The 71,713-nt window shown below is 44.3% G+C and overlaps 2 protein-coding genes and 1 long non-coding RNA gene across 4 annotated transcripts; 1 reads left to right on the plus strand and 2 right to left on the minus strand.

The window, feature by feature from the left end:
- Positions 1-3,820: 3,820 nt before the first annotated feature.
- LOC133247435 (tubulin alpha-1C chain-like) lies at positions 3,821-11,441 on the minus strand. Its single transcript, XM_061416236.1, has 4 exons — positions 11,294-11,441; positions 7,270-7,492; positions 6,979-7,127; positions 3,821-4,899 (listed from the first exon to the last, which is right to left on the minus strand). The coding sequence occupies exons 1-4, from the start codon at positions 11,294-11,296 to the stop codon at positions 3,925-3,927; spliced, it is 1,350 nt and encodes a 449-aa protein (XP_061272220.1). The 5' UTR covers positions 11,297-11,441; the 3' UTR covers positions 3,821-3,924.
- LOC133247438 (uncharacterized) lies at positions 10,687-17,923 on the plus strand. Its single transcript, XR_009736382.1, has 2 exons — positions 10,687-10,949; positions 17,532-17,923. It is a non-coding gene; the product is annotated as an uncharacterized LOC133247438 (long non-coding RNA).
- LOC133247436 (tubulin alpha-1C chain) lies at positions 16,192-59,542 on the minus strand. 2 transcript variants are annotated; one of them, XM_061416238.1, is made up of 4 exons: positions 59,524-59,542; positions 19,623-19,845; positions 19,332-19,480; positions 16,192-17,273 (listed from the first exon to the last, which is right to left on the minus strand). In XM_061416238.1, the coding sequence occupies exons 2-4, from the start codon at positions 19,741-19,743 to the stop codon at positions 16,299-16,301; spliced, it is 1,245 nt and encodes a 414-aa protein (XP_061272222.1). In that variant the 5' UTR covers positions 19,744-19,845; positions 59,524-59,542; the 3' UTR covers positions 16,192-16,298. The 2 variants fall into 2 exon arrangements, with proteins under 2 accessions (XP_061272222.1, XP_061272221.1); XM_061416237.1 differs by lacking the exon at positions 59,524-59,542 and adding an exon at positions 23,575-23,750.
- Between the last annotated feature and the right edge of the window lie 12,171 nt (positions 59,543-71,713).

Here is a 71,713-nt window from a genome sequence, read left to right on the forward strand (position 1 = left end):
ACAACAGCAGGGCGAGATCTCTGTTCTCCAACCAGGGCTCCACCCAGCGCTCCACACGAGGGCTGGCCTCCGTGTCCCTCCTCCCAGGGAACTGGGAAGACCTCCCTGGGGCTACTGGGCGGAGCGGAGTACTGCTTTGGAGTCAGAGTTCAGGGATCAGATTTCAGTTTGGCTCCTTGCTCTGTAGCCTTAAGTTACATGGCTTAATCTCTCCAAGGTTAGATTTCCTCAGCTGTGGAAATGGGTGTGAGCACGTCCTCTCCTCACAGGTGTTGTGAAGAACTTGAAACACCCAAGAAGGGAAAGGTGTTCCCCCCACCCTGACAGAGCTTCCCCCTCCTCCCACAACCCCAGGCGGGGCCTCCACACACCTAGAGGCCTGAAGACACATTCTGTCTGAGCTAAACCCCACCTGGCCACCTCTGGCCTGAAAGGGGCCTGTTTGACAGATTTTCACTGGAGTAGAGACACCTGACAGCTGCTTCCCGAACAGGACGACCGGCAGACTGGCCAGCATCGCTGGTTCTCCCAGTTACTCTCTCTTCCTCACCCGAACTCGAATCGCAGCTCTGCCAGGGTGTCCACGGGCCGGCCCCCAGGGTGGGCAACCTCCATGGGGTGGGAGCAGACTGTTCCATTGGTCAGGTCAGGTGAGAGCTCGGCGGGTTTGATCCCTGGGTTGGGAAGATGCCCTGGAGGAGGGCATGGCAGCCCATTCTAGTATTCTTGCCTGGAAAGTCCCATGGACAGAGGAGCCTCGCGGGCTGCAGTCCATGGGGTCGCAGAGAGTCAGACCTGAAGCGACTGAGCGCAGACGCAGAGTCTGCAGTGATTTAGTCACTAAGTCCGGCTCTTGTGACCCCTCCAGGCTCTTCTATCCATGGGACTTTCCAGGCAAGTGTCAACTGAAAAAAGATGTACAACTTGAGAGTTGTGAGTGAAGTTTTATTTGGGGCAAAATGAGGACGCAGCTTGGGAGGCAGCATCTCAGATAGCTCTGAGAGACTGCTCCAAACCGGCAGTGGGGGAAAGACAATATATAAGGTTTTGGTGAAGGGGGAATTCAATACCATGAAGCACTCCTTTGAAAAAGGCTTTTTGTTAGTCATGAGAGTCTGATATCACCATGAAGGGATTTAATGCTTCTCTAGATATGAGGAGATGCAAGGACTGAGATCATAAAATCTGTTCCTAAAAACATTGAACTATCTAAAGACCTGTCCCACCAGATTCCCTGGGGCACAGAGTGCCTCCCTCCTCCCTGAACTCCTTCAGGGGTTGTTGAAGGACGCGGCTATAGCAGCATGGGGTTCAATCTGTGTAGAGGCACGTGCAAATGCCTTAGTTGTTCAGTTGTTGGCAATGCTCTTGTGCCAATTTGTAGTTGACATAAGAATACTGGAAGAGTTGCCATTTCCTTCTCCAGGGGATCTTCCTGACCCACGGATAGAACTACAGTCTCCTGCATTGCAGGCAGATTCTTTACCCACTGAGCTATCAGGGATGCCCAGAGTCTGGGGTGCCAGCCAATTTTGGGGCTGCACCCTCTTAGGCTTTCTCCATTTATCCCCATCAAGCCCCGTGGCTTCAGCCCTGGCGGCAGTTCTGAGTGCAGGCTTTCCATTTGCGCTCAAGGGCAGATGGGATGATTGTCAGCCACAAAGCAGTGACAGACCTTGGGGTATATTTGTTCTTGCTGCAGGCTAACTTCTACTCACCCTCTCCCAGCACAAGGGTGGGGGGATCATCACTACAAGGACAGATCCCTCTGCAAGCTCCTGCACTTTGCCCTTTCCAATTCCCCAAGCTCTGTTCTACTGGAATCTTTTTTCTCAGCTAAACTCTTCTTTCACCTTCTTTCACCTCCACGCCATTGCGGCTGCTTAAAGGTTTCCAGCCCCTTCCACATCTTGGCAGATTATTCACCTGTAAGGCTTATGGAGGTAATTGGAGGGGCTTGCACCTGGCCAAGGGGCTGCGGGGGGTGGGGATGTGCACTGGCCCCAGGGCTTCAGGCTCTGCAGGTGCTGCCAGGCTCTCCTGAAGGCTGAGGGAGGAGGAGGAGAACAGGCAAGCCCTGAACCCCATTCTCAGAGTCTCCAGCTTGGGACACGCAGGCTCCGAGAATGGACCTTTCAGGTGTCATGGGGTGCTGTGCTCAGCTGAAGCTGATGATCTGTCTCTTCCTTCTCACACCTGGATGTCCTGTTCCCTCCAGAGCTTGCACTGTAGCAATTGGCAGATACCCCAGGTTGGGAAGGTCTGAGTGCAGCTGGAGTGGCCAGCCTCTCCGAGGTTCATTGTTTCAGCCCAGGACGCCCAGGCTGAGGCTGCAGAAGGGATCTAGTCCATCACTTTGAGTAGCAGTGGCTGGCTGTACTCAAGGATGGGGCAGGTTGGGCATCATCCTGAAGCATGAGACAACAGTTGCTCTCATGACAACCCTTCCGAGCACAAAGCTGAGAGAGCTCAGGCTGGAAGCTGTGCCCCAAGACAGAATGTGCATCTGAGGGAGGGGGTTGCTGTGCCATGTGCTTTGTGGAATCTTAGTTCCCCAATCAGGGATTGGACCCGGGCCCTCAGCACTGATAAGCGCCAATTCCACTAGGCCACCAGGGAACTCCCAGAACGTGCATGTTTCAAATGCTGTCCTTAAAGAGTAAGGGGGCAGAGGTTAGCAATGAGTAAGAGGTGAAAACACCAGTGGGAAAAGAAAGATGGTAGCTGAGCGCCATCGAATAAGCTCAGTCCTGGAGCAAAGGTGAACAGACGTGCACTCACCCTCACCTCCTGCCACTTGCTTGGCCTTCCCATTCAGGCCAGGACCTAAGCATCAAAAATGGCTCCTCCCTTCCGCATGACCTGGCCCTCTGATGATCGCTGTCCTCTTTCATTGCTCAGTTCAGCCTCAGAGGCCACAGCACTGGTCCCTGAGCACCAAGCTCTCGGGCCACCCGCGCATTCTTCCCCCACCCTCAGCTTCTCATAGTTGCCTCCTGCCCTGCTCAAGAACCACACAGCTTCCAGCAGCTGCTCAGAAAAGCATCCAAATTAGGGAGCTCTGGTCTTCAACCTTTGTTATGTACATACTCCTTCAATTTTCCTTATTATTCCCCTACTTCACATATTCCCCATGACATACACTGGGTCAGGGACCAATATCCTAACACCCGAGACAACTGTACTGTCGTGTCTCAGCCTGCTCTACTTTCTCCAAGCAGTGACTTCTGAAAGCACCGTCCTAGTTTGCCATTGTAGATTTTGGCCAAGGATGAACAATCAGCACAGTTCCAAGCCCTTCCCATGTGATTCCAACACTTTATGAACTAAAGACTGCAGTGGTTCTGGCAGTCATCCTGGCAACTTGAGTTATGGCTCCACCATTTATTAGCTATGTTACCTAACCCCTCACTCCTCCACATGTGATCACAGCAGACCAAGAATACCCAGGAGCTTTGGGTGGGATGAGTTGAGAGAGTAGCGCTGAAACATAGACATTACCATATGTAAAACAGCCAGTGGGAATTTGCTGTGTGATGCAGGCAGCTGAGACCCAGTGCTCTGTGACAACCTAGAGGGTAGCATGGGGTGGGAGGGTCAAGAGGGAGGGGACACATGTATACCTACGGCTGATTCATGGTGATGTATGGCAGAAACCAACACAATACTGCAAAGCAATTATCCTCCAATTAAAAATAAAAACAAAAGAAAATCTGAGGTTTTTTTTTTAAAAAAAAAAAGGCAAAAAAAAACCCCCCAGAAATTAAAAACAAAAGGCTGTATGTTTACTAAAACTCCACTTCAGACCTAGATTCAGCTCTGATGTGCAAATATAACTTTTATTGACAATATAGGGCCCCAGTGGGCAGCTCCACTGAACACAAATAAATAAGACAGTCCTAAAATGAAACTGCAACAGACATGCTAATACTCGTCACCCTCATCATCTCCCTCTGCACTGTCGGCTCCAACCTCCTCATAATCCTTCTCAAGGGCAGCCATGTCCTCACGGGCCTCAGAAAACTCTCCTTCCTCCATGCCCTCACCCACGTACCAGTGAACAAAGGCACGCTTGGCATACATCAGGTCAAACTTGTGGTCCAGGCGCGCCCAGGCCTCAGCAATGGCTGTGGTGTTGCTCAGCATGCACACAGCTCGCTCTACTTTGGCCAGGTCTCCACCAGGTACCACAGTGGGAGGCTGGTAGTTAATGCCAACCTTGAAGCCAGTGGGGCACCAGTCCACAAACTGGATGGTACGCTTGGTCTTGATGGTGGCAATGGCAGCATTGACATCTTTGGGAACCACGTCACCACGGTACAACAGGCAGCAGGCCATGTATTTCCCATGGCGAGGGTCACATTTCACCATCTGGTTGGCTGGCTCAAAGCAAGCATTGGTGATCTCTGCTACAGAAAGCTGTTCATGGTAGGCTTTCTCAGCAGAGATGACAGGGGCGTATGTGGCCAGAGGGAAGTGGATGCGGGGATAGGGCACCAGGTTGGTCTGGAACTCTGTCAGATCCACATTCAGGGCGCCATCAAACCTCAGGGAAGCAGTGATGGAGGACACTATCTGGCTCATGAGGCGGTTAAGATTCATGTAGGTTGGGCGTTCAATGTCGAGGTTTCTACGGCAGATGTCATAGATGGCCTCATTGTCTACCATGAAGGCACAATCAGAGTGCTCCAGAGTGGTGTGGGTGGTGAGGATGGAGTTGTAGGGCTCAACGACAGCTGTGGAAACCTGGGGGGCTGGGTAAATGGAGAACTCCAGCTTGGACTTCTTGCCATAATCGACAGAGAGGCGTTCCATCAGCAGGGAGGTGAACCCAGAACCAGTTCCCCCACCAAAGCTGTGGAAAACCAAGAAGCCCTGAAGACCCGTGCACTGGTCAGCCTGAAAAAAGAAAAAAGTTTTAATTTTAGCCTTGGTGACAGCTGCAGTGATTTCTTTGAATCCATAATCGCACTGATCAAGATCTTCAAAATATAAACACAATCAGAAAATTTCTGAACAATATTTGCTAAGAAAGCAGACCTAAAGAGCTTTTAAGTGCTAAGTGATTCAGAGAAACTTTCACAATCAACTCTTGGGGGCTGGAGGGAGGGGATCTGTGAAAAGGCTATTTGTAATGAGTTCTTTTCATTTCTGCAGGCAGAGGAATCACGAAGTCTGGAATGGATGCCGGGCACAAGTTTTGGTGACCGGGAGGCTCACCTCTGCTGCCTGTGCCATGACCACAGACCAAAGGCAACCTCTTATCAGTTGGAGAGCTACCAACAGCAGGCCTGAGGCCACACCGGCCCCATACAATGATGTCTTACAAAAATTCTGGCAGCTGCTTTCTGAATCCAAGAGCAGAGTGAAGAGCCAGTGCCCTGGTGTTAGAATAAGGCTGGCTCTGGCTCTACCAGTTCCTTGCCATGTGCCTCTGACCAAATTCATTTCTCAGTCTCAGTGTTCTCATTTATTAAATGAGGAGAACCATAACCTGCTTCAGGTTGCTGGGAATTAAATGAGTACTGGAATAGTGCCTGGCACAGTCAGCACAGGTTAGCAGCAAGTCTCTTCATTCCGGGAAAGGGGATTCATGGTCACAAATCCATGTCCTTGTGTCACGGGGGCTTTCCACCACTTAATTGAGCTCTTCTGGCTAACAAACTGCTCCTCTGTGAAAGGATGATCTTAACCTGACAGACTATTCTCTGGACAGTCTTCACTTTAAGGTGCTCCAAGATTTGTGGACATTCTCTACTGAGCCCTTAGTCACTTCTATCCACCCTCTGAATGAGATCAGTGTAAGGGGCAGACTCTAGTTTACCAGTTTCCACCCATTAAGACTCTTGTGGACACAGTAATAAACACCAGGGACAAATGCAATTGTTCTGGTGGTTAATGAACTTCACTATGGACCCTCAATGACTTCACTCATTTATTTGTCCCTAAGGCAGGTCCCGATTTCCAAGTCAGTGCTTGTAGCTGAAGCTTCACTTGCAAACAGAGGAACCAACCATTATCCCAATTTTGCTGGGAAGACTATGATAAACATCTCAAAGTATGAAGCCAAGAACAATGTAAGGCCATTATTTTGAAAATAGACCTGTTGTTGCCGGGCTTAGCGTTATAGGATTTTCCTGACAAGCTATTCCACCTAGGCCTTCATTCTTGATTTTAGTTAATTAGTTACAAGTTGCCCATATGCCTAAGGAACAGAGTCATCTGATTGCCAGACTCTTAATTAAAATGATCTGAACAGCACCCTTTTCAACCTTACCGATGTGAATACAGTTACCTTAGATTTTTCTGCCTCAAGGCTAGTCTACACTGCCCTGAGCTCTAGTAGAAAAACAAGGGTACCACTTTTTGTGGTTATATCTTAATACTTTCAAAGTTCCAGTGACTTATACTTGCTTCTGTAACAAGGGAGCTCCCTTGACTCCACTTTCAGTGTTGCTGGAAGTTTCCTATGGCAGCTAGTTCTAGTCGGTATTACATCAGCTTCTTTTGCTGTAACTTTCTGTAGCAACATAGGGCAGTTGTCTAATTTTTATGAGTTTGATCAATTAGTTACATTCAAAGCCAGCCACCTACCCCTGAGACTAAGATGACCTAAAAAGGGATGCCTCAGCTTGGAGGCAGGAAGCTGCCTGATTAAGATGAACAAGGATGTTTAATGGGCTTAAGTGTCAGTAAAACGGTTAAGGCTTCCTGGTACTCACTTGACTTCAGGTAAACTGGCCTCACTGAGTGAGCAATTGCCCAAATCTGCCTTAGAAGACATAGGAGGAGGCCAAGCAGCACCTACTTCAGCCTCAAAAAGTTGTCCCATAGCACAGCACCATTTGGTTTAGAAGTCAAGTTACACTGGGCAGTATAAAGCTCATTCTGGTGCGCAAAGAATGATTCCCATAGTCTGGTCTCTCAAAACTCTAAGAGAAAACGCTCATCCTATTTTAAAAAAAGTTCTTCGTTTACCAGTTTCCGAACTCGGTCCAAGACGAGGTCAATGATCTCCTTGCCAATGGTGTAGTGACCTCGGGCATAGTTATTGGCGGCATCTTCTTTGCCTGAGATAAGTTGCTCAGGGTGGAAGAGCTGGCGGTAGGTGCCAGTGCGCACCTCATCTGGAAAAGGAAAATGAAGCAGCCACCCATCATTAACAACCCACACAAGTCTGCTCCATCGCAGGGCATCAGTGGAATTCCCAGGACACACCTCCTGTCCCCGATCCCTGGGATCTCACTGGGGTTACTGAGGTCAACTCACCAATGACTGTGGGTTCCAGGTCTACAAACACTGCCCTGGGCACATGCTTGCCAGCACCCGTCTCACTGAAGAAGGTGTTGAAGGAGTCGTCTCCTCCCCCAATAGTCTTGTCACTTGGCATCTGGCCATCGGGCTGAATGCCGTGTTCCAGGCAGTAGAGTTCCCAGCAGGCATTGCCGATCTGGACACCAGCCTGGCCAACGTGGATGGAGATGCACTCACGCTGTGGGAAGGAAGAAGGGAAGTGTCAGAATGTGACCCGTCAGATGGGACATTCAGGAATGAGTCACACGGAAATGACTATTAACCTTCCAGACAAATCAGCACCTTTCTGGAGGCCATGCCTGCCCAGGCACTATTTCACAAACAGGCTAATTCAGAGAAAAGGTTTTGGAAAACCACAGACATGTTAATGAACAACTAGACAAGGCAGAGACCAGACTTTCCCTTTACAGCCACATTAGATATTCATGGTCAGGTGTCTACCTTCAGAATGACACAAGCTACTCTAGCAATAGATTTTCCCCAACTCCTGGGAAATATGCCTGCTGACTCCTTAGAGGCATGCAAAATTCCTCCTTCCAGCTCTGATTCATTCCCTGTGTGACTGTAACTACAGCTCATTCCCATCCCTCTTTATTCTGTTCTTTAAACAGCTTCTGCCTCTCCCTTAAAACCAGCTTAAACCAGCAAACTACAGCTGTATGACTCATGGAGAAAACAGCAGATAAGCAGCAGTTACCTGGACTTTAAAAACTGTGGTCAAAGGCATCCTTTTATCCCTGTGGAAGTATTTAATCTTAGGGAAAAACATTTTCCTTCACTGTCCACACACCTTGAGGGGAGAGTGGGGGAGGGTTGGCAGATGGAGATAGGGTAACAAAAGCTTGAAGTGTCACCAAGACTTCACTAATAGTTTAAGGAATCAGCTGTTTTCTAGTAAAATGTACATCTGTCTCTGGCGCTGTGGAAGAAGAGTCTATAATTTCATAAATTTAATGATGTTAGGCAAGCGTTTGTTTTCCTTTACTTGCTGAACAGGGTCAGTTGTAAGTTACCAAACTCATTCCTGCTTGGTAAAAAAAAGGCAGTGAACATAGAATCTAAACCCACAGACTTAAGAGGAAAACAAAGAGGATATCTACTGTATTTCCATCATAAATCAAATTAGCTGCTTGAAAGTCTTTCAAGTATCCACATCAAATATCTCCTATTACATTTTCTCCAAATAAGAGAGTTTCAGGGTTCTGAAAGCTGCTAATAGGAATTTAAAGCCTTTGACCGTGTGGATCACAACAAACTGTGGGAAATTCTTAAGGAGATTGGAATACCAGACCACCTTACCTGTCTCTTGAGAAACCTGTATGCAGGTCAAGAAGCAACAGTTAGAAACAGACATGAAACAATGGACTGGTTCAAAACTGAGACAGGAGTATATCAAGGCTGTGTATTACCTCCCTGCTTATTTAACTTCTATGCAGAGTACATCATGTGAAATGCTAGGCTGGATGAATCACAAGCTGGAATCAAGCGTCCCAGAACTATCAGGAACCTCAGATGATACCACTCTAAAGGCAGAAAGTGAATGAGAAGGAAAGAAAAGAACCTCTGGAAGAGGGTGAAAAAGGAGTGAAAAAGCTGGCATCTGGTCCCATCAGTTCATGGCAAATATATGGGGAAAATGTGGGAACAGTGACAGATTTTATTTTCTTGGGCTCCAAAATCACTGCAGACGGTGACTGCAGCCATGAAATTAAAAGATGCTTGCTTCTTAGGAGGAAAGCTATGACAAACCTTGTCAGCATATTAAAAAGCAGACATCATTTTGCCAACAAAGGTCCATATAGTCAAAGCTGTATTTTTCCAATAGTCATGTATGGATGTGAGAGTTGGAGTGCAAAGAAGGCTGAGCACCGAAGAATCGATGCTTCTGAACTGTGGTGCTGGAGAAGACTCTTGAGAGTCCCCTGGACTGCAAGGAGATCAAAGCAGTCAATCCTAAAGGAAATCAAACCTGACTATTCATTGGAAGGACTGATGCTGAAGCTCCAATACTTTGGCAACTTGAGGCAAAGAGCTGACTCATTTGAAAAGACCCTGATGTTGGGAACGATTGAAGGCAAAAGGAGAAGGGGGAGGCAGAGGGTGAGATGTTTAGATAGCATCACCAACTCAATGGACATGAGTTTGAACAAACTCCAGGGGACAGTGAAGGACCAGAAAGCCTGGCATTCTGCAGTCCGTAGGGTCGCAAAGACTCGGACGTGACTTAGCAAATGAACAACAATAGGAATCTAAAGAAAATTCAACGTCACCTAAGATGTCAAACGGCCTAGTCTCATAACCCCAAGACAAAACCTCCAATTACTCATAACCTTTGACTTATGGTTCCCTCCTTCTCACCATATTCCCCATAAAGCAATTATTTTCTGCTGACCTCATCAGCAAGCTCACTATTACCTGCATCTACTTGCCCAGCTCTAAGGCTGTGGGAGAAAGGGGATTTATTTCTGGTGGACCTATGACTTTTTACCACTGCATCGTGTTTACCTTAAACTGGGCTTTGGACATTTCACAGCCCTAGAAACCAGGAAAGAACCAGTCATTTGCACATGAAATTTGCCCATGACAAACCAGGAAAACTAGTCATTTGCCCATGACAGTCCCAGGTCCCAAGGAGATAAAGTATCTGAGAAGACCCTACGATCGTAATGAAGCACTTCTAATGAAGCCTTTTGAGTTCAAAAACTTTTCATATTGTGCAACAGTATGGCTTAGGCTGTGGCCACTGCTTGCCCTCCACTCTCCCCTGGCCACTTGGAAGATGAAGTGAGATACCGGTGATGGTGTCACTTAGTCTAGCCTTAACAGGATAATCAGCACCTGTCCCTTGTGAAATAAGAGTCTAACCAGTGTATGTCTTCATAGGTTTGGGGCTATTGCTGATTTCCTGCCCTTTAAACACTCCCACTATTTTCTCAATTACACATTTACCAGTATCCTTTGGTCTGGCTTAGTAAAAAAGCACTCAAGCAATTGTTAAAGTCAGACATCCTTTGATAACTGAAGTAGTCCGTAAAAAAGGTTAACTATTTATTCACTATATTCCTTTTTAAAAAGGGTATTTTGATACATTTGATACTCATGGCCTGCTTTAGGTAGACCTCCAACGGATGTTTCCTAAGATACTTGTTTCCAAAACCTCTGACAGCTAAATAGAAAATACTCAAGTTGTGTGTAATTTCATGTTTCTTTAAAAGCAAGACTACTTTGTCAGAACTAGTTTACTCTGTGACTTTATAAGTAAATATCTCTTTTATGGACTTTTTAAAACTTGTAATCAGAAAGTTTCAGCTATTAAACACCCCACTACATTAACACTAGAAACACGAGAAATGCAGGGTTAAACACGGGACAGTAATTTCCTTCAAAGGAGGAGCCTGCCTTCATCCTTCAAGTGGATTGGTGCAATTTCAAGAGCTGTCCCCGCCCACCCAACCCCCGCCATCCCGGCCACAGGTGACGAAGCTGCAATTGGAAACTTTTCCCAGAGTCTGGCCACAGGTGGACTCAGCACCAAATCACAGGGCACACGAGAGGGGTCGCCAGGAAACGTCTGCACCTACTATGCTGGAGCACACGGGATGCTCCAGGGGTCCTTTGCCGAAGGCCGTGGGAAGGTGAGATCACTTCAGGAAATGGGAGGGATTTGTAGCTTTCACAAGTCCTTGGGAGCCAGTGCGAAGGTTCTCCGACCTTTCTGGGGCAGTAGCGGCCCCGAACGAATCAATGAATGGCCCCTCTCTAGGATCAAGTGGCTTTTCCACTTCCACTCAAGGCAGTACCCAGGCCGCGTCTTCGAGCCCGACGAGGAGTCAGCCAGGTGAACTCGACTCTCCCAACCCGGCCGCCAGAAACCAGTTTGCCCGGAGGCGTGGACGTGGCTGCACTCGCACTGGGGTCCCAACGCCCCTTGGGACTCCGCACTCTACCCCCACACCACCGCCCGGGGACCCCCACTCACCATAACGGAGACTTGTACGGTTCTGCGGGGCTGGAACAGGGGAGGGGACGGCCGCGAAGATCTCCCACTGACAGACTACTAAGGAGTCCGGGGGAGAAGTAGTGAGAGGCCCGGGGCCGGGAGGGATCCTATAAACCCCTACCCGGGCCACGTGTCAGGAGGGCGGGCACCCGCCCCCGCCCCCGCCCCCGCCCCGGCCTCCGCGGCCCCGCCTCCCAGCCCTACGCCGGGTTTTACCCTCCGGGCGGAGAGAGGAGGGGCGCACGGCGCTCATTGGTGGGTTCAAAAGTTCAAACCAAACTACGGACCCAGCCAGAAGACCCAGGAAAGGGAGGAGGAATCCAGGGGCCGCAGAATGGGCCGGTGGGGTGAGGAAGAGGATGCACTGGGCGACTGGAAGGCGAAGGGAGGCGAAGGGTGGGGACGGCAGTGGGCGACACGTAAGCGAGGAGGGGCGCCAGGTAAAGGGAGGCGCGGCCCCTCTCGCTGCCCGCCCGGTCCCCGGGCTCCAGACCCCCTACCCTGCACTGGAGGGCGGCCTAGGTGGCCTTCAGCCAGTTCCAGCCGCACAGCCCCCAATCAGGACCTCCCACACGATCCGGTGCTTCCACCGCGGGTAACCCCGGCGCCCGCAGCTCTCGGAGTTGAGGGACTTCCAAGAGGGAAGACCTATGGTTCCCCATTCCAGGTCCTAATCACACAAACCTACTTGAAATCTTGAATCTCACCTTTTTTGTTGCTTTTTCCCCCTTGTTTTCCTACCTCCTTTTAAATGAACGTTTTCGTTCCCAACAGCAAACTCCTTCCAATTGGTGCAAAAGCAGTTTTTCCCCCGCCTGGAATTAATTATACTGACCCCAGCTTCCCAGGTGGCGCTAGTGGTAAAGAATCTGCCTGCCAATGCAGGAAAGGCAAGATAAGCAGGTTTGATCCCTGTGTGGGGATGATCTGCTGGAGTAGGAAATGGCAACCCACTCCAGTATTCTTGCCTGGAGAATCCTATGGACAGAGGAACCTGGTGGGCTTCGGTCCTTGGCGTCTCAAAGAGTCTGACATGACTGAGCACACGTGCATATAATAGCTTTCACTTTTCAGATGCTATGCAGAGTTGTTTTTCAGACAGTGTTAATCACATGTCATCCATTCGACATATGCAGTGTCTTATCTCCGTTTTTACAGATAAACTAGGGTTTAGAGTAATTAAACTAGTTGCAGGTCACACAGCTGGAGCGAGTTAGGCCCTCACTGCCTTGCACTGCCTTACTCTAAGTATACCACTCTTTGTTACGGAACCCAAGTTCCTGTGTCCCTGGCACACTGAAGCCAAACAATCCAGAACCTAGGAGTTTGGAGCAGAGAAAGATTTATTGCAAAGGCTAAAAGCAAGAATAGATGTCAGGTGCGCAAAAGACCTAACCCTCCAATCACTTTCAGACAACTGTTATGGAAAAGGGTCATACATTGCTTGACCAGCTCCTGGACCTTCTCATTGGTTGGTGGTGAGGTAACAGGGTGGCGTTTCCAGAATCTCAACCTTCTGGTTCCAACCAGTCTGCAGTCTGTGTGCTTGTGGTGGACTTGTAGTTACATCCTCCTTGGCGGTGGGGTCTTAGTTTTTGTGGAACAACTCAAAGATAATGCATCAGGTTGTTATCTTTATGGCTTCAGGAAGAACTAGGTGTCCTGTGAACTCTGTTGTCCTAATCAGTAACTGCTTGGGCTTGCTCTTTTTCACTCAAGAAAGGCCTGGGAGACTTTTTTCTGTTTTCTACAAATAAGATACAGGGGATATGGAGGGCCTTTTGAAATTGGGCAGGACCTGCAAGGTCCAGCTCAGTTTCACTCTGACCTTCCATACAACGATTTATTCCTCAGAAGCGTCCTTTATTTCATTTGCTTTTCTTGTTTGTAGGATATAGGCTTCATTCAGCCTCCTTGACCTTCCCTGAACTCCAAAGGGCGGATTCAAACAGTTGATTATCAGGAAAGGGAGGGGATGCAGAAATAGAAGTCAACTGGTTGTACAGCCTTGGAGCCTGGTTCCTACTCAAGCAATATGCATAACAATGTCTCTGAGTTCTGCAGAACCAGGGCCCCTACCCAGGTGGAGGATGGTAACTTCAGGTTGAGCACAAGATTCCTGGAGCACTGCCCTATTACCTCACCACTAACCAATCAGAAGAAAGTGACACATTCTGCATCTACCACGTTCAAAATTCAACTCAAATTTGCCTGCCTTTTTGGGCCCTGTTAGGCCTCCTGTGCATGCCTACGCCCACTTGTGCCAAGTTGCTTCAGTTGTGTCCAACCCTTAGCGACCTGATGGACTGTAGCCTGCTAGGCTCCTTCGTTCATGGGATTTTCCAGGCAAAAATACTGGAGTAGGTTGTCATTTCCTTCTCCAGGGGATCTTCCCGACCCAGGGATAGAACTCCGGTCTCCTGAATTGCAGGCAGATTCTTTACCCACTGAGCTATCAGGGATAGCCAATTTTGGGGCTGCACCCCCTTACACTTTCTCCATTTATCCCCATCAAACCCCCGTGGCTTCAGCCCTGGGGGCAGTTCTGAGTGCAGACTTTCCATTTGTGCTCAAGGGCAGATGGGATGGTTGTCAGCCACAAAGCAGTGACAGACCTTGGGGTATATTTGTTCTTGCTGCAGGCTAACTTCTATTCACTCTCTGGCCAGCACAAGGGTGGGGGGATCATCACTACAAGGACAGATCCCTCTGCAAGCTCCTGCACTTTGCCCTTTCCAATTCCCCAGGCTCTGTTCTACTGGAATCTTTTTTCTCAGCTAAACTCTTCTTTCACCTTCTTTCACCTCCACGCCGTTGCGGCTGCTTAAAGGTTTCCAGCCCCTTCCACATCTTGGCAGATTATTCACCTGTAAGGCTTATGGAGGTAATTGGAGGGGCTTGCTCCTGGCCAGGGGCTGCGGGGGGTGGGGATGTGCACTGGCCCCAGGGCTTCAGGCTCTGCAGGTGCTGCCAGGCTCTCCTGAAGGCTGAGGGAGGAGGAGGAGAACAGGCAAGCCCTGAACCCCATTCTCAGAGTCTCCAGCTTGGGACACGCAGGCTCCGAGAATGGACCTTTCAGGTGTCATGGGGTGCTGTGCTCAGCTGAAGCTGATGATCTGTCTCTTCCTTCTCACACCTGGATGTCCTGTTCCCTCCAGAGCTCGTACTGTAGCAATTGGCAGATACCCCAGGTTGGGAAGGTCTGAGTGCAGCTGGAGTGGCCAGCCTCTCCGAGGTTCATTGTTTCAGCCCAGGACGCCCAGGCTGAGGCTGCAGAAGGGATCTAGCCCATCACTTTGAGTAGCAGTGGCTGGCTGTACTCAAGGATGGGGCAGGTTGGGCATCATCCTGAAGCATGAGACAACGGTTGCTCTCATGACAACCCTTCCGAGCACAAAGCTGAGAGAGCTCAGGCTGGAAGCTGTGCCCCAAGACAGAATGTGCATCTGAGGGAGGGGGTTGCTGTGCCATGTGCTTTGTGGAATCTTAGTTCCCCAATCAGGGATTGGACCCGGGCCCTCAGCACTGATAAGCGCCAATTCCACTAGGCCACCAGGGAACTCCCAGAACGTGCATGTTTCAAATGCTGTCCTTAAAGAGTAAGGGGGCAGAGGTTAGCAATGAGTAAGAGGTGAAAACACCAGTGGGAAAAGAAAGATGGTAGCTGAGCGCCATCGAATAAGCTCAGTCCTGGAGCAAAGGTGAACGACGTGCACTCACCCTCACCTCCTGCCACTTGCTTGGCCTTCCCATTCAGGCCAGGACCTAAGCATCAAAAATGGCTCCTCCCTTCCGCATGACCTGGCCCTCTGATGATCGCTGTCCTCTTTCATTGCTCAGTTCAGCCTCAGAGGCCACAGCACTGGTCCCTGAGCACCAAGCTCTCGGGCCACCCGCGCATTCTTCCCCCACCCTCAGCTTCTCATAGTTGCCTCCTGCCCTGCTCAAGAACCACACAGCTTCCAGCAGCTGCTCAGAAAAGCATCCAAATTAGGGAGCTCTGGTCTTCAACCTTTGTTATGTACATACTCCTTCAATTTTCCTTATTATTCCCCTACTTCACATATTCCCCATGACATACACTGGGTCAGGGACCAATATCCTAACACCCGAGACAACTGTACTGTCGTGTCTCAGCCTGCTCTACTTTCTCCAAGCAGTGACTTCTGAAAGCACCGTCCTAGTTTGCCATTGTAGATTTTGGCCAAGGATGAACAATCAGCACAGTTCCAAGCCCTTCCCATGTGATTCCAACACTTTATGAACTAAAGACTGCAGTGGTTCTGGCAGTCATCCTGGCAACTTGAGTTATGGCTCCACCATTTATTAGCTATGTTACCTAACCCCTCACTCCTCCACATGTGATCACAGCAGACCAAGAATACCCAGGAGCTTTGGGTGGGATGAGTTGAGAGAGTAGCACTGAAACATAGACATTACCATATGTAAAACAGCCAGTGGGAATTTGCTGTGTGATGCAGGCAGCTGAGACCCAGTGCTCTGTGACAACCTAGAGGGTAGCATGGGGTGGGAGGGTCAAGAGGGAGGGGACACATGTATACCTACGGCTGATTCATGGTGATGTATGGCAGAAACCAACACAATAATGAAAGCAGTTATCCTCTAACTAAAAATAAAATCATAACACCAGAGAGCTTTAAAAAACAAAGGCAAAAAAAAAAAAAAAAAAGCACTATGTTTGTTGAAACTCCACTTCAGACTTACAGATTGAGGTCTGCTTTTTAAAATCTACAGGAGATTCACATCCATATTAAAATTTCAAAAGCACTGGCCCAATGAGCCTGTTGCCTCGAAATTGCCAAACTCCTCCATCCCAAACTGGCCTTCAGTAAGTAAATATTTACTATGATACAGCGTGACCTTGGAAGTGGAAATATCACCTTTATTGATAAGACAGGGCCACAGTGTGCAGCTCCACGGAACACAAATAATACAGTCCCAAGATGAAACTGCAACAGACATGCTAATACTCGTCACCCTCATCATCTCCCTCTGCACTGTCGGCTCCAACCTCCTCATAATCCTTCTCAAGGGCAGCCATGTCCTCACGGGCCTCAGAAAACTCTCCTTCCTCCATGCCCTCACCCACGTACCAGTGAACAAAGGCACGCTTGGCATACATCAGGTCAAACTTGTGGTCCAGGCGCGCCCAGGCCTCAGCAACAGCTGTGGTGTTGCTCAGCATGCACACAGCTCGCTGTACTTTGGCCAGGTCTCCGCCAGGTACCACAGTGGGAGGCTGGTAGTTAATGCCAACCTTGAAGCCAGTGGGGCACCAGTCCACAAACTGGATGGTACGCTTGGTCTTGATGGTGGCAATGGCAGCATTGACATCTTTGGGAACCACGTCACCACGGTACAACAGGCAGCAGGCCATGTATTTCCCATGGCGAGGGTCACATTTCACCATCTGGTTGGCTGGCTCAAAGCAAGCATTGGTGATCTCTGCTACAGAAAGCTGTTCATGGTAGGCTTTCTCAGCAGAGATGACAGGGGCGTATGTGGCCAGAGGGAAGTGGATGCGGGGATAGGGCACCAGGTTGGTCTGGAACTCTGTCAGATCCACGTTCAGGGCGCCATCAAACCTCAGGGAAGCAGTGATGGAGGACACTATCTGGCTCATGAGGCGGTTAAGATTTGTGTAGGTTGGGCGTTCAATGTCGAGGTTTCTACGGCAGATGTCATAGATGGCCTCATTGTCTACCATGAAGGCACAATCAGAGTGCTCCAGGGTGGTGTGGGTGGTGAGGATGGAGTTGTAGGGCTCAACGACAGCTGTGGAAACCTGGGGGGCTGGGTAAATGGAGAACTCCAGCTTGGACTTCTTGCCATAATCGACAGAGAGGCGTTCCATCAGCAGGGAGGTGAACCCAGAACCAGTTCCCCCACCAAAGCTGTGGAAAACCAAGAAGCCCTGAAGACCTGTGCACTGGTCAGCCTGAAAAAAGAAAAAAGTTTTAATTTTAGCCTTGGTGACAGCTGCAGTGATTTCTTTGAATCCATAATCGCACTGATCAAGATCTTCAAAATATAAACACAATCAGAAAATTTCTGAACAATATTTGCTAAGAAAGCAGACCTAAAGAGCTTTTAAGTGCTAAGTGATTCAGAGAAACTTTCACAATCAACTCTTGGGGGCTGGAGGGAGGGGATCTGTGAAAAGGCTATTTGTAATGAGTTCTTTTCATTTCTGCAGGCAGAGGAATCACGAAGTCTGGAATGGATGCCGGGCACAAGTTTTGGTGACCGGGAGGCTCACCTCTGCTGCCCGTGCCATGACCACAGACCAAAGGCAACCTCTTATCAGTTGGAGAGCTACCAACAGCAGGCCTGAGGCCACACCGGCCCCATACAATGATGTCTTACAAAAATTCTGGCAGCTGCTTTCTGAATCCAAGAGCAGAGTGAAGAGCCAGTGCCCTGGTGTTAGAATAAGGCTGGCTCTGGCTCTACCAGTTCCTTGCCATGTGCCTCTGACCAAATTCATTTCTCAGTCTCAGTGTTCTCATTTATTAAATGAGGAGAACCGTAACCTGCTTCAGGTTGCTGGGAATTAAATGAGTACTGGAATAGTGCCTGGCACAGTCAGCACAGGTTAGCAGCAAGTCTCTTCATTCCGGGAAAGGGGATTCATGGTCACAAATCCATGTCCTTGTGTCACGGGGGCTTTCCACCACTTAATTGAGCTCTTCTGGCTAACAAACTGCTCCTCTGTGAAAGGATGATCTTAACCTGACAGACTATTCTCTGGACAGTCTTCACTTTAAGGTGCTCCAAGATTTGTGGACATTCTCTACTGAGCCCTTAGTCACTTCTATCCACCCTCTGAATGAGATCAGTGTAAGGGGCAGACTCTAGTTTACCAGTTTCCACCCATTAAGACTCTTGTGGACACAGTAATAAACACCAGGGACAAATGCAATTGTTCTGGTGGTTAATGAACTTCACTATGGAACCTCAATGACTTTCACTCGTTTATTTGTCCCTAGGGCAGGTCCCGATTTCCAAGTCAGTGCTTGTAGCTGAAGCTTCACTTGCAAACAGAGGAGCCAACCATTAGCCCAATTTTGCTAGGAAGACTATGATAAACATCTCAAAGTATGAAGCCAAGAACAATGTAAGGCCATTATTTTGAAAATAGACCTGTTGTTGCCGGGCTTAGCGTTATAGGATTTTCCTGACAAGCTATTCCACCTAGGCCTTCATTCTTGATTTTAGTTAATTAGTTACAAGTTGCCCATATGCCTAAGGAACAGAGTCATCTGATTGCCAGACTCTTAATTAAAATGATCTGAACAGCACCCTTTTCAACCTTACCGATGTGAATACAGTTACCTTAGATTTTTCTGCCTCAAGGCTAGTCTACACTGCCCTGAGCTCTAGTAGAAAAACAAGGGTACCACTTTTTGTGGTTATATCTTAATACTTTCAAAGTTCCAGTGACTTATACTTGCTTCTGTAACAAGGGAGCTCCCTTGACTCCACTTTCAGTGTTGCTGGAAGTTACCAACGCCAGCTAGTTCTAGTCGGTATTACATCAGCTTCTTTTGCTGTAACTTTCTGTAGCAACATAGGGCAGTTGTCTAATTTTTATGAGTTTGATCAATTAGTTACATTCAAAGCCAGCCACCTACCCCTGAGACTAAGATGACCTAAAAAGGCAGGAAGCTGATTAAGATGAACAAGGATGTTTAATGGGCTTAAGTGTCAGTAAAACGGTTAAGGCTTCCTGGTACTCACTTGACTTCAGGTAAACTGGCCTCACTGAGTGAGCAATTGCCCAAATCTGCCTTAGAAGACATAGGAGGAGGCCAAGCAGCACCTACTTCAGCCTCAAAAAGTTGTCCCATAGCACAGCACCATTTGGTTTAGAAGTCAAGTTACACTGGGCAGTATAAAGTTCATTCTGGTGCGCAAAGAATGATTCCCATAGTCTGGTCTCTCAAAACTCTAAGAGAAAACGCTCATCCTATTTTAAAAAAAGTTCTTCGTTTACCAGTTTCCGAACTCGGTCCAAGACGAGGTCAATGATCTCCTTGCCAATGGTGTAGTGACCTCGGGCATAGTTATTGGCGGCATCTTCTTTGCCTGAGATAAGTTGCTCAGGGTGGAAGAGCTGGCGGTAGGTGCCAGTGCGCACCTCATCTGGAAAAGGAAAATGAAGCAGCCACCCATCATTAACAACCCACACAAGTCTGCTCCATTGCAGGGCATCAGTGGAATTCCCAGGACACACCTCCTGTCCCCGATCCCTGGGATCTCACTGGGGTTACTGAGGTCAACTCACCAATGACTGTGGGTTCCAGGTCTACAAACACTGCCCTGGGCACATGCTTGCCAGCACCCGTCTCACTGAAGAAGGTGTTGAAGGAGTCGTCTCCTCCCCCAATAGTCTTGTCACTTGGCATCTGGCCATCGGGCTGAATGCCGTGTTCCAGGCAGTAGAGTTCCCAGCAGGCATTGCCGATCTGGACACCAGCCTGGCCAACGTGGATGGAGATGCACTCACGCTGTGGGAAGGAAGAAGGAAGTGTCAGAATGTGACCCGTCAGATGGGACATTCAGGAATGAGTCACACGGAAATGACTATTAACCTTCCAGACAAATCAGCACCTTTCTGGAGGCCATGCCTGCCCAGGCACTATTTCACAAACAGGCCAATTCAGAGAAAAGGTTTTGGAAAACCACAGACATGTTAATGAACAACTAGACAAGGCCAGGGACCAGACTTTCCCTTTACAGCCACATTAGATATTCATGGTCAGGTGTCTACCTTCAGAATGACACAAGCTACTCTAGCAATAGATTTTCCCCAACTCCTGGGAAATATGCCTGCTGACTCCTTAGAGGCATGCAAAATTCCTCCTTCCAGCTCTGATTCATTCCCTGTGTGACTGTAACTACAGCTCATTCCCATCCCTCTTTATTCTGTTCTTTAAACAGCTTCTGCCTCTCCCTTAAAACCAGCTTAAACCAGCAAACTACAGCTGTATGACTCATGGAGAAAACAGCAGATAAGCAGCAGTTACCTGGACTTTAAAAACTGTGGTCAAAGGCATCCTTTTATCCCTGTGGAAGTATTTAATCTTAGGGAAAAACATTTTCCTTCACTGTCCACACACCTTGAGGGGAGAGTGGGGGAGGGTTGGCAGATGGAGATAGGGTAACAAAAGCTTGAAGTGTCACCAAGACTTCACTAATAGTTTAAGGAATCAGCTGTTTTCTAGTAAAATGTACATCTGTCTCTGGCGCTGTGGAAGAAGAGTCTATAATTTCATAAATTTAATGATGTTAGGCAAGCGTTTGTTTTCCTTTACTTGCTGAACAGGGTCAGTTGTAAGTTACCAAACTCATTCCTGCTTGGTAAAAAAAAGGCAGTGAACATAGAATCTAAACCCACAGACTTAAGAGGAAAACAAAGAGGTATCTACTGTATTTCCATCATAAATCAAATTAGCTGCTTGAAAGTCTTTCAAGTATCCACATCAAATATCTCTTATTACATTTTCTCCAAATAAGAGAGTTTCAGGGTTCTGAAAGCTGCTAATAGGAATTTAAAGCCTTTGACTGTGTGGATCACAACAAACTGTGGGAAATTCTTAAGGAGATTGGAATACCAGACCACCTTACCTGTCTCTTGAGAAACCTGTATGCAGGTCAAGAAGCAACAGTTAGAAACAGACATGAAACAATGGACTGGTTCAAAACTGAGACAGGAGTATATCAAGGCTGTATATTACCTCCCTGCTTATTTAACTTCTATGCAGAGTACATCATGTGAAATGCTAGGCTGGATGAATCATAAGCTGGATCAAGCCTCCCAGGAGAACTATCAGTAACCTCAGATGATACCATAAAGAGAATGGGAACTAAAGAAAAGAACCTCTTGATGAGGGTGAAAGAGGAGTGAAAAAGCTGGCATCTGGTCCCATCAGTTCATGGCAAATAGATGGGGAAAATGTGGAAACAGTGACCAATTTTATTTTCTTGGGTTCCAAAATCACTGCAGACGGTGACTGCAGCGATGAAATAAGACACTTGCTTCTTAGAAGGAAAGCTATGACAAACCTAGACAGCATATTAAAAAGCAGACATCATTTTGCCAACAAAGGTCCACATAGTCAAAGCTGTGATTTTTCCAATAGTCATGTATGGATGTGAGAGTTGGAGTGTAAAGAAGGCTGAGCACCAAAGAATTGACACTTTTGAATTGTGGTGCTGGAGAAGACTCTTGAGAGTCCCTTGGACTGCAAGGAGATCAAACCAGTCCATTCTAAAGGAAATTTACCCTGACTATTCATTGGAAGGACTGATGCTGAAGCTCCAATACTTTGGCAACTTGAGGCAAAGAGCCGACTCATTTGAAAAGACCCTGATGCTGGGAAGGATTGAAGGCAAAAGAAGAAGTGGATGGCAGAGGGTGAGATGTTTAGATAGCATCACCAACTCAATGGACATGAGTTTGAACAAACTCCAGGGGACAGTGAAGGACCAGAAAGCCTGGCATTCTGCAGTCCGTAGGGTCGCAAAGACTCGGACGTGACTTAGCAAATGAACAACAACAGGAATCTAAAGAAAATTCAACATCACCTAAGATGTCAAAGGGCCTAGTCTCATAACCCCAAGACAAAACCTCCAATTACTCATAACCTTTGACTTATGGTTCCCTCCTTCTCACCATACTCCCCATAAAGCAATTATCCTCTGCTGACATCAGCATGCTTACTATTAACCTGCATCTACTTGCCCAGCTCTAAGGCTGTGGGAGAAAAGGGTGTTTGTTGTGATGAACCCATGACTTTTAACCACTGCATCGTGTTTACCTTTAACTGGACTCTGGACATTCCACAGCCCTAGAAACCACGAAAGAACCAGATATTTGCCCATGACAGTCCCAGGTCCAAGGAGATAAGTATCTGAGAAGACCCTGCCATCGTAATGAAGCCCTTCTAATGAAGTTTTTGAGTTAAAAAACTTTTCATATTGTGCAACAGTATGGCTTAGGCTGTGGCCACTGCTTGCCCTCCACTCTCCCCTGGCCACTTGGAAAATGAAGTGAGATACCGGTGATGGTGTCACTTAGTCTAGCCTTAACAGGATAATCAGCACCTGTCCCTTGTGAAATAAGAGTCTAACCAGTGTATGTCTTCATAGGTTTGGGGCTATTGTTGATTTCCTGCCCTTTAAACACTCCCACTATTTTCTCAATTACACATTTACCAGTGTCCTTTGGTCTGGCTTAGTAAAAAGCACTCAAGCAAGTGTTACAGTCAGACATCCTTTGATAACTGAAGTAGTCCGTAAAAAAGTAAATATTTATTCACTATATTCCTTTTTAAAAAAAGGTATTTTGATGCATTTGATACTCATGGCCTGCTTTAGATAGACCTCCAACAGATGTTTCCTAAGATACTTGTTTCCAAAACCTGTGGCAACTAAATAGAAAATACTCAAGTTGTGTGTAATTTCATGTTTCTTTAAAAGCAAGAATATTATGTCATTACTAGATTACTCTGTGACTTTATAATTAAATATCTCTTTTATGGACTTTTTAAAACCTGTAATCAGAAAGTTTCAGCTATTAAACACCCCACTACATTAACGCGAGAAATGCAGGGTTAAACACGGGACAGTAATTTCCTTCAAAGGAGGAGCCTGCCTTCATCCTTCAAGTGGATTGGTGCAATTTCAAGAGCTCCCCTCGCCCACCCAACCCCCGCCATCCCGGCCACAGGTGACGAAGCTGCAATTGGAAACTTTTCCCAGAGTCTGGCCACAGGTGGACTCAGCACCAAATCACAGGGCACACGAGAGGGGTCGCCAGGAAACGTCTGCACCTACTATGCTGGAGCACACGGGATGCTCCAGGGGTCCTTTGCCGAAGGCTGTGGGAAGGTGAGATCACTTCAGGAAATGGGAGGGATTTGTAGCTTTCACAAGTCCTTGGGAGCCAGTGCGAAGGTTCTCCGACCTTTCTGGGGCAGTAGCGGCCCCGAACGAATCAATGAATAGCCCCTCTCTAGGATCAAGTGGCTTTTCCACTTCCACTCAAGGCAGTACCCAGGCCGCGTCTTCGAGCCCGACGAGGAGTCAGCCAGGTGAACTCGACTCTCCCAACCCGGCCACCAGAAACCAGTTTGCCCGGAGGCGTGGACGTGGCTGCACTCGCACTGGGATCCCAACGCCCCTTGGGACTCCGCACTGTGCCCCCACACCACCGCCCGGGGACCCCCACTCACCATAACGGAGACTTGTACGGTTCTGCGGGGCTGGAACAGGGGAGAGGACGGCCGCGACGATCTCCCACTGACAGACTACTAAGGAGTCCGGGGGAGAAGTAGTGAGAGGCCCGGGGCCGGGAGGGATCCTATAAACCCCTACCCAGGCCACGTGTCAGGAGGGCGGGCCCCCGCCCCCGCCCCCGCCCCGGCCTCCGCGGCCCAGCCTCCCAGCCCTACGCCGGGTTTTACCCTCCGGGCGGAGAGAGGAGGGGCGCACGGCGCTCAATGGTGGGTTCAAAAGTTCAAACCAAACTACGGACCCAGCCAGAACCACCAGGAAAGGGAGGAGGAATCCAGGGGCCGCAGAATGGGCCGGTGGGGTGAGGATGAGGGTGCACTGGGCGACTGGAAGGCGAAGGGAGGCGAAGGGTGGGGACGGCAGTGGGCGACACGTAAGCGAGGAGGGGCGCCAGGTAAAGGGAGGAGCGGCCGCGGGGCCCTGGGGGCGCGGCTCCTCTCGCTGCCCGCCCGGTCCCCGGGCTCCAGACCCCCTACCCTGCACTGGAGGGCGGCCTAGGTGGCCTTCAGCCAGTTCCAGCCGCACACCCCCAATCAGGACCTCCCACACGATCCGGTGCTTCCACCGCGGGTAACCCCGGCGCCCCAGGTCTCGCAGCTGAGGGACTTCCAAGAGGAAGACCTATGGTTCCCCATTCCAGGTCCTAATCACCACAAACCTACTTGAAATCTTGAATCTCATCTTTTTTGTTGCTTTTTCCCCCTTGTTTTCCTACCTCCTTTTAAATGAACGTTTTCGTCCCCAACAGCAAACTCCTTCCAATTGGTGCAAAAGCAGTTTTTCCCCCGCCTGGAATTAATTATACTGACCCCAGCTTCCCAGGTGGCGCTAGTGGTAAAGAATCTGCCTGCCAATGCAGGAGAGGCAAGATAAGCAGGTTTGATCCCTGTGTGGGGATGATCTGCTGGAGTAGGAAATGGCAACCCACTCCAGTATTCTTGCCTGGAGAATCCCATGGACAGAGGAACCTGGTGGGCTTCCGTCCTTGGCGTCTCAAAGAGTCTGACATGACTGAGCACACGTGCATATAATAGCTTTCACTTTTCAGATGCTTACTATGCAGAGTTGTTTGTTTTTCAGACAATGTTAATCACATGTCATACATTAGACAAATGCTGTGCCTTACCCCCGTTTTTACAGATAAAGAAACTAGGGTTTAGAGTAATTAAACTAGTTGCAGGTCACACAGCTGGAGCGAGTTAGGCCCTCAACTGCCTTGCACTGCCTTACTCTAAGTATACCACTCTTTGTTATGGAACCCAAGTTCCTGTGTCCCTGGCACACTGAAGCCAAACAATCCAGAACCTGGGAGTTTGGTGCAGAAAAAGATTTATTGCAAAGGCTAAAAGCAAGAATAGATGTCGGGTGCACAAAAGACCTGAACCCTCCAATCACTTTCAGGCAAGACTGCGAAATGGGTCATAGATTGCTTGACCAGCTCCTGGACCTCATTGGTTAGTGGTGAGGTAACAGGGTGGTGTTTCCAGAATCTCAACCTTCTGGTTCCAACCAGTCTGGAGTCTGTGCTTGTGGTGGACTTGTATTTACCGCCTCCTGGGTGCCTGTCTTTAGTTTTTGTAGAATAACTCAAAGATAATGCATCAGATTGTTATCTTTATGGCTTCAGGAAGAACTAGGTGTCCTGTAACTCTGTTGCCCTATTAGTAACTGCTTGCGCTTGCTCTTTGGCACTCAAGAAAGGCCTGGGAGACTTTTTTCTGTTTTCTACTAATAAAGTAGAAATAAAGTCCATTTGCGACCCAATGGACTGTAGCCCCTAGGCTCCTTCATCCATGGGATTTTCCAGGCAAAATTACTGGAATGGGTTGCCATTTACTTCTCCAGGGGATTTCCCCCCGCACCCCCTGACCCCCCCCACCCCCCCAGAGATAGACCTTGGGTCTCCCACATTGCAGGCTGATTTTTAACCAACTGAGCCACCAGGAAAGCCCCAGCTCAGTTGGCAAAGAATCTCAGCAGGGAGTAATTACAGAAGAAAGAGACCTCTGCCTTGATTACCAAGAAGCATCTTGAGTATGCAGTGTCTGAATGGGGAGGTGTTAAGGGAAATACTGACTGGAATCCCCCTCCTTGCCAGGAACCATAATAACCATTCATGTGAGTTACTTTACCACAGGAGGTCCTGGTAAGGAACAGGAAACTAAGCCACCACCAACCCGGAGAATTCAGGAAAGTTCAAAAGTTCAAAACGACATGCCTAGTGTCCTACCAACCTCCCAGGATCCTCCTTGCTGGAATCCATCCTGACTGAGTGATGTGCACACCACCAGGAAGGACCCAGAGTCAAAAACTAATCCCATTACTATAAAATCTGGGCTGTGAGCCATGTGTCAGAGCAGACCTCCTGGGTTTCCTTACCCTCCTGCTCTCTGCCCAGGCACCCCTTCTCAATAAAATCTCTTTTTGCTCTATCAGCATGAAACTGAGCATGACACTATGATCCTTCCCCCCAGCCATGTTCTCTGCCTGCCTGTTGTCTGTGGAAAACTTTAGCATTAAGAATACATTTCATCAGAGAAGTGAGAAATGCAGAAACAAAGGAAAACAGTCAAAGGAGATGAAATAATAATAATGTAGTCACTAAGCATAGTCAAGGACCTTTAGTTCCTTCTCAAGGACTACAGATAATATTCTGAGCCATATCCTGTGAGCTGTCTTACAGATACTGAAACCCCAGGTGGAAAAGTTAACTACATAATGACCAGACTGTACCCAGGACATGAGCTGCCACAATTCCAAGAACTGTTCTCAAACAAATGGGAACAAACAGACTCTGGAACTGAAGATTAACTGTACCTAAAACAATCAAGATGATGCTAGTCAGACTACTAATGACCAATCTGAAGATGACTGTCAGAGCTGACTATGCTGTTTCTGTATGTAGCCAAACCCTATTCTGTATAAAAGCTTCTCCTCCTGCTTGTCAGGGGGTGGGAATCAGCCTTTGGACAGATGTCTGCCCACTCCCTCACCCCCCAGTTGCCAGCATCTGAAATAAAGCAAACTTTCCTTGCCACCAACCGGGCCTGTTTATTGACTTTTGGGCAGCGAGCAGCCAGACTCTACCTTTCAATAATAAGTACGTGTGTCTCCTTGGATGATTCATTTCTCAGTGTTAGACTGCTGGAAGGGGTTCCCCTTCCTGCAACCCTTTCATCATGTTATCCTAATTCTTAAATTCCTCAGCCACCTCTGAGTCATAGAATTTATGGAAATACTCAGACACAGACATAGAAAACAAACTTAAGGTTACATAAGGGGAAGGGAGAGGAAGGACAAATGAGAAGTTTGGGATTAATAAGTACACACTATGGTACAGAATCTGCCTGCAATACAGGAGACCTGGATTTGATCCCTGGGTTGGGAAGATCCCCTGGAGAAGGGAATGGCTACCCACTCTAGTATTCTTGCCTGGAGAATTCCATGGACAGAGGAGCCTGGTGGGCTACAGTCCATGGGGTGGCAAAGAGTTGGACACGACTGAGTGACTAACACTTTATGTACAAAATGGGTAATCAACAAGGACCTACTGTACAGTACAGGGAATTATACTCAATATGTTGCAATAGCCTGCAAGGGAAAACAATCTGAAATACATATATATATATGTAACTCAAGCACTTTACACCTGAAACTAACACAACATTGTAAATCAACTGTACTTCAATTTAAAAAAGAAATATTCTACTGAATAGTAGAAGAGTATGTTAAAGAGCGTTTTCCTGAAGTAGAAAACGGCAAAATGAGTTTCAGATACTGAATAGGCAGAACTCAAGATACACTCCAACTCATACACACAAAATGGATGCTGTGGAAATGTGTGCAGAGATTCCTTTTCAAATTACAGTACATAATTCCCTTCATTCATCAAATGCTTATTGAGCACCTATTGTGTGGCGAGATATTCTGAAATTTGGAATAACTAGCACTTTAGTCTGTTGTTAGATATTTTAGTCTTAATAGGTAGTGCTTTCCCATTTTTAAATTCATTCCACAAATATATATTTAGCAGAGTTTCTAGGTGCTTGGAAATAAGTATGTGAACAAAACAGGTCTCTGTGTCATGGAGTGAATGTTCTAGAGCAGGATAGGGAAGAAAGATAAACAATGAACATAAGTAAACTATAGAAGAAAAGAGCAAAGTAAAGTGGGATGAGGGTGCTGGGAGGGGAGAGTGTGGGAGGAGGCTGTAATGTAAGCAAGATGGTCAAGGTTAGCCTTAATGTTAAGTGAGATGTGAACAGAGTTGATGATCCTGAGGGGCTAGTCAGGACCCTGTGAGCAGAGCAGTAGCAGAATACTGAGAAGCTGGAGCCAAGGCCCCCCAGGCAAGGGTGAGAGTTTAGTGTTCCTGGAAGGAGAGCAGGAGGCCAGCTTGACTGGAAGAGATGAACAGTAGGAGGTGAGGGTTGGAGAGGCAATGGAAGCCAGATCTTGTGGCTTCATATAAGCTACTACAAAGTCCTGGGGTTCTAGAGAGAGTGCCATAGAGAGTGAAGTAAGTGAAAGAGAAATATAAACATGGTAGAAAGTGAAAGTGAAGTCATTCAGTCATGTCTGACTCTTTGCAACCCCATGGACTGTAGCCTTCCAGGATCCTCCATCCACGGGATTTTCCAGGCAAGAGTACCGGAGTGGGTTGCCATTTCCTCTCCCAGGGGATCTTCCCGACCCAGGGATTGAACCCAGGTCTCCCACATTGTAGGCAGACACTTTGCCATCTGAGCCACCAGGGATTGTATAGTAACACATATATGAGGAGAGTGAAAAAGCTGGCTTAAAACTCAACATTTAAAAAACAAGGATCATGGCATCCAGTCCTACCACTTCATGGTAAATTGATGGGGAAACAATGGAAACAGTGTCAGACTTAATTTTCTTGGGCTCCAAAATCACTGCAGATGGTGACTGCAGCCATGAAATTAAAAGACGCTTGCTCCTTGGAAGAAAAGCTATGACCAACCTAGATAGCATATTAAAAAGCAGAGACATTACTTTGCCAACAAGGGTTCATCTAGCCAAAGCTATGGTTTTTCCAGGAGTCGTGTGTGGATGTGAGAGTTGGACCATAGAGAAAGCTGAGCGCCAAAGAATTGATGCCTCTGAACTGTGGTGTTGGAGAAGACTCTTGAGAGACTCTTGGACTGAAAGGAGATCAAATCAGTCAATCCTGAAGGAAATCAGTCCTGAATATTCATTGGAAGGACTGATGCTGAAGCTGAAGTTCTGATACTTTGGCCACCTGATGTGAAGAACTGATTCATTGGAAAAGACCCTGATGCTGGGAAATACTGAAGGCAGGAGGAAAAGGGGATGACAGAGGATGAGATGGTTGGATTCTATCATCCACTCAATGGACATGAGTTTGAGTAAGCTCCAGGAGTTGGTGACTGACAGGGAAGCCTGAGTGTGCTGCAGTCCATGGGTTCGCAAAGAGTCGGACACAACTGAGCGACTGAACAGAACAGAATGTGGAATCTAGAAAAAATGGTATAGACGATGTTATTTGCAAAGCAGAAATAGAGACAGAGACACAGAGAACAAATATATGCATACCAAAGGGAAAAGGGGGTGAGATGAGAGGAACTGGGAGATTGGGATTGACACATTTACACTATTGATGCTATGAATAAAATAGGGAACCAATGAGAACATACTGTATAGCACAGGAAACTATTTAATGCACTGTGGTGACCCTAAGGAGAAGGAAGTCCAAAAGGGAGGGATATATGCATACGCATGGCTGATTGATTTTGCTATTCAGTACGTAAAGCAACAAACCGAGAAAAAAAAGATCCCGTGGTTTTACCCCTGACACAGGGAGCCAAAGTAGGGTACAAAACAGTGGTGACATGATCTGACTACCTTTTTTTTAAGATCCCTCTGGTGTGTTGAGAACAGATTATAGGAGGGCACAGGGAGAAGGAGGATGGTAACTTACTGCAGTGCCCTTTGAGAGATAATGGAAACTCAGACCAGAGTGGTAGTAGAGGAAGTGGCAGAAAGTGGTTACAGTTGGTTACATTCTGAAGATAGGGCCAAAATGATTTCCTGAAGGCTCACATATGAGGGGGAAGAAAAGCCAAGCATTTTTCCAGGATTTGTAGCCTGAATGAGTAAGAGATGATTTTGCCATCAACAGATGTAAAATGTTGGGAATGGGGCAGGCTTGGAAGGGGATATTATCAGGGGTTTGTCTTTGGTGATGTTAAATCCAGACGTTGAGATGTCCATGTAGAGGTGGAGATGCTCAGGACATAGCTAGATATGAGAGTCTGGATCTCAAGGGAGAGAGATCTGGGTAGAGATATATATCTAAGTGCCATCCTAAAGGCATGACATGGGGCGAGATCACTAAGGAAATGAGTATAGAAACAGGAGAGAAGAGGACCAAGGATTGAGCTCTGGGAGAGGAGGCAGATCCCATGAAGGACACTGAGAAGGAACAGTCAGTGAGTTCAGAGGAAACCTGAGAGTGTGAAGTCCTGGAAACTAAGGAAGGAATGATCAGCAGTGTCATATGCTACCAGTAGGCCAAACAAGATGAGAACTCAAAAATGACCAAGGATTTAGCCACACAGAAGTCACTAGTAACCTGGATGGGAATAGTTCAGTGTGGTGAGTGAAAAATTGACATTTAGTTTGGGGGAGAATGGATACATGTATATGTATGGCTGAATACCTTCTCTGTTCACCTGAAACTGTCAGAACATTGTTAACTGGCCATACCCCCATACAAAATAAAAAGTTAAAAAAATATATTAATAGGCATTTTATTTTTAGATTCTGTTTTCATATGATTCATTAACAAAATACTTTTTCTTCCTCTAACTCCCTACCTCCTCACATTCAAGCAGATTGCCCCTGAGGAATCACACTATCTTTAAGGGCTTTGTAGTCCTGATTACCTTGTTTTGGATTCTGGCATTTTTTGCTTTCTAGCAAATTTTGCTTCAGCAAATTTCTTAATATCTCTGAATTACCTCCCTTATAAAATGGGGACAATGTATAACTCATAGGTCGATACACTGTTGTAGGGACTAAATGAGATACATAATTCAGAGTGCATACACCTAGTATGGCACCACGTGGTTCTAAGGTGGTGGTGGTGGCAGACAAATTCAGAGATGAAGCTGCATCTTGCATGTGAAAATCATTTTAAGCATCCGTATTTAAGTTGGGATCCACATTTAAGTTTTCTGCCCCCTGCTGGATTTTATTTTTGGAGGGGTGGGGAATCTTTTTCCTTCGTGGACAGTTAAAATTTTAACCTTTATGTAAACAGGTCTTTATGGGTCTAAAAATTACTGAGTGAGGAAAGGCTTACTTTCTAGCTGACAGTTTCCAGAACTGATCACAAACATATTGAGTTATTAAGAGAGAGCTAGTGCTCTGCCATTTTTGGCACTATAACTTTGGACGGGCACTCCTCCTCCTTGGACCCCAGGCTTTGTGTGTGCAGTATCAGGGGCATACACAGGGTCATCTCTAAGGCCTCCTCCAGCCCTAATATTCTGAAATACTCTGACTTGAGACTTCTGCTGTACATGAGAGTTGTACAAAAATGAGCAAAGTTGAAAACATGCTTCAGTCAGGGTCTTCTTGGAATCACCAGTACATTAGATACATTCTTATATATTGGACTTTTGTTGGAGTCTTACAATGCTTTAGGGAAAGAAGTGCTGAATACTTACTCCAGCTCAGGGAAGCTTGGGCTTTATGTCATCATATATAGGATCCACACATAGTAAAGAGAAGTGAATTCAGATAAAATCAAACCTTGGGTTTTTTAGTGTTTTCTCTGCTAGGCTACCAGTAATACTGAAGAACTTATTTCTGTCCAGTTACAAATTACATGTTACAAGTAATGTATACGGAGAAGGCAATGGCAACCCACTCCAGTACTGTTGCCTGGAAAATCCCATGAATGGAGGAGCCTGGTAGGCTGCAGTCCATGGGGTCACTAAGAGTTGGACACTTCACTTTCACTTTTTACTTTCATGCATTGGAGAAGGAAATGGCAACCCACTCCAGTGTTCTTGCTTGGAGAATCCCAGGGACAGGGGAGCCTGGTGGGCTGCCGTCTAAGGAGTCGCACAGAGTTGGACACGACTGAAGTGACTTAGCAGCAGCAGCAGCAGTAATGTATAGGGATATTTTGTGCTCATATAGCAATTTAGAACAAAACATTTCCTATTCCAATTGTGCCTTCAGTGTTCAGCTTTCTTTATAGTCCAACTCTCATATCCATACATAACTACTGGGAAAACCATAGCTTTGACTAGACGGACCTTTGTTGGCTTTTTAATATGCTGTCTAGGTTGGTCATAACTTTTCTTCCAAGGAGCAAGCGTCTTTTAATTTCATGGCTGCGGTAACCATCTGCAGTGATTTTGGAGCCCAGAAAAATAAAGTCAGCCACTGTTTCCAATGTTTCCCCATCTATTTGCCTTGAAGTAATGGGATGCCATGATCTTACTTTTCTGAATGTTGAGTTTTAAGCCAACTTTTTCACTTTCCTCTTTCACTTTCAAGAGACTCTTTGGTCTTCTTTGCTTTCTGCCGTAAGGGTGGTGTCATCTGCATATTTGAGGTTATTGATATTTCTCCCAGCAATCTTGATTCCAGCTTGTGCTTCTTCCAGCCCAGCGTTTCTCATGATGTACTCTGCATATAAGCTAAATAAGCAGGGTGACAATATACAGTCTTGACGTACTCCTTTTCCTATTTGCAACCAGTCTGTTGTTCCATGTCCAGTTCCATGTCCAGAGCACCAAAGAATTGATGCTTTTGAACTGTGGTGTTGGAGAAGACTCTTGAGAGTCCCTTGGACTGCAAGGAGATCCAACCAGTTCATCCTAAAGGAAATCAGTCCTAAATACTCATTGGAAGGACTGATGCTGAAGCTGAAACTCCAATACTTTGGCCACCTGATGCGAAGAACTGACTCATTTGAAACCATCCTGATGCTGGGAAAGATTGAAGGCAGGAGCAGAAGGGGACGACAGAGGATGAGATGGGAGTTGGTGATGGACAGAGAGGCCTGGCAAGCTGCAGTCCATGGGGTGACAAAGAGTTGGACATGACTGAGCGACTGAACTGAACTCAACTCAATAGTGCCTTGGAAAAGTTTTCAAAAATAAGTTTTTAACAAGGATATTTATTTGGAACTGTGGGAAATAAGGTCTTGAGACTTGAAATAATTTACTCTGAACCACAAGAGGTGGAACCCAGAACAAATGCCTAAAATGGCAGTTGCCTCTTTTACTTCTTGGCCCTATGTTAGCCTGCTGCTGGCACTAGTTCACAAGGAAAGGATGTCCTAGAAGTCATTTGTTGAATTTTTCAAGGCAAGGCTAATATAATAAGAAAAAGAGAATCTGTCCTACTTTCAAGACCTCCAAAGAACAGCCAAGACTCCTCACAGTTATGTCCAACCACCTTCTTTATGATAAGCATTTTTAAAATCTTGGAATTTCCCTGGCCCTCCAATGGTTAAGACTCTGTGCTCCCAATGCAGGGGGCATGGGAGCCCTCTACATAAAATAATAATAAAATAAAATAAATGTATTTTGAAGCATTTTTTTCCCTTCTTCTCTTTACCCTTTGTAAATAGAGAAGAGCAGGACATTATCTTCTAGGTAATATGGGAAAAATAATCCTCAGATCCTTTAACTTTCACTTACTGTTCTCTGCAAATATTTTCTTTTGAATTTCTCCTCCCTCATGACTGGAGCAGGGTTTTGGCCTTCTCTTCCATTAGGACTTTATGTGAAATGTAAGCTCCATTCTGTGAGACTACCACAGAAGACTGGCTTTCATCTCTGAAAGTTCACATTTTATTTCCACTGAGACATCACATGGCTTTTTCAAACCTGCCTTATAATCCCTAAAAATACTGTATTTGGGGGTCGTTTCCTCACACTGACCAAATGAAGCAACTGAGTAGGTTGTGTTTCCTCTGTATTCCCACTTTATATCCCAGAGCCAATCCTTCTTAAGCTTTTTCTGATCTTTCCTGTAATTAATACCCATTTCCATGATTCTCCTCCCCTGTCCCTTCAGGATAGACAGGTAATATACTCTTGTAGAAAATTAAAAAGAACTACTCACATTCTCCAATCATCTACATTATTATTTCAGTAAGTAGACCATATCCTGGAGTCTGGAACTCTTTTCTATTTATAGCAATGTTTATTTAATAATTTTATTTATTCATGTACCTAAAAAGCCCCTGGCAGCCCAAAGTGGAAAGGCCCCTGAGAAACTTCTTTCCTTGTGACTGTACCTCCTTGCCAGCAGCTGAGATGGTGGGGGCGGTTTACTCAGAGACTGTGAATCTTAGGATAATCTTTCCTCTTTCACTTTCCTGCTATCTTTTTACCTCCTCCTAAGACACAGAGCCAGCCATTTTCAAGTACACGAATACTTGTTTTTTCCTACCTAATTAGTCCAGTAGTACCTCAAGTCCAGGGAGTCACTGCATAAATTGTACACAGTCGGGAAATTTAGAGGTAAAAGAGTCTCGTGTTACTCAGGTGAAAAAGTGAAATGAAAGTGTGAGACCCCATGGACTACAGCACACCAGGCCCCCCCGTCCATGGAATTCTCCAGGCAAGAATATTGGACTGGGTTGTCATTCCTTTCTCCAGGGAAACCCAGGGATCAAACCCGGGTCTCCTTCATTGCAGGCAGATTCTTTACCGTCCGAGCCACCAGGGAAGCCCATAATTAGTTTAATTTGGCCGAAAGCACTTGGCCTTTTCCAGTGTCTGTTTCCGGAGAATGCAATGGCACCCCACTCCAGTACTCTTGCCTGGAAAATCCCATGGACAGAGGAGTTGGTAGGCTGCAGTCCATGGGGTTGCTAAGAGTCGGACACGACTAATCGACTTCACTTTCACTTTTCACTTTCATGCATTGGAGAAGGAAATGGCAACCCATTCCAGTGTTCTTGCCTGGAGAATCCCAGGGACGGGGAGCCTGGTGGGCTGCCGTCTATGGGGTTGCACAGAGTCGGACACGACTGAAGTGACTTAGCAGCAGCAGCAGTGTCTGTTTCTCCCACTTCAAGTCAGTGGGCTGCTTCCTAATCTGAACCCCATATGATTCTTTTGTAATACTAATCCTCCTACTCATTGGTGTGTGAGAGAGCCTACTAGAGCCAACAATTTAGATTTTTAGGAATTTGGTGAGCCAGTTAGACATCGTATTGGCAGCTTGAAATCAGCAATGACGGATGTATTTACATCATGGAAACTGGTGAATACTACAAATTAGGCTCTCATCTCCACTCTCAGCTGGTTGTTAAAACATTTTTCCATTGTCCCTACTTCTACTCTAGTCCAAATCGGGACATTTCTCTTAGTTCTTTAGAACTCTGATATTGAAAAAAAAAAAGGACTTTTTTTTTTTTTTTTGGTCTCAGAGCTTGATTCATTGCTCTCCTCATAGCCAGCCAAAGCCCAGAAGCCCAGCTTGGCTTCTCCTCCCAATTTCAGCTTTCGGAATTACGAAAGTGTTACTACCTCTTAGCCCCTCCAATCCCAATCAACATCTTCTTTTCCAATGCTTTTATTTCTTTGATTATAGAAGTCCCCAACTCCTGTTTAGCCACACTCCACCCCAGCATCCCACCTCCAGGACCAGTGTCTCCACTCAGCTTCCACCCTCAGGATGAAGAGTTTACACACCTTCACTTGTTAACCTGTCACAATAAGTCTATGAGGTTATGAGGTAGAAACTACTGTTATCTCCACTTTACAGAAGAGAAAATTGAGGCTCGTGGGTTGAAGTAACTTATCTAAAGGCACATGCCGGCCCATGTTGCCTGCAGTCCAGCCTTCCTCGCTGGGATCCTCAGCCCTTTCCTCAGGAGGTTGGTTTTAAAGCTCTCATGTCTTAACCACTGTTCTTCTCTCTAAAAACATCCATATGAAACCACTTTTATATCTACAACTTTAATTACATGTTTATTTCTCCAAATCATCCAAACCTGTAATGATCCCATTCAGTTATAAGAATACAATGAAGGAAAGAGGCTGGTACAGAGTTCTAACAGACACCGGCTGTACTCAGAACTCTATTTTTACAGCACTTTAATATTTTGATCCTCTAGTCTGTGTTCTTTTTTCCTTACCCTCCAGCAATTTTCTGTTGCAATACAGTCAGGGATATAAACCATTTAGAAACCCTGGAAGGTCTTTGCTTGTTTCTGATCGATCAAGAGTTCCTCATTTAAAATTACATACCTCTTTGTTTTGGTAAGCTGTGGTCCCTACTGACCTTGTAAATGGGTTATGTGGAACAGCCTGTAACTACAAAAATCAGCTTGCTTACCCTGTTCCCTCAGCAGCTCCGTTTATTTGTACTGAACCCAAGGGACAGAGCCAGGTTCACACACTGTGGGAAAAAGAAAAAGAGGAGGAGGAAATTCTTTGTGTTCAAAACAAAGAAACAAATTTTATATTCAGGCTGCTCTTTCCCTTTATTGTGCCTGAAACAACTGATAGTAAACCACAGTTGTTTCAAAGAGGAAAAAAAAATAACCTGGAATGTAGGTCACCTAACGAGCCATGAAACCTGTTTCCTTGATGCTGGTTTGCTTAATTGAGGGGTTTCATGGCCTCTGATCAGGGCCTGGGGAGCCTGCAATGGACTGAATGTATTCTGTCCCCTGCCCCTCTCCCCCAACCGACCCCGACCTAATTCATATGTTGAAATCCTGACCTTCACTGTAATGGTATTTGGAAGTGGGGCTAAGGGGGAATAATTAGGTCATGAGGCAGAGCCCTCATAAATGGAATTAGTGCCCTTATAAAAGGGACCCAGAGAGCTCTCTTGCCATTTGAGAGGATACAAGGATAAAATGGCAGTCTACTACGGGGAAGAGGGTCTGCACTGGAATTTGACCACGCTGGCACCCTGAACTTGGACTTCCAGCCTCCAGAACTGTGAGAAATAAATTTCTGTTGTTAATAAGCCACCATGTTTATGGGATTTTGTTAGAGCAGACTGAACAAAGCCACAGCCTAACCCCAAGCACATTGTTGTGTGCGTGCTAAGTCATTTCAGTCATGTCCGATTCTTTGTGACCCAAGGACTGTAGGCCACAGACTCCTCTGTCCATGGGATTCTCCAGTCAAGAATACTACAGGGGTTGCCATATCCTCCTCCAAGGGTTCTTCCTGACCCAAGGATTGAACCCATGTCTCTTCTGTCTTCTGCACTGGCAGGAGGGTTCTCTACCTCTAGTGCCACCTGGGAAGCCCAAGCTCATTGTTATCGAAGTCAAAGAAGATGAAGTCCAAGTATAAGAAAAAGTTCAGTTCAGTCGCTCAGTCTTGTCCGACTCTTAGCAACCCCATGGACTGCAGCATGCCAGGCCTCCCTGTCCATCACCAACTCCCGGAGTTTACTCGAAGTCATGTCCATTGAGTCAGTGATGCCATACAACCATCTCATCCTCTGTTGTCTCCTTCCCCTCCCGCCTTCAATCTTTCCCAGCATCAGGATCGTTTCCAATGAGTCAGTTCTTCGCATCAGGTGGCCAAAGTATTGGAGTTTCAGCTTCAGCATCAGTCCTTCCAATGAATATTCAGGACTGATTTCTTTTAGGATTGAACTGGTTGGATCTCCTTGCTGTCCAAGGGACTCTCAAGACTCTTCTCCAACACCACAGTTCAAAAGCGTCAATTCTTCGGCACTCAGCTTTCTTTATAGTCCAACTCTCACATCCATACATGATTACCGGAAAAACCATAGCTTTGACTAGACAGTCCTTTGTTGGCAAAGTAATGTCTCTAAAGCTTTTTAATATGCTGTCTAGGTTGAAAGTAGTGGTTATTTATTAATGCTTAGACAGCAACAGTAACAGGAAAACAATAGAATGAGAAAGACTAGAGATCTCTTCAAGAAAATTAGAGATACCAAGAGAACATTTCATGCAAAGATGGGCACAATAAAGGACAGAAATGGTAGGGACTTAACAGAAGAGAAGATATTAAGAAGAGGTGGCAAGAATACACAGAAGAACTATCCAAAAAAGATCTTCATGACCCAGATAACCACAATGGTGTGATCACTCACTTAGAGCCAGATATCCTGGAATGCAAAGTCAAGTGGGCCTTAGGAAGCATCACTACAAACAAAGCTAGTGCAGGTGATGGAATTCCAGTTGAGCTATTTCAAATCCTGGAAGATGATGCTGTGAAAGTGCTGCCCTCATTATGCCAGCAAATTTGGAAAACTCAGCAGTGGCCACAGGACTGGAAAAGGTCAGTTTTCATTCCAATCCCAAAGAAAGGCAATGCCAAGGAATGCTCAAACTACGGCACAATTGCACGCATCTCACACACTAGCAAAGTAATGCTCAAAATTCTCCAAGCCAGGCTTCAACAGTACATGAACTGAGAACTTCCAGATGTTCAAGCTGGATTTAGAAAAGGCAGAGGAACCAGAGATCAAATTGCCAACATACACTGGATCACTGAAAAAGCAAAACATCTACTTCTGCTGTATTGACTATGCCAAAGCCTTTTACTGTGTGGATCACAAAAACTGTGGAAAATTCTTAAAGAGATGGGAATACCACACCACCTGACCTGCCTCCTGAGAAATCTGTATGCAGGTCAAGAAGCAACAGTTAACTGGACAAGGAACAAGAGACTGGTTCCAAATACAGAAAGGAGTACATCAAGCCTGCATATTGTCATTCTGCTTATTTAATTTCTATGCAGAGTACATCATGTGAAACGCTGGGCTGGAAGAAGCACAAGCTGGAATCAAGATTGCTGGGAGAAATATCAATAACCTCAGATATGCAGATAACACCACCCTATGGCAGAAAGCGAAGAAGAACTAAAGAGCCTTTTGATGAAAGTGGAAGAGGAGAATGAAAAAGTTGGCTTAAAACTCAACATTCAGAAAACTAAGATCATAGCATCCAGTCTCATCACTTCATGGCAAATAGATGGGGAAACAATGGAAACAGTGTCAGACTTTATTTTCTGTCTGTGATAAAATCACTGCAGATGGTGACTGCAGCCATGAAATTAAAGACGCTTGCTCCTTGGAAGAAAAGTTATGACCAACCTAGACAGCATATTAAAAAGCAGAGACATTACTTTGCTAACAAAGGTCTGTCTAGTCAAAGCTATGGTTTTTTCAGGAGTCATGTATGGATGTGAGAGTTGGACTATAAAGAAAGCTGAGCACCAAAGAATTGATGCTTTTGAACTGTAGTGATGAAGACTCCCAAGAGTCCACTGGACTGCAAAGAGATCAAACCAGTCCATCCTAAAGGAGATCAGTCCTGAGTGTTCATTGGAAGGACTGATGCTGAAGCTGAAACTCCAATACTCTGGTCACCTGATGTGAAGAACTGACTCACTTGAAAAGACCCTGATGCTGGGAAAGATTGAAGGCAGGAGAAGGGGACGACAGAGGATGAGATGGTCGGATGGCATCACTGACCGGATGGACATGAGTTTGAGTAAGCTCCAAAAGTTGGTGATGGACAGGGAGGCCTGGCATGCTGCAGTCCATGGGGTCGCAGAGTCAGACACAACTGAGTGACTGAATTGACTGAGACAGCAACAGAATCATTCTGACCTCTAGAGACAAAGACAGAGTGAAATGCAAAATGAAAGACTCTGGCAGGTTGGGGAGGCAAAGATTAGAATAACAACCTATTGAAGTAACAACTTTATTGACTCCTCACTGACAAGAATGTAAACTCTCAAAGCCATTATAACTACTAGGAACTGGGAATTCTGGTTTCTAGTGTGAATAGATAAGATGACCTTTGGTAAGGTCCCTTCCTATATTGCCTCTGAGTTTCCCCATTGGCAGTGTGAGGATAATAACTGATCTAAAACAAATCTCTGAATAAGTAGATCTCTGGATTCAGGGTTGGGAGATCTAGATTCTAGTTCTAGCACAACTTACTGAATGGATCTTAGTTTCATCATTTGTAAAATAAAACATAGCTTCTAAGTTTCCTTATATAATTTAGTTACTTTACATAGTGCCCTGAAAACATAAAGATTTTCTAGAAATGCAAAATTACATTATTCTGTTTTACATAACATATATTTATCTGGCCCCTAGTGTGTACTAAGCACTGTACTAGGAATTAAGGAAAAGACAAAGCCTCTGAGGAGATCATACTGCATTTGGGGAAGAGAAGTGACGCAGGAAGAAAAATGAAATCTAGTGAGGATGCTAGAGAGTAATGAGTGCTGTTTTAGCTAAACACGAAGCCCTCTCTGACTTGAAGGAAGAGCTGAGCCATGTGACTGTCTGGGGGAAGAGTGTTCCAGGCAGAGGAAATGGCTAGAGAGTGAGAATGAGGGGAAAAGCAGAAGAAAAGGTTAGAGAGAGAGGGGAGTCCAGACTGTGCAGGTCTTTAGAGGCTACCATAAGGAATTTGGCTTTCTCTTTGCATGAGGTTGGAAGTCATTGGCCCAACATCATGATAAAATTAGACTTTTGTTTTAACAGGGTCACTCAGGCCTCTATGCTTAGAATAGACTCTAGGGAGGTAAGAATGGAAGCAGGTGACCAATTAAGTGGCTACTGTAATAATCTGAGCAGGAACCCAGGGCAGCAGCTGAGGAGATGATGAGATGTGGCCCGATTCGGGTTAGGAGTTTCTGATGGATTGGATGTGGGTTGTGAGAAAACATTCAAGAATGCTCCCCGCCTAATTGGGGCTTCCCCAGTGGTCCAACGGTTAAGAATCCACCTTGCAGTGAATGGGACATGGATTTGATCCCTGATCTGGGAAGACCCCACATGCCACAGGCAACTAAGTCCATGTGCCACAACTACTGAGCCCATGCTCTAGTGCTCTCAAGCCACAACTGGGGAGCCTACAGGCCCTAGAGCCCATGCTCTGCAACAAGAGAAGCCACTGCAATGAGAAGCCCATACACTGCAACTAGAGAGTCGCCCCTGCTCGCTGCAACTAGAGAAAACCCATGCAGCAACAAAGACCCAGTGCAGCCAAAAATAAATATATAAAATAAAATTGTAAAACTTTAAGAGTGACCCCAAGGGTTTGGGTCTGAACAACTGGAAAAGTGGAGCTGATACTAAGATGAGGAACAGTTTGCAAGGAGCAGGTCTAAGGGTGGTAAGGAACAGGAAGTTCATGGTTTGCTTTGAACATGGTGAGGATGAGATGCCTAACAGACATCAAGTGGAGAACTTAAGGAGGCAATGAATCAATATGCATAAGAATCCTAGGGTGGAAAGGAACCAGGACTTCCAACACGAATTCTCAAGTTTCTACATTAGGGAATCTAGCCTCGGTAGAACTAGGAGTGCTTGACAACAGCCCAGTGGCAGAAAAGGATCAGATCAGATCAGATCAGTCACTCAGTCGTGTCTGACTCTTTGCGACCCCATGAATTGCAGCACGCCAGGCCTCCCTGTCCATCACCAACTCCCGGAGTTCACTGAGACTCACGTCCATCGAGTCAATGATGCCATCCAGCCATCTCATCCTCTGTCGTCCCCTTCTCTTCCTGCCCCCAATCCCTCCCAGCATCAGAGTCTTTTCCAATGAGTCAACTCTTCGCATGAGGTGGCCAAAGTACTGGAGTTTCAGCTTTAGCATCATTCCTTCCCAAGAAATCCCAGGGCTGATCTCCTTCAGAATGGACTGGCTGGATCTCCTTGCTGTCCAAGGGACTCTCAAGAGTCTTCTCCAACACCACAGTTCAAAAGCATTAATTCTCCTTCTTCACAGTCCAACTCTCACATCCAAAAAAGGATACTGAGACTCAAAACCGTCAGCAGAAAAGGATACTGAGACTCAAAACCATCTTGAGGAAAGAAGTCTAGACTAGAGATGCATTTTAAGACATTTCAAGTATTAATACATTTCAAGTATTTTTTTAAAGTGTATGTTTTTGTTTCTTTTCTTTCTTTAATATTTATTTTGGCTGCACTAGGTCTTAGTGGCAGCATGCAGGATTTTTAGCTGTGGAGTGTGGGATCTAGTTCCCTGACCAGGAATCGAACCTGGGCTCCCTGCATTGGGAACTTAGTGTGTTAGCTGCTAGACCACCAGGGAAGTGCCAAGGCCCCATGTATTGATGTGAGACCACATATTGTGCTCCTGTACAAATTGGAACTGGAGACTGTAAGCCCATTACAGTTTAGCCATCCAAGGAATTTGACCTGAGAGAGTTAGTTTCCTCTACGCTTGAGTTAGAACATAACTAATCTGCCTCATTCCCTTATGTCCCAATTTGGCATATGCAAACCTAAGATTCTGGACAGTGTCAATGAAAAATTAATCAATCAATCTAAGAAAGGAATGAAAATTTTTATTCGAGCCAAATTTGAGGATCATAACCCAGAAAGCACAACTCAGAAAGCTCTGAGAACTCTTCTGTCCATTAGCAGTCAAGGCACAGTTATGTAAGTTTTTTGAGACAGAGGGCTGTACACTAAATGAAGTATTATTGACAGTTTACATGATCTAGATCTAGGTGTCCTTGTGGTGAGTCATGTGACCACTCACAAGCTCAAGAAGGAATGTTATCTTTTAAGGAGCTGTCTTGTTGATGCTAGGAGAAGGTTTCTCTTTATGGTTGAGCAGGTATTCCTGCTGATGGGGGAGGTTTAGTCAATCATGATGTAGATATAAAACGCACAGTGGGAGGGGAGGACAACAGGCAGAAAGACTTTTTTATGTTTAGATTTTTCTTGTCTTGACATAAAATATGAATGTTATTTCACAACAGTTTATAAGTAATCCCAATAGGAGTATCAAACTTTTAGAGGTGTTTACAATGTAGAATTTGTAGAAATTAGTGTCTAATTGGATTGGAGAGTGAGGGATAGGAAAAGGCTCTGAATTTCCTACCTCTGGAGCCTAGGTTGGCAATCATAATAGGAAATACCAGAGGAGGTGGGGGTTGGGGTTACTTCTGTTTATTTATTTATTAATTTATTATATAAGAGGCTGAAGCTAGATTTCTTTTGGCCTTCCAGTAGAGTGTTTTGGACACCATCAGAACAAACAAGTAGGTTTAGTAAGTAAGGGGGTCTGTATCTGGAGCTCAAGAATGATTTAAGGTACCATTGTTTCTATGTGATCAATTTTATAACCTGTAGCTGCTGCTGCTAAGTCGCCTCAGCTGTGTCCAACTCTGTGTGACCCCATAGATGGCAGCCCACCAGGCTCCCTGTCCCTGGGATTCTCCAGGCAAGAACACAGGAGTGGGTTGCCATTTCCTTCTCCAATGCATGAAAGTGAAAAGTCAAAGTGAAGTCACTCAGTCGTGTCCGACTCTTAGTTAACCCATGGACTGCAGCCCACCAGGCTCCTCCGTCCATGGGATTTTCCAGGCAAGAGTACTGGAGTGGGTTGCCATTGCCTTCTCCCTTTATAACCTGTTACATTATATAAATCAACCCATAGAAGTAGCTCATTGTGCTTTCCACCTTTACAGAGAGACACAGGAAGTTAAGCTAATCTATCACCTTCCTCAAAGACTTGAACTTCTCTTACTCTTCACCCCTCACTGCTGTACAACTCTTATCCATCTTTTACTCCTTTCCCAAGGAAAGAGGTGCTTCCAATTGCTTCTGTATCCTTCAAGCTCCTAGTCTTCATTTACCTGCTCATTCCCCGCAGATAACCTAGATTCCTAATGTAGTGATAGGATTAAATGATTCAATCTGAGCTCCAATAGCTTTCATCCCATTCTCCACAAACTGTTTGTCTTTCTTGTTCCTTATTCTCTCGCTTTTCTCACTAATGTCCCCTCCAATTTTATTAATACTAATCCCTCCCACTTGAGCCCTAGTTTATATTCCTGCTGACAGCCTCTGGGAATTTGCTTTATTAATTAACCCCTTTGCTTGACCCTTAATTCTCTTTGTTTACACAAATTACTCCTAAACCACCATACTGTCATTTCCTGTTTGAGTTACTATCCTATATCTCTTCCCTTTTATTCAAATTTGTGGGTTTTTCCCGGAGAAGGCGATGGCACCCCACTCCAGTACTCTTGCCTGGAAAATCCCATGGATGGAGGAGCCTGGTAGGCTGCAGTCCATGGGGTTGCTAAGAGTCAGGCACAACTGAGCGACTTCACTTTGACTTTTCACTTTCATGCATTGGAGAAGGAAATGGCAACCCACTCCAGTGTTCTTACCTGGAGAATCCCAGGGACAGGGGAGCCTGATGGGCTGCCATCTATGGGGTCACACAGAGTCAGACACGACTGAAGCGACTTAGCAGCAGCAGCAGCAGTGGGTTTTTCCATCTGCCCATTTACTGCTTAGCTTTAATAAGTATCCCCACCCCACTGACCCCAGTGGGGTCAATTTTTCCATTTTAAGCATCCCACCATCCAATTACCATCTCCACCTTTCCAGTAAGAGAAAATCAATCCCAACAATGCTTCTCCTTAAGGAGGCTGAGAGACGCCGATCATGCCACCGTTTCACTGTTCTTTACCCTCTGTCCTCATGCCTCTCCTCGCACAGTCCATCACTATAATCTTACACTCTTGGTTACACCTGCAACTCCCTAGTTCCGTTTTCTTTGTCGTGTTCACTTAGCAAAACTTCAAACCTAATTAAATCTCTACCTACCCCATGCCTACAGGCATGGCTGTGGCGAGCTGACAGATCCACTTAAAATTCATGATCACTACCCTCCAGGGGGCCTTCCATTGCTTAGCAGTTATATTGCATTTCCCTAAGTCCCTTCACTTTCCCATTCTCCTAAACATTTTTTTAAACGTCTTCTTCAGGATCCTCAAACCCTCCAAAGTTCTTCCCATTCTCATGCTCAGTTCATAACTTTGCATCTTTATTCACTGGGAAAATAGAACCAATCAGAAGAGGCTGTCCACAAGCTCCCAATATTATGCTTTCCTTGCTAAAACATAATTTTCAAAAAGTTAAAATCATGGGACTTCCTAGTAGTCCAGTGGCTAAGATTCCAAGCTCCCAGTGCATGGGGCTTGGGTTCAATCCCTGGTTGGGAAACTAGATTTTGCATGCTGCAACTAAGACCTGGCACAGCCAAATAAATAAATACATATATTTTAAAAAGTTAAAATCATAACATATATATAGAGAATTAAACATGTGCTCAAGATTTACTGACTAAGGAACCAGTAAAATGATAAAGTTGGTGCAAAGAGCATTTAAGGAACAGGAGTTGTTATACTTCATCAGGAAAGGTACCTTAAAAATATTAGAATAAGGCTGCTAGGTAGAAACAAAACTGATAATGCCCTTCAAGGGAAAACAAAAAAATCATAACCTGTGAGGCTATCTTTTCCATAGGGCAAAAATCATTTGTATTTCTCTCGGATGAACAGTGTGCATCACTGTAAGTTTTCTATAAGAAACAGGGTTGTTAAATATCCTAATCAGGACTTCCCTGGTAGTCCAGTGGATAAGAATCCTCCTGCCAATGCAGGGGACACGAGTTTGATTTCTGATACAGGAAGATCCCACACGCTGCAGGGCAACCAAGCCTGTGCGCCACAACTACTGAAGCCAACCCGCTTAGAGCCTGTGCTCCGAAACAAGTGAAGCCATCCCAATGAGAAGTCTGCACACAGCAAAGAGTAGCCCCTGCTTGCCGCAACTAGAGAAAGCCTGTGCACTGCAACAAAGACCTAGCTCAGACAAAAATAAATAAATATACCTTAAAAAAAAAAAAACACTAAAAAAACAATCCTAATCAGTAATAAGTAGAAAGTCAAGCAAAGGTGGCTGCCCTTAGAAAATGAGACAATCCCCAGAGGGCCTGCTGGACAGAGCCCAGCTCTTCACTAAAAAGATACCCGGCAATCCTGTTAGCATGATTTCAAAATTTGGGATAGTTCTTCTTAAACATTTACCTATTTGTGATTGTCCCACACACTCCTGCCTGTCTTCTAGCTTCTGACAATAAACTGTCCATGCTCTCATTCAAGGTCAATATTTCCACTTGTATATGAAAGGCAAAGATATACCCAACTGAATTCAGAGTTCCAGAGAATAGCGAGGAGGGATAAGAAGGCCTTCTTACCTGAACAATGAAAAAATGTAGAGGAAAACAAGAATGGGAAAGACTAGAGATCTCTTCAAGAAAATTGGAGAGATCAAGGGAACATTTCATGCAAGAATGGGCACAATAAAGGAAGAAATGGTAAAGACCTAAAAGAAGCAGAACAGACTAAGAAGTGGTGGCAAGAATTCACAGAAGAACTAAACAATAAAGGTCTTAATGACCTGAATAACCACGATGATGTGATCTGGGTCTGTGCCTAGACCCAGACATCCTGGAGTGTGAAGTCAAGTAGGCCTTGGGAAGCACTGCTACAAATAAAGTGAGCAATTTCAACTCCTAAAAGATGATGCTGTTCAAGTGCTGCACTCAATATGCAAGCAAATTTGGAAAACTCAGCAGTAGCCACAGGACTGGAAAAGGTCAGTTTTCATTCCAATACCAAAGAAGGGCAATGCCAATGTTCAAACTACACTGCACAATTGTGCTCATTTCACACGCTAGCAAGGTAATGCTCAAAATTCTTCAAGCTGGACTTCAGCAGTAGGTGAACCAAGAACTTCCAGATGAACAAGCTGGGTTTAGAAAAGGTAGACGAACCAGAGATCAAATTGCCAACATTTGTTGAATCATAGAGAAAGCAAGGGAATTCCAGAAAAACACTTATTTCTGCCTTATTGACTACACTAAAGCTTTTGACTGTGTGGATCACAACTAACTATGGAAAATTCTTAAAGAGATGGGAATAACAGAGCACCTTACTTGTCTCCTGAGAAACCTGTACGCAGGTCAAGAAGAAACAGTTAGAATTGAACACGGAACAACTGACTGGTTCCAAATTGGGAAAAGAGTACGTCAAGGCTGTATACTGTCACCCTGCTTATTTAACTTCTATGCAGAGTACATCATGTGAAATGCTGGGCTGGTTGAATCACAGCTAGAACCAAGATTGCCAGGGGAAATATCAACAACCTCAGATACGCAGACACCACCACTCTAATGGCAGAAAGTGAAGAGAAACTAAAGAGCCTCTTGATGAAGGTGAAAGAGGAGAGTGAAAAAGTTGGCTTGAAACTCAACATTCAAAAAACTAAAAACAAAAACAAAAACAAAAACTAAGATCACGGCATCCAGTCCCATCACTAAATGGCTAACAGATGGGGGAAAAGTGGAAGCAGTGACAGATTTTATTTTCTTGGGCTCCAAAATCACTGCAGACAGTGACTGCAGCCATGAAATTAAAAGACACTTGTTCCTTGGAAGAAAAGTTATGACCAAACTAGACAGCACATTAAAAAGCAAAGATATCAATTTGCCGACAAAAGTCCATATCGTCAAAGCTATGGTTTTTCCAGGAGTCATGTATAGATGTGAGAATTGGACCATAGAGAAGGCTGCGCACTGAAGAATTGATGCTTTTGAATTATGGTGTTGGAGAAGACTCTTGAATCCCTTGGACAGCAAGGACAGCAAGCCAGTCAATCCTAAAGGAAATTAAACCTGAATATTCATTGGAAGGACTGATGCTGAAGCTGAAGCTCCAATACTTTGGGTACCTGATGTGAAGAGCCAACTCAGTGGAAAAAGAGCCTGATGCTAGGAAAGACGGAAGGCAAAAAGATAAGAGGGTGGCAGAGGATGAAATGGTTAGATTACATCACCAACTCAATGGATACGAATTTGAGCAAATTCTGGGACAGTGAAGGACAGGGGAGCCTGGCATGCTGCAGTCCACAGGGTCACTAAGAGTCTGACACAACTTAGCAGCTGAACAACATTATATCCCATTCACTTTTGCCCACTCAAGGATTTTACTCTAGTGATTCTCTTTTCTGTCTTCTGCATCAATTTCCCACCTCTAGTCTATGTTTTCTTTTAGCATTAAGACCTGCTCCTCCATCTCCAAAACAACCTCTCTCGATTTCACTTCTGCCTGTGGCTATTATCCCATTTTCTCCTTATCATCATAGCAAAAAATTATGTACCAACAATACCTCGTTTCCACCCCTTATTCCTTGAACCCACTGGAATCAGCCTTTAACCCTCATCACTTCTCAAAAGGTCACCCATGACCCCAAGTTTACCAAATCTAATGGTCAGTTCCCAGTTATTTTAATTAAAATATCAGCATCATCTGACACTGTAAAACACTTCACTTAACACTTTCTTCATTTAGTTTTTTTTCTGGTTTTCTTCCTGGCTGTAATTTCTCAGTTGCTATTGTTGTTTCCTTCTTGGTTCCTAAACTCTTTCAACAATTCATTATTATTATTAGCTGCACCACATGGCATGTGGAACCTTAGTACCCTGACAAGGTAGCAAACCTGTGCCCCCTGCAGTGGAAGTGTGGCGTCTTAACCACTGGATCATCAAGAAAGTCCCTCCTAAACTCCTAATGTCAAGGGTTCAAGGTCTCCTTTCATTTCTATGTACTCATCTAGTCTTGCTATGAGGGAGGTTCGTGACATTATATAGGAGGCAGTGATTAAGGCCATCCCCAAGAAAAGGAAATGCAAAAAGGCAAAATGGCTGTCTGAGGAGGCCTTACAAAGAGCTGAGAAAAGAAGAGAAGCAAAAGGCAAAGGAGAAAAGGAAAAATATACCCATCTGAATGCAAAAAATAGCAAGGAGATATAAGAAAGCCTTCCTCAGTGATCAATGCAAAGAAATAGAGGAAAACAACAGAATGGGAAAGACTAGAGATCTCTTCAAGAAAATTAGAGATACCACGGGAACATTTCATGCAAAGATGGGCACAATAAAGGACAGAAATGGTATGGACCTAAATACCATTCTTCTCTTCTGGGACCTAAATCCCAGAAGAGAAGATATTAAGAGGTGGCAACAGTACACAGAAGAATTATCCAAAAAAGATCTTCATGACCCAGATAACCACGATGGTGTGATCACTCACCTAGAGCCAGACATCCTAGAATGCAAAGTCAAGTGGGCCTTAGGAAGCATCACTACAAACAAAGCTAGTGCAGGTGATGGAATTCCAGTTGAGCTATTTCAAATCCTGGAAGATGATGCTGTGAAAGTGCTGCACTCAATATGCCAGCAAATTTGGAAAACACAGCAGTGGCCACAAGACTGGAAAAGGTCAGTTTTCATTCCAATCCCAAAGAAGGGCAATACCAAAGAATGTTCAAACTACCACACAATTGCACTAATCTCACACACTAACAAAGTAATGCTCAAAGATTTCCAAGCCAAGCTTCAACAGTATGTGAACTGAGAAATTCCAGATGTTCAAGCTGGATTTAGAAAAGGTAGAGGAACCAGAGGTCAAACTGCCAACATCTGCTGGATCATCAAAAAAGCGAGTTCCAGAAAAACATCTACTTCTGCTTTATTGACTATGTCAAAGCCTTTGACTGTGTGGATCAACAAACTGTGGAAGATTCTTCAAGAGATTGGAATACCAGACCACCTTACCTGCCTCTTGAGAAATCTGTATGCAGGTCAATAAGCAATAGTTATAACTGGACAAGGAAAAACAGACTGGTTCCAAATTGGGAAAGGAGTACGTCAAGGCTGTATATTGTTACCCTGTTTATTTAACTTCTATGTAGAGTACATCATGCGAAATGCCAGGCTGGATGAAGTACAAGCTGGAATCAAGATTGCTGAGAGAAATATCAATAACCTCATGTACACAGATGACACCACCCTTATGGCAGAAAGTGAAGAGGAACTGAAGAGTTCTTGATGAAAGTGAAAGAGGAGAGTGAAAAAGCTGGCTTAAAACTCAACATTCAAAAAACTAAGCTCATAGCATCTGGTCCCATTGCTTCATGGCAAATAGATGGGGAAACAATGGAAACAGTGACAGACTTTATTTTCTGTCTGTGATAAAATCACTGCAGATGGTGATTGCAGCCATGAAATTAAAGACGCTTGCTCCTTGGAAGAAAAGTTATGACCAACCTAGACAGCATATTAAAAAGCAGAGACATTATTTTGCCAACAAAGGCCCATCTAGTCAAAGCTATGGTTTTTCCAGTAGTCATTTATGGATGTGAGAGTTGGACTATAAAGAAAGCTGAGTGCTGAAGAATTGATGCTTTTGAACTATGGTGTTGGAGAAGACTCTTGAGAGTCGCTGGACTGCGAGGAGATCAAGCCAGTCAATCCTGAAGGAAATCAGTCCTGAATATTCTCTGTAAAGACTGATGCTGAAGCTGAAACTCCAATACTTTGGCCACCTGATGCGAAGAACTGACTCATTGGAAAAGACCCTGATGCTGGGAAAGATTGAAGGCAGGAGGTGAAGGGGACAACAGAGGCTGAGATGGTTGGATGGCATCACCGACTTGATGGATATGAGTTTGAGCAAGCTCTGGGAGTTGGTGATGGACAGGGAAGCCTGGCGTGCTGCAGTTCATGGGGTTGCAAAGAGTTGGACACGACTGAGTGACTGAACTGAACTGAACACCAATAGATACGTAAGTTGCCAACTTAGAATGCTTTCCAGAATTGCAGACCCATGTATCCAACTGCCTGTTGGAATTCTCTGCTTAGATATCTAATAGATTCTTAAACCTAAATTCTTAATCTTCTGCCTAAACATGCTCCTCCCTTTCCCATCTCAATTAATTGCAATGTCATTTTTCCTGTCACCTGAGCCCAAAACTTTGGAGTCATCACTGACTCGTCTTTTACTATCACTCCCATCAGTATGTCAGCAAATCCCATTAGATCTACCTTGAAATATATCTACTGTATTTCCACTTTTCATTGTCTCCACTATAGCCACTCTGAATCAGCGCCATTTTTGTGTTAAATAAATATTTTTAGTGTACCATTTAAATCTTATGTAGGTTTACCATATATTTTAAAATTATTTTCTTAATGGTTACTATACAGATTATAAAATACATCTTAACTCACTACTATCTATTGCAGATTAATCCTAACTTAATTTCAGGAAAATATAGAAACTTTGGTCCAATATAACTCTACCCACACTTTCCTTTGGGCTATAATATATATTAATATCTCAAATATATATTCATATTAACACTTAATATTATTTATCATATAGTTATATCTATGCTGCTGCTGCTAAGTCACTTCAGTCATGTCCGACTCTGTGCGACCCCATAGACGGCAGCCCACCAGGCTCCCCGTCCCTGGGATTCCCCAGGCAAGAACACTGGTGTGGGTTGCCACTTCCTTCTCCAATGCATGAAAGTGAAAAGTGAAAGTGAAGTCGCTCAGTCCTATCCGACTCCTAGCGACCCCATGGACTGCCGCCTACCAGGCCCCTCTGTCCATGGGATTTTCCAGGCAAGAGTACTGGAGTGTGTTGCCATTGCCTTCTCCCTAGTTATATCTATACTACTCAATATATTATTAGGTATTTTATTATTTCACATTATGACTCATCAATATAGTGTTATAATTATTGCTTCATACAATTTCATATTTTTAAAAGACGTTTTGTGAAGAAACAAGAAATATATATTTATATTGTCTTTTTTTATTCAAGTATAATTGATTTACAATGTTGAGTTAGTGTCAGGGGGACAGCAAACTGATTCAGAAATATACATATATACTCCTTTTCAGATTCCTTTCCTTTATAGGATATTATAAAATATTGAGTACAGAGCTATAGCACTATATAATCCTTTATATTAACCCATTTCCAGTGCTCTTTATTTCTTCTTTTTAAAAACTTTTACTTATTCATTTCTTCCTTTGGATTTGGGTTATTAATATCATCTGATATCCTTTCCTGTCAGCCTGAAGAACTCCTTTTAGCATTTCTTGAGGGCAGTTTCCTCAAAATTGTTTATCTGGGTATCTCTTAATTTCTCTTTCATTTTTGAAGGAAGGTTTGTGGGATATAAAATTCTTGGTTGAAAAAAAATTCTTGGTAGATAGTTTTGTCTTTCACACTTTGAATATTCCATTCCACTGCCTCCCAGCCTTCATTGTTTCAGATGAGAAATTAGTAATTATACTGATGTTCCATTGTGCATGATGGTGGTTTTCTTTTGATGCCTTAAAGACTTTTTGTTGTGTGTTTTTAACAGTTTGCATGCTGTGTTTAGGTGCGGATCTCTGTAGTTATCCTAGTTGGGTTGGTTGAGCTACATGCATGTGTAGATTAATGTTTTCAATCAAATTTGCCAAGTTTTCAGACATTATTTTTTCAAGTATTTTTTTCTAACCTTTTGTTTCCTCTTCCATTACACGTATGTTGGTCTGTTGCCCCACCAGTCTCTGAGGCTCTGGTCACTTTTGTTCCATTCTCATTCTTTCTGTTCTTCAGTACATAATTTCTATTGCTCTCTCTTCAAATTCACTGCTTCTTTTTCTCTGCTATCTTGAATCTGCTTTTCAGCCCTTCTAGTGAATTTTTCAAGTATTATTTCTACATTTTTAATCATTTAAAATTTTTTAAATAATGTGTTTTCTTATTGAGTATCTTCATTTATTAATATTACTGTCCTACTTTCTTTTGATTCTTTAAACACAATTTCTTTTAGTTCTTTGAACATAACTGCTTTGATATCTTTGCCTGCTAAATCCAACTTCTTGGGACACTGAAAGACAGTTTCTACTGATTTTTGCTTTTCCTCAGAACGGGTCATACTTTCCTATCTCCGCGTATTTTATTTGAAAGCTAGATTTTTAAATACTGTATTGTAGCAACTCTGGATTCCAATTTTTCTCCCTCCAGGCTATCTTCTGCATTTGTGTGTTTAGCAAGTTGCTTTAGTTAAATCAATTAAATCTGTCCCCTTTGAAGGGTATGGCTATTGATATCCTGCTCAGTTTATTTTCTCTTGTTTTTACTTTTTAAGTCTGGCTTCCTAGGGGTCATTCCTGTGTCTAAGTAGCCTAGTGGTTAGCTAGTGTTCAGACAGAAATTGGTTCTGTCCTCTGGTAATGGGTGTGTGGGCAGGGGAGCACATTTAAAGTTCAGGCTGTTTTCAATCCTATTTGAGTTTTTGCTTTTACTTTCCACTGGGCCCTTTCATAGCTCCTCCATGTACAAATCCTCTCGGTCAGCCAGGAGTATGCGGCTATCTTAGGCCCTCTGTTCTCAGCTGCAAATATACACACTTCAGCCAGGAATACTCTTCCCCCAACAACTAGAACCTTGCATTAGTAGAACCATTGGTCCTTTCCTGCTCCCTATTAAGTGAGCCCTCTGACTCTGGCAGCAAAGCTGCCAGTCCTCACAGTATCCCCACCTCTGGCAAAATCTCCATGGTGACAAGGCTGGCAGCAGGGCTGGAAAACGGGAGCATCCTCAAGCAAGCGTGTCACAGATTCCCACTGTTATTACTACATTTCAGCAATTGTTCAAACACAAACGCTTCTCACATTATTCTGTGCCTTTGGTCGATTTTCAGGGTGCTAAAATGGTTGTCCTCATCCATTTTTTCCAGCTTAGTAGTTGCTTTTTGGGAGAGTTGATTTGCCCACCTCCTCACTCTACCACACCTAGAAGTCCTACCCTCCTCAATAAATATTTGAATAATGAGTGACTAAACCCTGTCTTGGAGAAGGAAATGGCAACCCACTCCAGTGTTCTTGCCTGGAGAATCCCAGGGACAGGGGAGCCTGGTGGGCTGCCGTCTATGGGGTTGCACAGAGTCAGACACGACTGAAGTGACTTAGCAGCAGCAGCAGCAAACCCTGTGTTATCTGTCTTCTACTCTACCACACTACTGAGACTCTCCCATCAAAAATTATCAGTTGCCTCCCAGGCAGTCAAACAGGCTTTGAGTAAAACAGACATCAGGTGAATTCTAAGTCTGCCACTTAGCAATTATGTACTCGGGAAGTATATTTATCTTGCCCAAGTCTTGTTTTTTTTCTTCTGTTAAATGGCTAAAACAACGCCTATGGATACATAATAATGCACTTCAGGTACAGAGTTCTCGGGTAGGAAGGATAGGACTAGACAGGGATGGGATGGAATGAATCTACCTGGGAAACTAACCCAGGTTTCCATATCATTATTTTGCCTGTTTCTTAAAAGATCTCTCATCAGGGGTCGCTGAAAGTTTTGTGAATGTTTCTGTTGCTGGATTTACGGTTAAATGAAGCACGTAGCTGAAGGATGAACTTTCTGAGTTTTCACACTGTCCCAGATTTCTCTTTGCAGAACTTTAAACCTTAGGCCCTGGTTGGTTCATTGTGTTAAATCCATTATGAGAATGTTATTTAAAGCTGTACTATAATTACAACCTCCACTAATTATTCAATACTGTAGCAGCAAAGTATTATTTGTAAGAATTTGATTCTTTTCATATTTATATCCACTATATCTGGCATTCTAATCTGTAAAATGATGCAATAAAATCAATATCATTAAAAAAATAATACCTATGGTGTTACTGTGAGTAGGGAGGGGTAAGAGTAAGCATCTGGATGAATGTTTCAGGATTCTTTTCCAACAGTGTTTTTGTTTTTCAGGAAGTCTAAGCTTCCATTCAGATGGAGCCTGGGACTCTTTTGGATCTCTTTTATCACCCTCACACTTCAATAGAGACATAACTGGTGAGAATAACAAGGATAATACCATGAAAATCCTTTGAGAGTGCATCTATTATACACAACTATTAAGGTATCATTATGCCTTATGATGATGTTCTTTGGGAACTTTTAAAAATGGCTCTCTCTCTGAGAACTTCTGATCACAGTAGAATTTCTAAATATGGAGAAGCTACTGAAATTACTCCCCTAACTTCCTTTTTCCCTGGATATTTTAACCATTATGTTGATATCTTCTGAAAGACCAACACAATAGATAAACCCTTCTTAATCACAAACTCTCAGCTTTTAGGTATTTCTTCTAAGAACAGAAGAGCACGATTCCCGCCCCAATCAGAAATAAAACATAAATTTGGTGGTTCAAGATGGAGGAAAAGGAAAGACTAAATAGAATGCTTGGAATTTGAAATGAAAATAGCATGGCAAGGCTTCCCAAGTGGCTTAGTTGGCAAAGAATCTGCCTGCAATGCAGAAGACCCAGGTTCTATCCCTGGCTTGGGAAGATCCCCTGGAGACGGAAATGGTAACCCACTCCAGTATTCTTGCCTGGAGAATTCCATAAAAAGAGGAGCATGGCTGGTTACAGTCCATGGGATCGCAAAGAGTCGGACATGACTGTGCAACTGTCACTTTTTTCACTTTCTAAGAACAGAAAAGCATGGTCCCCCCAGTCAGAAATAAAACATCAATTTGGTGGTTAAAGACAGAGAAAAAGGAACGACTAAACAGAATGCTTGAAATTTGAAATGCAAATAGCAAGGCAAGACTATCACCATCTTAGGGCTTTACTGCAAATTCAGCTCTTTCTGTAGGAAATACATGTTTAAAAACAATAAAAAACAACTGCTCTTTCCACATTCTTTTATCTTTTAAAAATTATGTATTTATTATTTTTGGCCGAGTTGTGTCTTTGTTGCTGTGAGGGCTTTTCTCTAGTTGGGGAGAGCAGGGGCTACTCTAGCTGCGGTGCTCAGGACTCCTGCTGTGGTGGCTTCTTTAGCTGCAGTGCACGGGCTCTGGGTGCGTGGGCTCAGTAGTTGCGACACACAGGCTTAGCTGCTCCGAGGCACGTGGAATCTTCCCAAGTCAGGGATCGAATCCATGTCTCCTGCATTAGCAGGTGGACTCTTTACCACTGGGCCACCAGAGAAGCCCCTCCACATTGTTTTAAAGTGATGCCATTTTGTCCTCCCTTTGCTTAGCCAAGCACTCACTATTGTTACTTGCTTTTGTACCCGTCAGCCAGGCTGCCAGCTCTGAAGGAGGCAGTACCTCCATGTGTCTCCCTGGATGCCCGGCACTGCTCCTCGTTCTCAGATGCAGGCAACGACAGTGCTCATTTTCACTCCCTCACTTAGAAACCTTCAGTGACTCTTCACTGTCCCTAAAAGCAGTCCACAGGCTTTTTTAAATTGCATGTGCCTACCGGTAGACTAACGTTTGCACATCCTCTGATACACACACACACACATAATTTATTTTTAAATTATTTATACACTATTATACTTCTACTTTATATAAATCATAAACATCTATCAATATAGAGAGTTTAAGAGGATGACATTTAACAAGTAGAATTTGTAATATTTCCTTTCTGTACCTTTTATATACTCCACTCTGGAGACCACTGTTCTATAGGATAAAATCCAGGTTTTTTTAAAAACCATAGTCTTCAGGGACTTCCCCAGTGGTCCAGTGGTTAACAGCCTACACTCCCAATGCAGGGGGCCCAGCTTCCATCTATTCCTGGTAAGGCAATTAAGAGCCCACCCACATGCTGCAATTAAAGATCGGGCATGCTTCAAGGAAGATCCCACGTGCTGCAACTAAGACCCAGCACCCAGCCAAATAAATAATTAAAACAACAACAATGAAAACAGAAACACAGCTTTCAAGCTGGGATCTAGGTACCCTTAGGGTACACCCCATAGATGGTATAAGAGGCTCCATTTCCAGATTCTGAGCTACCAAATGTGTCCTCTCCTGGAAGTGATCTGTCAGGTGGACAGATCACGGCTGACATGGAGCTGACTTCTCTTTTCCAGCCTCCTCTTTGCAACTGTTCTGACCCTTCACAAGAGAAAGGCACTCCTCAGCCACCCTGAACTCTGATTTGTTACCAAAGGAAGGGATGATTTGAGAATGTACTATGCCCAAGGCAGAGTCTCTTGAGATCCCGGTAAGAAATGCCAAAAAGGGCAGAGCCTTATTTCATCCCCTGAACAGATTCCCAGCAACCCTCTGTGCCCTGGACAGTGACTGTCTTAGAATTAGAAGTCACAAGTGAGGTGCTGGAAGACCTTAAAGTAATATAGTGTTCTTAATTTAAAAACAGAGCTAGGAAATCACCAAAAATTACCAAAAAAAGTTTTTAAATGGAGGCTGCTGCTGCTGCTGCTAAGTTGCTTCAGTCGTGTCCGACTCTGTGCAACCCCATAGACGGCGGCCCACCAGGCTCCCCGTCCCTGGGATTCTCCAGGCAAGAACACTGGAGTGGGTTGCCATTTCCCTCTCCAATGCACGAAAGGGAAAAGTGAAAGTGAAGTTGCTCAATCGTGTCCGACTCTTCGGGACCCCATGGTCTGCAGCCTACCAGGCTCCTCCGTCCATGGGATTTTCCAGGCAAGAGTACTGGAGTGGGGTGCCATAAATGGAGGCTAACTTTTCCTAATAGAAAATAAGCCTACTTAACTGCCTAGTTTGATCATGTAAACCGGTTTTGCCAACGTAGTGGTATTTTTCATAAGGGAAATGGGCTAGCTCTGTGACTCCTCCTTGCTGATGAAAATACATGTACAGTACTTATCTGATAGACAATATACCAGAAATGTCATCATTCGCAACTGTTTCAACTTCTGATGACCACTGCCTTAAACAAACATTCACAATATTCGTAACCACCTCAGACTCTTTCCCACCTAATCTCCTCTTAGCCTTTGCCTTTAATTTAAAAATGGAGCTAGGGGCTTCAGGCTTTGGCCAAACCACACTCAGGCTTTGGCCATTCTTCCAAGTCTATACCTGTGTGTGTTCATGTTAGTCCCTCTATCAGAAATACCCTTCCTTGTCATCTCTGTATGCTGAACGCCTATCTAATTATCTGCTTGATCTGAAGCACTAATTAGGCACTGAGGATGCAAAATAAACATAATAATAGCCTTAACCCTGTCTTCACAGGATTTAAGAGTCTGTTATGGGAGACAGATAAGCAATGACAGTATGCTATGACAGAGCGATGACAGGGAACCACAAGGGGAGGGGAGCTCAGCAGGGGCACCCTCCCTTCACCCGGGGAAATCAAGGAAATCTTGGAGGAAGTAGCCAGAAAGACAAGACCCACTGATGAGCAGGCATTAGCCTGACATTTTGCAGGGAGGGAGGAGAAGACTGACTGGTGCTGAGAGAACAACAGTGAGTTGAACTGACGTTGTTAAGGCAAGTCCTCTGTGAAGTCCGGATTTTCATCACGAGAGACACACTTACCTAACCCTAAGGTCCAGACAGAAACTTCTACTAAGCTCAATCTGTTTCATGTCTTTGAACGAAGGATCACATTTCTCTCAAAAGCCCAATTTAGAATAGGCTGAAAGTCAAGGGAGAGGTCATCTCTAGAAAAAATTTCCCTTGTGTGTGTGTGTGTTTTTTTTTTTTTGCCAAACACAAAATATCTGAATCCCAAGCTCAACTGCTGGGGGAATGGGTAGACTTTTTATATTGGGTTCACCAGAAATAGTGCCCAAGGAATACTCTTGAGACATCTGTGAGGAAGGCCAGGGCAGGCTGTGTATGTGGCTCTGTTCTGAGGGTGCAGGCACCCTCTAAACAAACAAGTTAATGAAAGAAGAAACACCATAGAAGAGAGAAATTCAGTTTCTAGGGACTGCTTTGTGTCCTGCAAAAGGAAGGGACCATGAGGGCTTAAACTGCCGGGGCCTCAGCGCTCCACCTCCGCTGCCCTCCTGCACTGTTCCAAGCCAGAGACCCTGAAAGCACCTTCACCAAGAGATGCTCAATTCCATGGCATGTCACCACTCACTCTACTGATGTGTTATAAGTTGTTTATTTCTATGAAAGACTCTCCTCAACAAATGCCGTAGTAGAAGCGAGGTCTAACAGATGCGGCATCAGCCATTAAATAATTCCTCTACTGGTAACAATTTGACACCCAATAACTCTTTGCTCATTCAAAATAGAATATATACTGAATCTTCTCTGATACAGTCCTTTCTTACATTATCACAGTGGATTGTCATTTTATTTCTCTTCCTGATTTCCTAGTTTATTTTCTTCCAGCATCCACTTGGAGGGTTAACATTTTCTCTGTGACACAATTCACTATGGCAGTAGAATCAGGTAGGTCTCCTACATGAGGGCTTAGATATACAAGCACCAAAGGATGTCTCTATAAAACACTGACTGCATACGAAAGTGACATGACATGGACCCCAAGAACTACATCACCAGTTAGGTTCCAACAGGTTTATATTGTTGGTAAAGCTACTTCATCTTTTTCAGGAAACCCATTATGAGCTCATCCCAGAAAACAAAAACTCATTTTTGTTAGAATGTTATTATCAAGCTCTGGAGGGTGAGGACTATGTTTGATAACATTTTCCTATTATAAATGTTTCCTATCAGTGACACCATATTTCTCCAGATGGGTGAGCCAACTGTATTTCTGCTCTAAATCTTGCTTTCATCCAGTTCCCCAGGAGTTTTCTGATTGTGGCCTTTAGCAAAGTTCCCAGCAACGGTAAATTGAGGTTTGTTTTGGAGTCTGTATATAAATGTGTTTGCAAATAGGTTTAGATCCTGGTGTGGAAAAAGCCTGCAGTCTCCTAAATAGAAAAATCATCAAGTAAATCAGAACTGACTCAAGAGTTTGGAAAATGGTAGTGCGTCTTAGTGACCTTGTATCAAACCATGGCCAAGGCCACATTCCAACACATCCTCACTCCCAGATTAATTTAATTTCTGTCACCCTCTTCATCTTTTAAAATTCCTTCCATTCAGCAAAATCAGTTCCATTCAACAGAACAAATGCATTGTGACTTCTGCACCTTATACCTCCTCATGTGCACTGATGGGAAATACGGTTTTAGTTTTCAGCGTTGCACCGGAGAATATGGCAGGGCTGGCGGCTGGGTAATGAAATGAATTAAGCCTCCTCTTCTCGGGAAGCCCCAGGTTTTCCTAACACCCATATACCATATGCCAGTTCATTTAGGCCGCAGGGCTCCTCAAAACTGAGGCCATTTTCTTGCAGGGTCAACTTGGTCTCTTTTTAGACAGGCGGACTGCATTTGAATGTTACCTTGGTGTCAGAGCCTTCTCTGGGCAAAGGGCTGGACGTTCACCTGCAACCCGTCTCCTCCTTCCCCGGCAAGCTCCTTGCAGCGTCGCGGCGCTTCCAGCAGATGGCGCCGCAGCTGAATTTTCGCGACCCGCTCTCTAAACCAGGAGAAGCGTCTGGAATAAACAGGAAGGGGAATTTGTTTTTTAAAGCATTCTGTTTCAATATATATTGCCTTCTTTGTTGAGTCATAAGCTTTTTTAATTTGACTTAAATTGAAATGCATTTGAGATGTTAAAAAAAAAAAAATCAGCGATGACGCAATCCCAAATACGGGGTTGGGGCGGGCGGTTGTTTTGTTAAGAATTTCCACTCTCACAAATGATTCCGGAAGGAAGTTCTCAAGTAGCATAAACTGTCACAAGAGCACAGTGGTTCAGAAACGCTAGCAGTGTGTGCTAGGTAAAGAAAGGCAGCCTCAAAAAGACCAACAAGGAGTGGCAGGGGAGAGCCTCTCCGGGCCGCAGCGGAAGTGACCTTAGAGGCGGGCGGGGCGGTGGCCGTGAAAAACAGCGCCGCCTGCTGGTCGAAAGAGAAAAAGCTCGGATCTTGCCAGAGGCTGCAGCATGGCTCTCTGGACAGTTACTCCCCACAGACATTTACAGTCAAGATGCTGCACGTTATGCCCCTTCCCCAACAAAACTGAAAGTAATGGGCACAACCAGATAAGTCTTTCTGTAGAGAAGAGAAATCTTAGAGGCCCGTTGTGGTTTGGGAATACAGTGTTTCAAATACCTTCACTGTTGTTAACACTTCCTAAAGCTAAAAATGGTGGATTTTATTATTATGATATAATTGTTAAAGCAATCCATAAAGGAGAGTGAAAAATAGAATCCTATAAGGGCTCTCTTTCATTTATCCCACCCTGCTTTATTTACAAAATTAAAAAAAAAAAGATGATCAGAAGCAAATTGGGAAAAAACGGGCAGAAGGTTGAATTTCAAGGTGATTGTGCTTATCATTTCTCATTATGGCCCCTCATTTTTATTCCAGGGTTGTTGCAGTTTCATTTCTAGAGTCCCTCCTCCTCTCCCCACTTCCTTTTTCTCTTCACTCATTTGACAGGAGCCTCCGCAGTCATCGGCCTAGAATACGTCATCGTCATCCACTGGGAGAGAAGTGTGGTACCACCTTTCTCCCCCTATGGCTGAAGCCCGCGGAAAGAAGATGACGGTTGCGTCTCTGCTCCTGACCCAGCGCGATTGTTGGGAACTGTTAACTTGCAAGATGATGCCAAAGCGCAGCCTCCCTCCTTTTATGCTGTATAGAGTTTTAGGTTGCCCTTCATTAAGCTGATGCTTTCCCCTACAGAGCCCTGTCCTTCACGTTGCCCAAATGGTGTGCTAATAACCTTCTCCTCCCTTCTACTTGCAGAGATTCAGTGCATTAAGCCTAAGAGTTGTACATCCCCCTTTGTCTTCTTTTAAGGGAGTGAAGACCCATAGGTGGACAATTTTATTTAGATTACTCATACTGTTTATCAGGTCCATGTTCTCTTGGCATGAAAATTTCCATCTCCCATCAAGGCATAGCTGCAGGCATTTATTATAGGCTCTGGTTCAAAGCAGGCCCTCTCTTTTGAGCAGTAGCACCAGAAATTAGGAACCTGACTGGAAGAGAAGCTTCGTGAGGGTCCAGAAGGAAAGCTGGGCCCCCAAGTCCTGTTTATGACTACTGTAGCCTTCACAATCTGGATCCAACCAAATGAACACTGAGAGCACAGTGTCTGGAGTACAAAGAAGAGTAATGGATATACAGTAACTTGACTGAGTCGGGGACAGGATCCAAGACATGCCTGACATTTGTTTATCTGCAGAGAAACAGGAGTAAAGGAGGAGCTGTCTCCCTCAGTGTTACTGTTACAAAAGTGTCCTTCGGGGCGAGGACACAGGAACAGGGCAGGTGATAACATTAATACTGTGCAGGCGAGCACACACCTCCCCATCCCCAGGACTGCTGAACCATGTGTTAGTAAACTAATCGGCAGGGACACAGCTCTGAGCCTCTCCTGCCACAGTCCTCAGAGGGAGTCGGCTCAGACAAAGCAAAGTGGCTTTTCCGAGGGGGAGGGGTGCCTGCTTTCTCTTTGTTCTTCCTTGGAAAATAGGCTCTCTCTTAAGTCTCATAACCAGCTGCTTTCATCTCTCAGAGGAAGGCAAAAAGAAGTTAATTCCCAATAAAAATTTGGACAGCATATTTTTCAGAGCCCTGAACTCTGACTGTGAAATGCAGGGGCAAACTCATTACAATTCTAACACGCTGTAAGTTTTATTCTGGGTTTCTAGGCAAAAATTTCAAATAGGTGCCCCTCCTTATCAAATAAAAATATAATAAAAAGGTCATCTTCTGAAAGGGGTAATAGAGACAGTGCTTTGAATCCTTCTTAACCTAATAATAGATGTCATGCACTCTATTCTTAAGAATCTCTTCCTTACAGAGGTATGATTTAATGAGCATATTCCTTTGCTAAGAAATACGGGCTCTCTGAGAAGTCACACTTTTTTATACTACAAGTGATTTTTTTTTTTCTCATAAGAATGATTTAATATAGCTCCTTTAAAGATAAAAACATTCAGTATTGTCTGCCCCTGACTTATGCGTGGAATTAAGAGAAAGGATGTTTGTTCTTGTACCAGGAATAGGCCTGCCACACCCCAGGCACTCGGAGCATCTGCTCCCTGGACTGATTCTTAAACCAAAGCTACACATGGCTTCTGTGCTTGACAGCTGAGGTGGCCTTTTCTATCCAGTTGGAATTTCTGTCTGGGCCTGCTTGAATGGGTTTGCCCACACAACAGAAAATGGGCTCTGTTGGTCAGAGGAAGCTTAATGGGCTGAGGACTAGGCTAATATTTTGGAAATGCTGTAGGTTCATTTCCTCCCAAATAAAGTACCTTTGGTCCCTTCAAGTGGCATCCTCAGGCTCTTTAAGACAGTTCCAACTTTTGGGGATTTTATGTGCTCACTAAATATCAGGTATTTTGTCCAGAGCAACAGAATATCTGCACATTTGTATTCAATCCTGGGGCCCTGTGGAGAGCAGCTCTCTACCAGCTCCTGGGGAACCTCGCTCTTTCCAGCAGGTTAAAGAGGAAGTGAGAACAACCTCCAGCCAGGGAACCAGCCCAGTGTAAGTACATGATCTGATGGCCCAAGTTCTATAGCTAAGCTTCTAAAATGATTCTGAAGCTAGACAAGAAACGAATGAGCAGGTGTTAAAGGATTATATATACCTTTGTAATTAACAGAAAAATTGGATAAAATAGCACTGGGCACGTATAGTCGTAATACTACCCTGTGTTTAGGTTATTACCTGTTACCCAGAGAGTATATTACAGAACGCCTTTCATCTGACCGGTTCAAAGTTCTTTCCAGTGTTAACCTCATACATTAAGGCATTTCAATTTAACAACTAACAAGCACTTTGGGGCAAGAGCCATGTCTTGCTTGCACTGCCTTTATGTTTTGCACGGTGTGTCCAGCAGGTATTAGACAGTAGGTGCTCAGGGAATTATATATATATATATATATATATAGGCTGTGCTTTAATCCTGAGATTGGGCCTGCCTTTTTTGTCACATCTGAAGAAAATGGATAGTGGTACTTTGTGGACAGAAAATGAAAGTGGGGATATTGCAGCTTCTCTGATAATGACCATAGCAGCTGACTTTGCTAGACCAGAAACTATAAATACGTCACACAAATTATCTCATTTAAACCTCACCACAACCCTACAGGCTCGGTTTATTATTATTACTATCGTTATTTTACATATGGCAAGGCATTATTCAAGTCACACAACTAATTGAGAGTCACATCAGGGACTTGAATCTAGAGAGAGATCCAGCTCCAAGGTGCATGCTCTGAAGTACATTCCTGCTCCAGAATATCTAATAATGACACTTCTAGCTCCATTTACTACAGTCTTTGAGGGGTTGCCTCACAACATAATATCTGGAGTGGGAGGGAGAGAGGGAAGAAAGTAAGCAGACACAGTTCATAAGGTACACATTTCGGTTTGCGTGGTTTTGATGTTCTTTCCTGTATGTTATCTCATTTAATCCCCATAGCACTGTCAAGTATGCTACTACTGTCTCTTATATATCTCTGGATATATCTCAGGAATATATCTCTGGAGAACGGGCTAATTTTTTAAAAAGTAAATGCTAAACTGAGAGGCAACAAATCTGATAACACTGTCCTTGCCCTAAGCATCTCACCTCCGCTGAGAGTGTTGGTACGAGTTCTTCTTGTGTTTCTTTCCTCTCTTACTAACACTCCAGTGAGCCATAAAGCTTATGCTTGTCTCTACTTGTCCCATAAATGCAGATACAATTAAGTGTTGACTCACTATGGAATAAGCCATTTCAAAAGCTGAGGCAAGGTAGAGAGGAAACAGTAAAAGGAAATGCTATGTGATGTAACAAAAAGAATGAATTAGATTTAAATATGTGGCTAAGAAAAGATCTCCACAAGGCATAGTAAATTAAAAAAAGAAAGAAAGGCGAGCAAGCTGCAGAATTAAAAGTACAACAATGGTACCATTTATGTTTTAGATACGAAACAGTGTAATACGAATACACACACATCTATGCAAACACACACAGAAAACAATTGGTTACACCTCAAATTGATAATAGGTTTATCCGGAGAGAGGACTGGGTCCAGGCTGAGGTGCACAGTATTGGCAGACTTCTTTGTTATCTTTTTATTAAATAATTTATTCAAGTAATGTGTATATAAGAGAAAAAAAAAAGGACAGAAAAGAAACAAGTGATACTGTTAGAAAATGAAAGGTTAGCAACAAAAAGTAAATGATACAAATACACAAACTAACACCCACTGCCTCATTCGTGTCCATAAGAGACCAATAGATTAGAAGAGATTCCTCGTGCTGGCATTATCATGATCAATTGTATGGTTTTTTAAACGTAATGTTTCCTGACTCTACCAGAACTACAGGGCTGTGAAATATACTAGGCTTGGAGCCAGATGACTGGGTCCAAGGCCTGACTGCTTTTCTCTGTAACCTTGGGCTAATTTCTCAGGGCCCTAGTCTCCTTATCTATCAAGATAATAGTAACATACTTCAGAGGGTGCTTTGAGGAGTAAATGAAATAATGCTCAGGAAAGAACAACAAAATCATGCAGACTGACATTTATAAATGTGTTTGTGTTTTTCTTCCCATTCTCTCTCCTCCACTTCAGACAATGATTATTTTATGTACTTTTAGATGTCTGAATGCCCCACAATGAGGCAGAGTTAAATTAACAAACCATTAATCTTCAGATAACATTTGCTAATAATAGGCCTACATTACTTGAAGCTATAGTTATGCACATGTGTAGTTTTTAAGCTTAAATAACCTGTATTCATGTATTTATTTTAAGGAATATATCTGTTTGATTCCATCTATAAAATATGTTCTTTTCTTATAAAACCTACTTTTGGTACAAAAACTACAGTATCCAAACAGAGAGGCCATTTAAAGTATAAGCCAAAAATGCATTACACTTTTTTTTTTTTTGCATCTTAAAATGTGCTTATTTGTGGTCCTACTAAAATTTCAGGCTGTTCTGAAATTTGAGTAGCCAATTATAAACCTTATAATAAAAAGGATTGCAAAAATAATATGAGAAATACTATCACCAATATAATTAAGCACAAAAGAGAAACATGAACACATTAATAAATATCAGTTGCCTACCACAGCAGCACACCGCATGATCTAACTATTTTCAATTACAGCCTCACCTTTGAAACAGAGCCAGGTTCTCATCTGCTTTTGCTGGATGTGCCTATGTTCAAAGGCGTGGGGACCTGAAGATTTCTAGTGAAGTAAGTAAGAATCCAGTTTAAGTTGTTTTGCAGTTTGAGTTCAGAAGGGATTCATATTTAAAGGAACCAGTTCCAAGCAGACAAAGCACGCCTCCTCCCAAGCTCCTCCACACCACTAAACTGGGCTGTCATTTTAGAGGTGGGCGCTCATTGTTCACTTTCTTCTACTCTAATTAGACTTGACAGATTGCTCTTTCTAGCTAGACTGGCTATTGCCAAGAACAGAGAGGAAGAGATGAGGCCAACCTTGTCTTTATGCCCTTGGAATCAGCTCCCCACCCCCATTCCCAGTCCACAGACACAGAAAGGCATCCCCAGCCGCTCAAATCTGTTTTCCTTCTCCTCTAGCCTCCTTCTTACTTGGCCCCTGGCAGTCTCAGCACTACTGACTTTTCTTACTTTCAATACTGTGAGAGTCAAACCCTCATGGGCTGTGTGAGTGGAATAAGTGTACACTAACATTTAATTTATATCTTGACATTAATACTCTTTTTTTTTCTCCTGCAGGCCTGGGGGAGGAAACAGACCAGCTTACTAAAGGGAAAGACACTGCAGTTCTACCCAGGAGCAGCAAATACTCAGTGCTTCATAAGACAGAGCTCTAGAAGGATTCAGGCCCTGGCACTGCATCCATGGTTCTGAAGCAAATCCCTCGCCCCCTGCCTTCAGTTTCCATTTCTGTAAAATGCCATCGATAATTCCTGAACCTTTATCATATCATGTTACACTGGTATTATATAAGAATTAGATAATAAAATTTTAGGACTAGAAAGAATCTAAGAGATCATCTAGTCTAGTATCTTTCTTTGGAAGACTGAAAAACACAGGCTGAAAGGAGGAGGTGACAGGCGTAGTGTTATGAAATTAGTTCACAGGCTTTAAACACATGGTGCTGAACAATGGCTTGCTAATCAGCTTTGTCACTAACATGCCTTTTCCTGGTTTAGCCTATGCTTGATAAGAAGCTTTATTGGCCAGGAAAGCAACTTTCTTTCTCCAAGGAAGAAATTCCCCTCACCCAAGAGCTATGTTTTCAGAAATGCTTCCCTTTACTAAGAACCAACCCAATGCCAATGGTCTTGTACTAGAACCTGAGTCACCTGAGGCCACATGCCTCTCACAGTGGCCCAGGATGACACTCAGTAGGCTGAGGTCTGGGGCCCTGCTCTCAAATAAGAGCGGGCCTGTCTTTGACCTAAGCCTGGCTGTGCCTACAGCCTCAAGAACTGTGCTCAGTAGAGACTGTCAGGAATTTCTTCTTGGAACAAATCTAGTGTTTCTAGGTTGGAATGTAAATCCCTTCATTTATCATTCATTCACTTACAACCTTTTAATAAAAGCCCATGTTTTGCTAATCCCCTGAAAGCTGATAAGACTACTACAGTGAGTAGGACCCAGCCTCAAGGAGCTTTAGAAAGAACCAGAAGTGTAAATTGCTTAGGTGCAGTGCAGCACGATGGGAACCAGGATGGAAGGAGGAGATGGTCAACTTGCCTTGGTGGGGGTTTAAGGAATCAGAAAAATGTCAAAGAAGAGGTAATACTTGAGCTGAGCTTTGGGAAATGAAGGTTATTTTCCAGGTGGAGTGAGGCAAGTGCATAGCACTCAGATAGACAGTGAGTCCGGTGCTTGGTGGTGGTGATGGGGGAGGGAGCAGGGCTTTTTTGGTCTGCTTAGTATGAGGAAGTATCGCACTAAGCTGGAAATTTAGGTAGAGATCAGTGAAAACATTATATGACAAATGAAGAAGTTTAGATGTTATTGTGGCAGCTAATGGGGACCTTTGAAGAGTTTCAAATAGGGGAGTGCTGCTAAGTCGCTTCAGTCGTGTCTGACTCTGTGCGACCCCATAGACGGCAACCCACCAGGCTCTGCTGTCCCTGGGATTCTCCAAGCAAGAACACTGGAGTGGGTTGCCATTTCCTTCTCCAATGCATGAAAGTGAAAAGTGAAAGTGAAGTCACTCAGTCATGTCCGACTCTTTGCGACCCCATAGACTGAAGCCTACCAGGCTACTCCACCCATGGGATTTTCCAGGCAAGAGTACTGGAGTGGGGTGCCATTGCCTTCTCCAAATAGGGGAGTAACATGATCCAAACTGCGGTTTTGAAAGATGGCTCTGATGGCAGCGTAGAAGATAGAACGGGAAGAGGTAGGAAGAAGCAAGACCCAAGACAGAAAGACAATGCAAAAATTTAGTTGAGACAAGACAGCTAATTCAATCTCTTTAAAGAGCCAGGAGGGGGAATTCCCTGTGGTTCAATGGTTAGGACTCCATACTTCCCCTGTAAGGGACCCAGGTTCAATTCCTGGTACAGAGACTAAGATCCTGCAAACCACAAGGTGTGGTCAAAAAATTAATTTTAAAAAGATTTCAATGGGAAGGATCAAGGAAGAGGAACTGTTTTACTTTCCAAGAGGCTTCAACTACATGCAGTGTGTGGACCTTGTCTGGATCTTGATTCAAACAGGCCAGCTGCAAACAGAACATCTGGAAGAAAAACACAGTATTAGATAATATTACAGAGAAGGCAATGGCACCCACTCCAGTACTCTTGCCTGGAAAATCCTATGGACAGAGGAGCCTGGTAGGCTGCAGTGTATGGGGTCGCTAGGAATTAGACACGACTCAGCGACTTCACTTTCACTTTTCACTTTTATGCACTGGAGAAGGAAATGGCAACCCACTCCAGTGTTCTTGCCTGGAGAATCCCAGAGATGGGGGAGCCTGGTGGGCTGCCGTCTATGGGGTCGCACAGAGTCGGACACGACTTAAGCAACTTAGCAGCAGCAGCAGCAGATAATATTAAGGCGTTCTTGTTAACTTGGTTAGGTGTGAAAATGCTACTGTGGTAGTATAATACAACAGCATACTGAAATGTTTATGAGTGACATGTCATGATGTCTGGATTTGCCCCAAAACATGGTAGAAATAATAGATGAAGTAGCTATGGCAGAAAGTTAATTATTATTCAGCTCAGATGATGGATATGTAGGGTTTTATTATACTCCATGTATATCTGAAAATCTTCAAAATAAAAAGCTAACATTTTGGTAAAGGATCATGAGATGCTAAGGCTTCCCAGGTGGCCCAGTGATAAAGAACCCACTTGCCAATGCAGATGTGGGTTCGATCTCTAGGTTGGGAAGATCCCCTGGAGAAGGAAATGGCAACCCACTCCAGTATTCTTGCCTGGAAAATCCCACGGACAGAGGAGGTTGGCAGGCTACCTACCATCCATGGGGGTCACAAAAGAGTGGGACACAATTTGGCAAATAAACAATGAGATGCTAAATTATAGCATAGCATTATAAAGGAATTATAATGAGAATGGAGAGGAGAGAGCTATGAGAAATACTAAACAGGCAGAATGAACAGTACTCAGTGACTGATTATAAGTGGTTAGTGAAACTGAAGAACTGCAGTGACTTCCAGTTTTTTGCTTGGGTGGGTGGGGAGATAGCAAAGAGTTTACTCTTTCAGGGATGCAGAATTGGACTCTCAGTGAAACATCAACTTAGTGCTGTGTAGTAGACAATTGGACACACAGATTTTTAAAGCTCAGGAGAGCACCTGGGGCTGGTGGTGTGGATTTGTGAGCTGTCAGCTCACCAGCAATTAGGTGATAATTCAAAGCATTGAAGGAGCATGGCAGGTGAGAAGGGAAGATGGCGGAGGAAGAAGCCCAAGGCATACTTACATTTAAGAAGTGGGGATAGGGAGACTTACAAAAGAGATTAAGAAGAATGGCCAGAGGCGTATGAGGAGAAACAGGGAAAAATAATTTCTGGAGAATCTGTGAAGAAACAATGGGTCAGTAGAACCAAATGTCCCAAGTTAAAACATGAAACCCATTGGATTTAGCATCTAAATGATAATTGCCAAAGAACATTCAGTAGAGTATAATTTGAAGAGGGGAGAATAAGTGAAGCCTGGAAGATGAGGGCATGGGTTGGATGGTCTTCATGGCAAGAGGGAGGTGGCTAGAAATGGTTTTTAAATGGATTAGTTCTAGTCCAGTGGGATGATCAATTACCTCTGCTCAAGGGGGTCAGTAGAAGTGAATTCGTGAGAGAAGAAAACAAAACAAAAAAACAAATTTTAGTTAAGGCAAGGAAGAGAAGGGTATATTCTGTAGAGATTAAGAATGTAGGGTTGACAAAAAAAAAAAAAAAGAATATAGGGTTGGTCCAATAAAGCAAAGATTTCAGATGGCATTAGGAAGAGCGTTTACAAGAAGATCAGCAGTGTCTGAGAGTCACAGGGGCAGAAGGGGACTCTTGACTTCTGGTTGGCATACTTTAGCAACCTCTTCAACAGTTATCCATATATAATTCTGTCTGCTCTCTGCCATCATGGAGGTATTGAATCTGGAAAATGTTTATAAAGTATAGCTTTGGTCAGGTCAAACCCTTGCCCTAAAATTTTCATTAGCTCCTAATACCTACTGAATTAGGTTTAATACAGATATTGAAAGCCTTTCCATAATCTGATTCCAACCTGTTTTTATCAGCCTGATCTTTTGGTGTTTGTTTGCTTGTTTTTGTTATGTTTTATTTTTCTTCTCATACACCTTCCTTCTAGGATGCTAGGTTATTTGATATTCTCTGATTATATCAATTATATGAAATATTATAGGAAAAGGGCTGAGAAGTGTCTAGCATATAATAGCATTCCACAGATGTTAGTTTTGGGATACTGAACTATTTATAATTCCCCTCTAACCATTTCATTCCGTTTTCTTTACCCTAAAGTCTCTTTCCACCTTCTTCAAGTCATATAGCAAGATTCAGCTCAGGTGTCATTTATTCTAGGGAGACTTTCCAGGGTTCTCAGGCTGTGGGTGCCCTTGTCTGGGCTTCTGCAGCAAGCCCACATCTCCTGACACTCAGCCTATTAGACCTGTTTATATGCCTGTTTCCTCATTAGAATATAAATTTCCTGATGGCCAAGGCTGAATTTTTTTTTAACATATTATAGCATCAGTACTCAGTACAGTACAAGGCACTATATATGCATTTTAAAAACTGATGTACTTAACAAAGGGCTTCCCTTGTAACTCAGTCAGTAAAGAATCTGTCTGCAATGCAGGAGACCAGGTTCGATGCCTGGGTTGGGAAGATCCCTGGAGAAGGAAATGGCAACACACTTTAGTATTCTTGCTTGGAGAATCCCATGGACAGAGGAACCTGGCAGAGGAACCACAGAGCCGCAAGAGTTGGACACGACTGAGAGACTAAACTACCACCATATTGAATAAAACTTCACTTCCTCTCTTCTTTAAGTACATTTATGTGATGTGTGATATGGTTTCTTCTATGATATCTTCGCTCTACTCCTGAATGGAAGTGGACATTATTTTTGTCACCACAGTGTCCCTTCCTGTTCTTTTGGCAACAGGCTTGATTTTCTTCCTGAATTCTCTGCTCTTGAGGTTTGTGATCTGGATGAGGCTTCCCCAGTACCCTGTCCCAGGGTGGAGGAAAAGACACAGGCCTAAATCAGCCAGTTATTGTCTGTTTCCGGTGGCCTAACTGGTTTAGGGGAGCCATGTGCTCTGAGCCTTTCCAATCACAGTAAATCTCAGGACTTTCTTCAGTTACTAGAAGAGGAATTCTTTTCTTTCTCTCCCTCTTTCTTCCACACATGGTCAGTAGGGCACAGGGCTACAGTCATTTTCATACCACAAGAGATAAATCTGTTTGAAAATAAAGGCAGTAGTTGGAGAGAAGACAACCAAGAGAAAGAGAGAGAAACAAAATCTTGGTGATGGAAACAGAAAAGAATTCAGCTATGTTTGGAAAGAAAACTATTGCTTGTCAGTTTGTGTAGGGTTTTCTGTCATTTGCAACAAAACCACCTTCACTAATATTTATGGGTAACAAGTACACTACTTGACACATGAGACTATTCAACAAATGTGTGTTTCGTAGATAAATAAGTTGTGAGGAGCAGCAGTTACTTACTGTGATTTGATCATCCTTCTGGAGATGGATAACCGTGATGTATTCACAGCCACGTGAATACACTTAACGCCACTGAACTGTGCACAGAAAGATGGTTAAAATAGTTAACTTTATGCTGTATGTTTTACTCCACTGGAAAAAATGAATAAGAGAAAGGAAAAGATCATCACTGGACTGGAAATAAAGGTTTACAGTCCATTTATCACATGAAAACATAGGGAGAGGAAAGCTTGCTGCATTGTACCAGTAATACAGGTAATCATTCTCTGCTTTTAGAAATGCATCCTAGGGAAATAACTAGGTAAGTATACAAAGCATGTCTATCTGAACATTATTTGCAATATC

This window comes from Bos javanicus, chromosome 5 (assembly GCF_032452875.1).
Source record: "Bos javanicus breed banteng chromosome 5, ARS-OSU_banteng_1.0, whole genome shotgun sequence".
Taxonomy (NCBI): Eukaryota; Metazoa; Chordata; class Mammalia; order Artiodactyla; family Bovidae; genus Bos; species Bos javanicus.

Coding starts and splice junctions, on each gene's coding strand:
- LOC133247435 (XM_061416236.1), bottom strand. Junction 7,128..7,269: donor CCTGGAACCCACAGTCATTG/GTGAGTTGACCT, acceptor TTCCTTTTCCAG/ATGAGGTGCGCACTGGCACC. Junction 4,900..6,978: donor TGGACCGAGTTCGGAAACTG/GTAAACGAAGAA, acceptor TTCTTTTTTCAG/GCTGACCAGTGCACGGGTCT.
- LOC133247436 (XM_061416237.1), bottom strand. Junction 19,481..19,622: donor CCTGGAACCCACAGTCATTG/GTGAGTTGACCT, acceptor TTCCTTTTCCAG/ATGAGGTGCGCACTGGCACC. Junction 17,274..19,331: donor TGGACCGAGTTCGGAAACTG/GTAAACGAAGAA, acceptor TTCTTTTTTCAG/GCTGACCAGTGCACAGGTCT.